The 58,608-nt window shown below is 52.8% G+C and overlaps 6 protein-coding genes across 6 annotated transcripts; 3 read left to right on the top strand and 3 right to left on the bottom strand.

Annotated features, from left to right (window-relative positions):
• Positions 1 to 3,087: 3,087 nt before the first annotated feature.
• On the top strand, positions 3,088 to 18,660 carry ACOT11 (acyl-CoA thioesterase 11). The gene is made up of 17 exons (XM_075711051.1): positions 3,088 to 3,110; positions 7,801 to 7,876; positions 9,404 to 9,605; positions 10,494 to 10,563; positions 13,872 to 13,932; positions 14,143 to 14,244; positions 14,786 to 14,921; positions 15,228 to 15,384; positions 15,729 to 15,848; positions 15,935 to 16,079; positions 17,022 to 17,077; positions 17,207 to 17,273; positions 17,348 to 17,431; positions 17,543 to 17,676; positions 18,071 to 18,202; positions 18,279 to 18,405; positions 18,509 to 18,660. The coding sequence occupies exons 1-17, from the start codon at positions 3,088 to 3,090 to the stop codon at positions 18,653 to 18,655; spliced, it is 1,839 nt and encodes a 612-aa protein (XP_075567166.1). The 3' UTR covers positions 18,656 to 18,660.
• A 3,847-nt stretch (positions 18,661 to 22,507) lies between these two features.
• TMEM205 (transmembrane protein 205) lies at positions 22,508 to 23,443 on the top strand. Its single transcript, XM_009479428.2, has 3 exons — positions 22,508 to 22,637; positions 22,738 to 22,901; positions 23,144 to 23,443. The coding sequence occupies exons 1-3, from the start codon at positions 22,508 to 22,510 to the stop codon at positions 23,441 to 23,443; spliced, it is 594 nt and encodes a 197-aa protein (XP_009477703.2).
• A 548-nt stretch (positions 23,444 to 23,991) lies between these two features.
• On the bottom strand, positions 23,992 to 31,956 carry TTC4 (tetratricopeptide repeat domain 4). Its single transcript, XM_075710361.1, has 10 exons — positions 31,885 to 31,956; positions 31,660 to 31,777; positions 31,358 to 31,519; positions 30,603 to 30,680; positions 29,651 to 29,775; positions 29,274 to 29,360; positions 28,147 to 28,361; positions 26,878 to 26,959; positions 25,645 to 25,727; positions 23,992 to 24,685 (listed from the first exon to the last, which is right to left on the bottom strand). The coding sequence occupies exons 1-10, from the start codon at positions 31,954 to 31,956 to the stop codon at positions 24,586 to 24,588; spliced, it is 1,122 nt and encodes a 373-aa protein (XP_075566476.1). The 3' UTR covers positions 23,992 to 24,585.
• Positions 31,957 to 33,438: 1,482 nt separating this feature from the next.
• PARS2 (prolyl-tRNA synthetase 2, mitochondrial) lies at positions 33,439 to 34,848 on the bottom strand. The gene has a single exon (XM_009484085.2). It carries the CDS (start codon positions 34,846 to 34,848, stop codon positions 33,439 to 33,441), a length of 1,410 nt encoding a protein of 469 aa, XP_009482360.2.
• Positions 34,849 to 40,455: 5,607 nt separating this feature from the next.
• CIMAP2 (ciliary microtubule associated protein 2) lies at positions 40,456 to 45,232 on the top strand. Its single transcript, XM_009483171.2, has 11 exons — positions 40,456 to 40,467; positions 40,868 to 40,972; positions 41,078 to 41,194; positions 41,389 to 41,526; positions 41,622 to 41,762; positions 41,838 to 41,845; positions 42,091 to 42,244; positions 42,421 to 42,549; positions 43,292 to 43,324; positions 43,919 to 44,049; positions 45,130 to 45,232. Exons 1-11 carry the CDS (start codon positions 40,456 to 40,458, stop codon positions 45,230 to 45,232), a joined length of 1,071 nt encoding a protein of 356 aa, XP_009481446.2.
• A 3,944-nt stretch (positions 45,233 to 49,176) lies between these two features.
• Positions 49,177 to 57,569, bottom strand: DHCR24 (24-dehydrocholesterol reductase). The gene is made up of 9 exons (XM_075711426.1): positions 57,339 to 57,569; positions 55,917 to 56,072; positions 55,378 to 55,483; positions 54,986 to 55,104; positions 54,632 to 54,895; positions 53,693 to 53,836; positions 52,532 to 52,729; positions 51,611 to 51,789; positions 49,177 to 49,330 (listed from the first exon to the last, which is right to left on the bottom strand). Exons 1-9 carry the CDS (start codon positions 57,567 to 57,569, stop codon positions 49,177 to 49,179), a joined length of 1,551 nt encoding a protein of 516 aa, XP_075567541.1.
• Between the last annotated feature and the right edge of the window lie 1,039 nt (positions 57,570 to 58,608).

The following is a 58,608-nucleotide window of genomic DNA, read 5'->3' as shown; positions in this document are numbered from 1 at the left end:
CATGCTTGGCCCCCCGAGAGGCCGGGGTGCCTCGAGCACCAGCCTCCTACCCCTGCTACTGCTGGGGGCGTGGGATCGCCTGCGCAAACCCTCGGGGGGGGGCCCTGCCTCCGGATGCTGTGGGTGCTGAGCGTGGGTGGCTGCATGGCTGGGGGCTTGCGGGTGAGGGGTGCACCCCATGGTGGGGAGCAGGGTCCTTGCTGGGGTACATGGAGAAGCCTGGGGCACCCTGAAAGCATCTCCAAGCCCCTGGCATCGTGGTGTCCCCCCAGCAGCAAGTCGAGGGCTGGGGCTGTCACTCCTGGCTGCTTGGCTCGGTCTCCACCAGCCCCGTCCCTGGTGCGGGTCTCACTTCTGGCCTCGCAGGGCTGCTGGGGGGGTCAGCTGCAGCTGCGCAGGTCCTGCGTCGGCGCTCACCGCCGTCCCCTTAATAGCTGAGAAAACCTACATTTCAGCAAAGATCTGACTTGCGCTGCAGCCCCTTTCTCCTGCTGCTGAGCCCGTGAGCAATTTATCCTTCTGACTACTCCAAGAAGCGGTGAAACCAATAGGTCACTTTTTTTTTTTGCTCAGCAGTAATTAATGGTTTAATTAACACTCACGACATCCAATTCCCATTGCTTTGCACGAGCAGCCTCCATTGCTGGGGCCTCAGTGCAAACTCTGTGGTAACCGGGGGCGGAAAGGGTTAGCTGGAGAGCCGGCGGGAGCTGCCGGCTGGAGGCCGCCCATCTGGCCACGATTTCATCCGAAGCTGGAAACTTCTCCTCCTCCTGAGCAGCAGCGGGGTTTCCAACACGTTTCACAGCCTGCTTTGCTTTTGCACGGGCTTGTTTATGGTGCGGCAGCTTTTACGGCCGAGGGAAAAAAACGGGCGCCATGAGCGCATGCTATGCACAGCCCTCGTTATTTACTCTTAACAATTTTCCAGTATTTTAACACCAGTCCCCAAGAAATTTTAGTTGTCCCAAGGAGAATAGCTGCTTGTAACTAGTTGCTAATTACAAGTATGAATGTCAATTAATTCATTTAGCTAATTATCCACTCTCTGAGCATCATGCACCAAAGAACTGTAAAAGACGGGCATATGGCGATGGATCGGAAGGAAGAAGCTGGCGCCTGCGTGCGCTCGCTGGGCGGCTGGGGCCGGGCACGCGCTCGCCGGGTGTGCGGGCACACCAGGGTGAAGGGATGCAGGCAGCGCGAGAGCTGGGGGAATACGGCCGCCGCAAGCCGTAATTGCAGCATTATGCTAATTGGGCCTGGAAAACATCAACCCTCTCCTTGCAACTTTTGTTTGGAGGCTTGAGCGCGGGTCAAGCATCTAAAGTGTTTCTAATTGTGCTGCTCCCTCCAACGTGGAGCGGGAGGAAGAATAATTTTCCCTGCATCCAGCAAACCTCTTGATGGTAATCACTGATTGCAGAAACAAACAGTCCTAAGGAGGGAGGAGAGATCCCTGATGAGCTTCCTGGAGAGGGGCCTCCGTGCTAAAGGTGGGGAGATCTGCTGGAGGATGCTTGTTGCAATCTGGCTCACAGGGCACCTGGGCTGCTGCAAGTGGGTAGAAAACCATCTTGGTGAAAAATAATCTTATTTGCTGTCCCAAAAAAGGAAAATGTTTTGAAGGAAATGTTCTTTTCTGAAATGATTGGAGTTAATCACATCTGCGCGTGCAAAGTTGCCTGTAAGGCATGGAAGAGGTTGTGGGGGGAGAGCAGAGAGGATGCCCCCTCCCTACTCTCAGAAAGCCGATGAAGAATTGCAGATTTTATGCTAGCAGCTGAGCAGCGAATACTCAGTGGGGTTAAAGTCCTCGGTCAAAGCAGGGCAACGATCTCCTTCCGGAGGGAATCTCGCACCACGGTGCTCGGATCGATCAGCCGGTGCGGCGCTGCCTCCTCCATCCCCCAAAGGCTCCTAACCCTCGGTGGGCGAGCATCGCCCCCGGCTGGGCCACCAGCTCCGTCCCTGCCCAGCCCAGCCTTTGCAGAAGTAGCAAGCTGTCCCACCTCACCGACACCCGGGTCTAGAATTTTGATGAGCGTTTCCCATGTTCAGCCTAAACTTTGGGTCGCTGAGGCCCACCACGAGCGTTTGCTCTGTTCCAGAGCTTCGTTATTCTTATTTACCAAAAAAGTGAGGCCTTATTTCCTGTTGAATTTGTTTAATTATTTCACCGCTACATTTCCAACGGCAACACTTGTGCTGCCTGTGCCTGTGAGGAGCTTTGATCAAACTCTTGCACGTGGATTACCAAGATTCACTTCTAAAAGTGTGTAAATAAAATACAAATACAACAACATCCCCCCCCAAAAAAAGATAGGCTGTATTGTTAAGGTGGTGATACGGCAATTTGCATTTTATTTCCTTGTTATAAAAAAAAAAAAGGCTTTTATTATAAGCCCTGTTAGAGGTGCTTCAAATGCAGCAGGGCCAGGGAGTGGCTGTGCGGACTGGAGTGGCGCCGGAGAATTTTGCGGAGGCTTTCCTGGCCAGCGAGCCTGGCGTCAGCGCCTGGGGCTCTGGGGAAAACCCAAATATTTTCAGGCAGGTTTAACTGGCGGGGGAAGAGCCTGGTGCTGCTGGTGCCGTCGGTACTGAGCGGGGTAGGGGAGGCAGCCGGGCACCCCTGTGCCCCGCGCTGGGGTGATGGGGGAGAAGAGGGGGTGATGCGTGGGGCTGGGAAGGGGACGCAGGAGCCCATCTCAGGAGCTGCTCGCTTGGGAGAGATGGAAGGAAGCCGGCAGCATCGTGCTCCGCAGAGCTCTTGGCAGCGTGCCGATGCCGCCCGCCGCGCTCCTGGGCTCTGCCACCGGCCTGGCACATTCGCTCCTGCCGCGGAGCGTTGGCCGACGTGCAAACCTCCGGAGCACCGGCCATTTTTCAGACAAGAGCATATTTGCCAAGCGCTACCTTAAGAAAAGTTATGCGTGACTATATTTAAGGAAGCAGGGGGTGTGCGCTGGCCCCATCCCAGGGCCCTGCGCCAGCCCTGGCCTTGACGCCCGCGCCGGAGCCGGCCGCGCGCGCAGGTGTCCGGACGCTTCTCCTCCGAGCCAGCCGTCGCCTCGCCGCCGCCCGCAAATGCTCAGCTTCTTCTGGCTGAGGTGAGGGCCGGGGGGGGGGGGGGGGGGGGCTGGGGATGATGGGGACAAGGAGGGGGGACCCCAGGGCTGGGCGAGCAGGACCCAGCGCCCGGCACTGCTGCGGAGACTTCCACGGCTGGTGGTGGAGCGGTGGCTTGTCCTGGCTTGCACTGGCGCTGGGCGGCTCTGCCAGGGGGAGGATGTGGGGTGAAAGCTCCTTGTGCCCCCTCCTCGCCCGGGTGATGCCCTCTGGCCCTTGGCATTTGCAGCGAGCCGTGGCCGCAGCTCCATCATGGTCGGCACCGGCGGCTCACCAAGGGGGACGTGGCACCCTCCGGCTGCGATGGGGGCAGTGGGTGAGAGCTGGCAACATCACCCCCCCGCCCCCCGGGGCTTTCTGGATGTGCCAGCAGAGATGCCGGGGGCGGAGGGGGGGGGTGTTGGCTTGAATCAGCCTTTTTTCACTTAAAAGAGGGGGCAGATGTTTGAGAAGTGTGGGCACAGGGCTGCTGGGAATGCCGGCATCATAGGGAGGGCAGAGGGATGCGCTGGGGCTGGCTGGGGCAGCAGGGGTGGCCAGATGGGGTGGGTGGCATGATGCTGTGGTGGTCTCCACCCTGGTGGTCTCGACCGTGGTGAGAGCTGGAGGGTTCCACGTCCCCCTTGGTGAGCTGCTGGTGCTGACCATGATGGAGCTATGGCACGGCTCGCTGCAGATGCCAAGGGCTAGAAGGCATCACCCAGGCGAGTGGGTCGAGACCACCGGGCATCACCCAGGTCGAGACCACCAGGATGGAGGCCACTAGGGTGGAGACCACTGCACCACCATGGTGTCCACCTTGGTGGTCTCCACCCCGGTGTTTTCAACCGTGGCGGTCACCACAGTTGAGATCACCGCAGCTGAGACCGCCAGGGTGGAGACCACTGCACCATCATGGTCTCCACTGTGGTGGTCTCCACCCTGCCGGTCTCAACCATGGTGGTCTTGACTGCAGCAATCTCCACTATGGTGGTCTCCAATTTGGTGGGAATGACTGTGGTTGTCTCAACTGTGGTGGTTCTCAACTGTGGTGGTCTCGATGCTACTATAGTCTCCTCCCCAGGGAAGCTGCAGGCGTCAGGGCAATGGTGCTGGGGCTGGGCGATGCTGTTGGATATCCCTGTGCTTGTGAATTTTGGCCCCGGCGGTGTTTGCAGCCGTAACAGGGTGATGTGTGGCTTCGCTCTCCCCCTGGGCTCGAGGAAGCAGTGCCAGGGGACCTTTGTCCCCCAGGACTCTCCCTGGGAGGACTTTGCCCCTGTGCTGGCAAACTGGTCCCAACCTTCCTGGGAGCCTCCTGGGAGTTGCAGAGAGTGGCTGGGCAGGGGCACAGATGGGGCTGGGAGCTGCAGGCACAGCCAGGGCTGGGGATGCTTCACCTGGCGTTGAATTGAGTGGTGGAGAGGGATGTGAGGGGACTGGAGGGGTCCCTGCTGCACTTGCTCCGAGTGAAGGTTTCTGGCAACAGCAGATGTAAAACCTGTGGCCCCTTGTGAAGGTTTCCGTCCTCGTGGCTTGCCGCTGCCTTTGGCCCTCGGTTTGCACTTTCCTGGCCCCATGCCTTGCTTTGCTCTATGAAACCCTAGGGAAAGAATGACGTGTGGTCCCAAAAATACTACTCACAGGGCACCCTGGCCTTTCTTCTGGGCCGGCTGCCCTCCTGGGATCCTGCCGAGACCTGCCACAGGGAGCTGCCGCGTCTCCTCACTGTGCTGTGACCCGGCGCTTTGGTCCCTCTCGTCCCAGAGGGACCACCATCCTGGTGGCCCCGCAAAGGAGCCGGCACCCCATACCCGACACCTGAGCAAGCGCTGCGAGTCTTGTCCTGGGGACCCCGCTCCATCCCCACAAGTATGGGGTGATGGAGCTGAGCCAGGCTGGACATCTCCACCACCGCTTGCCGGTGGGGGTCCCACTGGAGGGGACATCTCCCCTTGTACAGGACCTGCCCATCCGGTCCCCAGGAGCACCGGGACTTTGCTGCTGCTGGCAGTGGGACTGGTGGGCCAGGTCTCGGGGGAAGAAGAGCCCTCGCTGCCCTGTTGAGATGGCAGAATTTCCCAAAGTAGGTCAGGTTAATTTTTTAACGCGTGCAGATTTGCTTGTTACCATGGATATTGCTCAATTATACACCAATAATCCCCCATGAGAACTTCATTGTCGCCACTTTCCTCCCCCCTCACCCCCCCTTTTTTCTTTAAATATTCCCAGGGAGGTGTAAGGATGCGCTGAGGGGCTGAGTTGGGGGTAGGAGACCGGCGCCAGGGGAGGGAAAACGGGGTTTAGGCGTTCAGGAGGTGGCGGTGGGGCGCTGGCAGAGCTCTGGAGGGCAGGCAGGGGCAGCTCGAGGCATGGGGCTGCCCGCCTCTGCCCAGAGCCCCCCGTGGCCCAGCACCTGGGACTCCCACCCCTACTTTACCCTCACCCGTCCCTCCCATCCGTTGCTTGGGGATGGCTAAACCAAACACCCCGCTTCCAGCGGGCTCAAGGATTTGAGGGAACAACTGCTCTCCTGCATCCCCACCTGGCAGTGTCTCAGGGGCTGTGGGACCCAAGGGGGTTTTGCAATGGAGGCTTCCCCGGGCTGATGGTCCCCCAGGCTGATGGTCCCCTGGTGATTTTCCAAGAGGCCAGCACCCAATTCAGCAGCAGAGACCTTCCCTGGAGCTTGTGGGTGCTTTGGCACTGTGGGACACCCCTTCCTGAGATATGGGCAAAAAATGGGGTGCTGCGGGGTCCCTCTCCCCCATATTTGCAGAGCCATTGGGGTGTCTCCTCCCCCGTGCTGCCCCCCTGGTTTGCTCTGCGGGCTTCTTACACCTTCAGCAGTGCAGGAAGCAAGTGTGGCAGGAGGCAAGAAAAATATTCTGCTGGAAGGTTTTTTTTTCTAATGCAAACTTTTTTTTTTTTTTGGGTAGAAGTGGGTCACTCGAGGGGTGACAGAGTAAGAGCATCATTGCCTGGGTACTGCATCCCGTTGCCATGGTGACCTGAGGGCTGCATCAGTCAACAGCTTTAAAAATGTGACAGTTGAGTGAGGCTGAAGATTTTAATGAGGACAGACACTTGCTCGCTTAGTTTTGATAACCGAATACTCTATAAATACCCACCAGCGGAATGGTTCTGCACCTCTGGAGTGCATTTGCAATGCATGGCCGGGGTGCTCCCCTTCCCTAGGCAGAGCCCTGCGCTCCAGGATGGGAGCGTGGGCTGGGGCTGCCTTGGAAATAGTGGGGGAAAGATGGATGCAAACCAGACAGCTCTTTTTTTAACTCCTCCTGCTAACCCCACCCAGGGGACAAGGTGACACAACTGCAGAGCCAGGAGCAGGTTTGGGTTTCCAAGGCATGGCCTCAGCCACGTGCCCTCTGGCATTGGCTGCTACGGCCGTAGGGTGTGATGGGGCCACCCTCGGCCACTGCCACTGCCTTGTGCCTGCAATAAAGCAAACCTGGGGAGCAAACAGAGCTTGCTAAAGGGGAGATTATCTCTTGCACCAGGGTCTTGCAGGGGTGGGTGCGCCGTAAGCAAGCCCCCAAGCCTCAACAGCAAGCCCGGAGAAGTTGTGGGGCTTGGGAAAGCAAAGCCCGGTGCCGCTGAGGCAGGGGTGGGAGGCTTGGAAAGGCTCAGCAGTGCCACTTGCATCCATTGGTGCTCTGGGAACCCTCATTTCGTGCTGACCACAATGGGTGCGTGCCGTGCGGTGCCCCAACGCCGGCTCCTGCTGACGGTGCATGAGGCAAATCTGCAGCTTCCGCTTTTTTGTTCCCATGCCAAAATCGGTCAGTCCCGCACCTTGGGGAAGGAGCTGCCGCCTCCAGCAGCCCAGCTAGACGCGCGCGGGAGCAGGATGTTTACTGGGACAGCTGAGGGCACGCCAAGGACCTGTGGGTGTTGTGTTTAAAAGCAAACTGCAAATATAAAGTCTCTTCCACTTGATTTTGCTGCAGCTCCCACGCTGCCTTTCCTTGCAATGCCGCCACCGTGTCCAGCCAGGACCTGGCTGCAGTGCATGGGGCCGGGGAGCCCGCAGGCACCCAAGGGCACACGATGCCCTTGGATGCCAGGGCTTTGCAGGCAGAGGGGCTGGTGCAGGGCATAGTGGCGTTGCCGGTGACAGGCGCTTCCCATTTGCTGCCCCCGGTACCACCCGCGTGCGGCGTGAGTCCTGCCTGCTGCCAAAAATATGATCCCGGCTGTCTTGTGACCGTGACAGTGTCACCACGCCAGCCGGGCGATCTGCAAGATACAGCCCTCTGTCACATGTAGCAACATGGAAAGTATTGACGCAGTGTCACTGACTGAGGGATGGGCCACGGCACTGCGCCCTGGGCTTGGTCCAGCACGCCAAAATAGCTGGGGAGCCTTTCCATCACAGCTGGCGGGCACTGGACCTGACCCCTGAGGAATGGCAGGCGCCAGCCCCAGGTCTGCCCTTCTGTGTTTCGGCTCCGGCAGCCACCCTGATAGGTGCTGGCAAGGGGAGAGACGTCAGCGTGGGGCACAGGGGCAGGGTGTGACAACCTGCCTTGCAAGCGGCCACGGCAGACGGCAGCTCTGCGGCACCCACCACGCACACTGCCTCGTCCCTGCCAGGGGACAGCCGCGGGCGCCCTCCACCCCCGGCTCTGCTGGTCCTGCTGTAACCAGAGCCACTGTTCTCCTTTCCAGGTGTCTCTTAAAAATGGTCAAGGGGAATATTGTAGCCCCTGAAGAGATCTTGAGCTTCTGTTGCAATGGCCTCCAGGTACCCCCATGCCGTGCAACTAACACCGGGGCTCCCCATCGTGCCGCTGGCTACTAACCAAGGCTGTGCCAGGCAGATGCCACCCCGTGCCTGGAGCTGCTCCCAGCCCCGCACCAGCTCTGGCTCCATCCGCGCCCCACGCGTTCCCCATCAGCATCCCCGGCCTCTTGCTGGCTACCGTAGGGTCAGGGCTGTTCCCACAGGGTGCCAGATTTTTCCCTAAAATTTAGAAACGGCAAGCACTGGGAAAATGAACGGCTGGAGCTCCGGCCAGGCTGGCTGCTCACTTTGCAGCAGGCGGCTTTGGAGCTCTTTGCATTGTTGGCTCGTGCCCCAGAGCCTGCTGGCTTCCTGAAATAGCTCCATGGTACTCATGCAGGCACCTCGGCACGCTGGGAAACAGCCCGGGAGGTTCGCAAAGGGGTTTGGAGCTTGCTGGAAGGGCTCCGGCGGCCAGGGGGTCCGTCTTACCACGGGATGGGGGGGCCTTTGCTGTAGGCTTGGCTTGCTGCATTCGCCGCCGTCTCTGCTAAGCTGAGGTTTGTGCTGTTCCTGGGATGTCGTGTACCAGTAGCTATGGAAACAGAGGTTAGACCCGCTAGAGAAAAATGCTATTCCGAGAGGCGGTGAGCCCGGGGTAGTCGGGAAAGCTTAATTCTCAGCATAAATCCATCTTTAAAAGAAGCCGGGCAAACCAAAGGGCAAAGAAGCTGCTGCAATGGGGCTCTCGCAACAAGTGCTGCCAATGGGAGCCACAGTGGGAGCAGAAAGCGGAAGGAAGGGCTGTAACGAAGCCCAGACGGCTCCTCATGTCTCCTCAATTACTCACCAGGCTAACCGAGTTCACCCCTTGTGTAACATGGCTCACTTGACATCTAATCAGCTATTTTTTTTGTCGGCACAGTCGCAATACCAGTCTCTCTCTTCCAACCCACCTCCTGCGGGGCGGCAGGCAGGAGCGGCTCTGCGCCCAGCAAACTGCGAAGCCCATAAGGGCTGTATTTAACTGCGCAACCAACCCCAAACCAAGGATGCTTTCCCTCCCTCTGCTTGTATCAGCCAGGAAAAACTGCTTTCGGTGTTTTCTTTGGCAAAACGGGGTGTTGGTGGAAGGTGTGGAGCATCGCTGCCTGCCCAGCCCTGGGTGCAAGCCGTGGGAGCGCAAAACCACCCTTTGCTGCAGCACCCTAAAAATGAAGCTGTCGGGGGAGCAAAACGCCTTCCCAGAGAACTGATTGACTTTGGGAGGGGGTTTTGCATGGTTTTCGGGAAGAAGCAGCGGGGTTGGGTGATAAATGGCCTGGAAACTTGCAGTGATCACCCATGGAGCTCTTTTTAGAGGGATTTTTTCCTTTCGGCTGCAGGCGTCACATCTTTGGCAAGGGATGGGTGGGTTTTGGCGGTGCCCAGGACCGTGCAGGGCTGCGGGTCCTGCTGGCTCTGCGTGGGGTGGGGGGCTGCTTGGGTCACCGTTTTCTCAGGGGATTTTCCTCCCATTTGGGTAAATGGAGCTCTCCTCCCCCGCAGGGCTCGACCTCTCTGCCGCGTTCTCAGGAGCCAGGGGAGCGGGAGGAGGTGGTGCCGGGGGCCATGGCGAGCCCCTCGCCCACCCGCAACCCCACCGAGGTGCAGATGAGCCAGCTGGTGCTGCCCTGCCACACCAACCACCGCGGCGAGCTCAGCACCGGCCAGCTGCTCAAGTGGATCGACACGGCTGCCTGCCTCTCCGGTAAGCCACCCTCTCCCACCGAAACCAACATCCCGTCAGGCCGGGAGGGAAGGGACCTGGTGGCATCCCCAGGAGCTGGCTCATCGGCGGCATGCCTGGCGGTCCAGCACCCTGACACCAGCTGGGGACCCACATCATGCCACTTTGCTGAGTAATTAAAGAGCAAACAGGAGCAGGACGAGAGGGGGAGGAGACGTGCGCTGCAGCACGAACGCTTGCTCGGGGCAGACCAAAATCAACATCTGCTTCTTCGCAAACACTGCCCCTTTCCTTGCCTGGTGCACAGGGCGTGGCGAGACCCATGGTGAGCTGGTGATGTCCTCGGCATCCCGGCAGTGGCCGGCGAGCTCTGCCGGACAGGGCTGAGCTCCTCCACTCGGCAAGAAGCTCACCCTGCCAAGAGCAGTGTGGGTCGCCAAGCACGGGGAAAGGAAAACGGGTGTAGTATTGCAGTTTAATGAGGTTCTGAGTCCAATTTTGCAGTTTGAAGTTCCTGGAGTCCCAAGGGAAAGATGGAATGGCAAGACGGCTTTAAAATATTTGCTGTGTACAGGGAGATGATATCAGCTGCCTGTGCATCGCCGCAGTGGCTGAAAGCATCGAGGGAAGGCAAACAGCAGGGCAGCGTGCCTGCTAGTTACAACACACCCTCCAAACTCTTAAAACATCTGCAAACCCACACTGCTATGGGGTGGAGAAGCCCCAAACCCTGCTCTTGTCCCCTGCAAACGTGGCAGGCGGGCACGAGCAGGGAAAGGGACGCCAGACGGGGTTTCACCAGTGTCACCAGCTCCGAGGCAGCAGCTGTGGGGTGGGGGAGCGCATGTGCCCCTCGCACGCTCGGCATGTTGCTGCAGGTAGCTGATGCAGTTTGTTTTTCTTTTCCAGCCGAGAGACATGCTGGCTGCCCATGCGTCACGGCTTCCATGGATGATATCTATTTTGAGCATACCATTAGGTAAATACTCTGCTCTCCAGTGGGGCATGCCTGGGGGAGGCGGATGGGTTTTTCTCATCTGCCAGGTGCAACGTGGAGAGCAGGGCCGGAGCTGGGACAGGGAGCAGCGTGTTTGGGAGGGGAGGAGATGTGGTGGCAGTGCCAGCTTTGTGGGGCAGCTGGGGACTGAGGCTCCGGGTCCACCACGGGGCTGAGGGCTGGCTGGCTGCTCTGATTTATCCACTGTCTGGTCACTCGGGGAGCTCCTGCTGGGTTGGCTTCCCGGTATGTCCCCCGATCCCGGCTCCTCCCTGGCTTTGTTCAAGAAATAACTCTCACTTAGTGCTCTGGGAAACTTAAGTCTTGCAAATTGTGCCTTTGTAGTGGCTGTGTGGGTGGCTGGCGTGCGGTGGAGCTCACCCACCCACCGTGCGCTGGGGGGGAGTGGGACCTCCTAGAGCATCGCTTTGTGAGATGCACCAGGCTGAGCTTTGCCCAGCCAAAATCCCCTCCCAGGCTTGTCCCGGCATCCCCCTGGGCACTGCCACAGCAGAGGTGACACCCCGACACGCGCAGCCCCTGGACTGCCACATTGCAGGGGACAACATAAGTATTCCCACCAGGTGTAGGTCTTACATGCCCAAGGTGGTCTCCTCCCTTACCACCCCTGGTAAGCCCAGGTGCTGCCACCCGCCTTTACTCATCTCTCAGAGCCCCCATACCTCCCAGTGCAGGGGGATGCCTGTCTGCTCACCTCCTGGGTGCCATCTCAGGGGGCTCTGCGGGTGTTTTGGTGCAGGGTTTTGGCGCACCTACAAAGGTGCCCACAGGACCCGATGGCAGAGGTGCCCATGTGCTGTCAGAGGGTTTTTTCTGGCATCCCCGTCCCCTGGGGACCTGCTGGCCAAAGGCTGGCCTGGGCAAGCAAGCTGTGCCATATAGGATCCATGCTGCCTAGAAGCTCCCCACTGTGCAGGTCTGCCTGCCGAGGACGGAGACCAGCTGTGGGTGCCCAGGGCTGGCACTGGGGTCCCAGGATGTCGGCTGATTTGTTTGGTGCTGGGAGGTCTGACTCATTCTTGGGTTTCACCATCATCCTCAGGAAATGTTAAACTCGCCCTTTCTCCATCTCACATCAGGTGCTGCGGTGCTGGTGGGTCGGCAAGCCACTGGCAGAGGCTGGGGTGCCTGTTGGGTGGCACCGCCAGGCCAATGCCCTGCACTGAGCGGGCTCAGCGGGTGCTGAGCCCAGCACCACGTGGCTCCAGCTCCTGGGGCAGCTTTGCCTGGGAGGCTTTTCTCTGTGGGTTTTGGAAGCTGGAGGACAGACCCGAGTCCCTCTCCAGAGCATTAAATCAAGCCCTGCAAGGCATTCGCCCCTCCTCGGGGGTGAGCCAGGCACCACTCCAAGGGGTCAGGGAATTTGTGTTGCTCCTGGCTCAGATCCTGCTTGCTGTGGTCCAGCTTAATGCTCCTAGCGAGGGGCCTGGCAAGGGATTTCCCACAGAGCTGTTCGAAGGCAGAGGAGCTTTGGGCGGTGTTTGCCATCTGCTCTCCTCCTTGCCTGGCTGTTTGTGCTTCCTGCCGCCCTCCCACCGCAAGAGAGAGACCCCCTTGGGCAGGGAAGGGCTGTGGGTGCTGGGGGGCACAGAGGAAACCCCAAAACATCACTGACTTAAAAACTCATTGGCTGGGCATCGGATGCTCCCCATCCCTCAGCGCTGCCAGGTAGAAGTGCAGCCTCCTGGGAGGATTTCATGTGGGTTCATGTGGCTTTTATGCACCGGCTTGTGCCATTTGATAAGGAGAGAGAGAGGACAAAGCATTTCTGGGGGGCTGTATTACAGACAGCTGGGGCTGCCAATGCTCCTGCCCAGACCCCTGCCCTTGCACGCCCCTTGCTGCAAACCCAGCTGGAGCATCCATGCTCCAGCCTCGCCATGCCACTGCTTCCTTCATCTCTAACCCTCTCCCCCATCTTGCTTTTTCTTTTCACACCAGCGAGCTGTATATAAACCCTCCTGGGCAGCGGGACGGGAAGAGCGGTGTCTGGTACGGACGTTTGCAGCCCTAGAGCAGCCGGCCTAACGCAGCGCTGCCGTGAGTTGGGAGCATTAACCCCACTGATGTGGCACGGCCTGGGAGGTGCACGGAGGCTGCTCATGTAACCCCGCTAATGTTTTGGCATGCTGAGTCGGGCGCAGGGTTGCCGCTGGGCCCGGGATCTGTGCCAGGGGATGGCCGGAGGCACCATCCCAGCCTCATGCCACCCCTGCTCCAGCCAGAGCCAACGTGCAAAGCATGTCGAGTAGCTGAGATGATTACGGTCATTTGAAGCCAGAAGTCGTGCGTGGGGGCAAGGGGGAAGTTACAGTGCCGAAGCACACACTGACTCTTCCTTGCTTCTGGTTTTGAGCTCTCTATGGTGCAAACCTGCAGTGGTGGTTATAGGGTTTATTTTTCCACTGAGTTTTCTAGCATTGGTCTCTTTTAGGGGATGAGTAATATTCCTGATTTAGTAATGCATTTGGTAAAGACTCTGTTTGCTGTCGGTGTCGCAAATAAGCTGCATTTGCTCATTTGGTCATACCACTCTGGAGGAGGTTAGGCTGCAGAACTGAAACTGTCTGTGTGTTTACTCTGAAGCCTACTGAAGGCCCAGAGGAGAGCTCCTGGACTTCTGCGAGCAACAGTTTGCTGCCAGCAGATGTTTCATGTGAGAGATGGTGCAAAATGCTCCTGGCCGGATCCTGCCTCCTGCCATCTCCCAGAATCCCAAGGTGTCCATCACTGGGAGGCCCTGGAGACGAGGCGGGATGGAAGCAGTCAAGATGCCTGCAGCTGTGGGGCTGCTGCCGCTGCCGCCGGCCAAGGACCCATGGGGAGGGCCCATGGGGAGGCCCCATGGGTGCTCCTGTTGTGCAGGACAGTGCATGCGAGGCTGGAGGAGCCGTTTGCTCTGGCAGGAACGTGCATGCCTACATAGCGGGGGGTGCCAAGCACGCCTCGGGCACCTCTGCACCCCTGAGGTGTCCCAGCAGCACCCCAGAGCTGGGGACCCGTTTGGATGCAGATGCTCAGGCGTGACATCTCACCACTGGGCTGGACACCCGTGGGCTCCCACGTTTTGGCGGTGGCTGTCCCCCTGTGCTGCTGGCCATCCCGGCATGTCCCTACTGTCCCAGGCAGCCGCTACCGCAGCGGGTGGTGAGCTGTAATGCCATGGCACCTCAGCGGGGGGTCGCTTGGTGCCGGCGTGTGCGCTGGATAACTGCGGGCCGTCATCCGCCAGTAACCCCCATGTGCTTTCTCCTCTTTCTGTTTTTCAGCGTTGGGCAAGTTGTCAACATCAAAGCCAAAGTGAACCGAGCCTTTAACTCCAGCATGGAGGTTGGTGTGCCACCCCTCGCCTTCACCCCCTGCCCACCCCGTCCCCGCCAGCCGTGCACACCTGTTCACTGCCGCCAAATGCGAAATATCCAAATCCTCCCACGGTTTCCAGCTTTGATCCCATGTGTCAGTCCCCTCCTTCTGTGCTTGGTGGGATGTGGGTCCCCAGGGAGCAGAGCTGGCTCTCAGGGTTGCTGTGCCCTCTCCCAGGTGGGCATCCAGGTGAGCTACGAGGACCTGTGCAGCGGGAAGCACTGCAGCATCTGCAAGGCGTACGCCACCTTCGTGGCACAGGGTCCCACCGGCAGCAAGGTGAGCAGTGGCCAGCGGCTGTGGGGGCTCGGTTGGTTCCTGTGCAGAGGTGGCAAGGAAATGGCCTCTCTAGGGAGAGATGAGCTGGGCCCGGCTTTCCATCACAGCATGTGCCAATGCTTTGTGGCTGTCTGCACACGATCGGGTTGGTGATCCCTTATCGCGTGTGTGGGGTGCACGGTGGGGTGCTGAGGCTCTCAGCCCCACTCTAAGCATGGAGGGCACCTGCCCACTGCTGCTGTCCCCTCCTCTGTGCCCAGGGAGGGCAGGGACATACCTCCCCGCCAGCACTGTGGGACAGCTCCTCAGCATCAGTGCCCATCCCTGCTGCATGACACCTCCCCAGGGATCCCTATCCAGTTATAGGAGCCATTTGCCCTCTGGCCCCTCTGTGAGCAGCTATAATATAACCCAGGAGGAGCGTGGCTGGCTCCAACACACATGGTGGGATATACAGTGCTATAGGAGCGTGTGCCGATGCCCGAAGCAGCCCTGCCTTCTCCTGCAGCAGGAGTGCACCCTGTCCGTGTCCCCTTTGCAGGTGAAGCTGAAGGCACTGACCCCGCAGACGGAGGAGGAGAAGATAGAGCACAGCATTGCTGCTGAGCGCCGCCGCATGCGGCTGGTCCACAAGGACACCCTCAAGGACCTCCTCACCCGCAGCCCCCGTGAAACCGGTACCGTGTCCCACAGCCCAGGCTTCCAGCCCCAAAATAGCCCCGACACCCACTGGTGACATCCTCCTTCCTCAGCAGGATGCTGGTGGGGAAGAGTGGTGAATGCCATGGAGGTTTGGGAATGCCCTGGCCATGGAGGGGTAGGGATCAGCCCCACCATCCTGGACCCCCAAGCCAGGACGTGTGTGTGGGTTGATGCAGTGGGAGGGTGGCCATGGGGAGAGGAGGCAAGGGCTGGTGGGGTGCCAGGAGTGGGGGTCCCACTGGCTGGCCAGCACAATGAACCCCGTTCTCCCCTCACGGCAGAGCTGGAGACGCGGGACGGCAGCACAGCGGTGCCGGCGGAGAAGACGCGGGTGGAGAGCGTAGAGCTGGTGCTGCCCCCACACGCCAACCATCAGGGCAACACCTTCGGTGGGCAGATCATGGCCTGGATGGAGAATGTGGCCACCATCGCAGCCAGGTGACCCGACAGGGATTTGGAGAGGGGGGATGGTGTGCCTGGAGGTGACACACAGCCAGGACAGCGTCCAGCCAGATTGGGCCACAGCCGGGTTGTAGGAACCCTCCAAAGAGATGGTCCCCAGCACATCACCGTCGGGCGATGCTGTACAGGGAGTCCTGCAGGTGCATGGTGCTGGAGGACCCCAGGGAAGGGTTCACACTCACTACAGTCTGCTTATTGTCCTTCTCATGGCTGGTTTTGGCGGCTGAAATCCAGGGGTCTCCTCGGCTCTGGCTGGGTCAGGGAGGGTGCACAGGGCTGCCAGGGTGCCACGGCCGGGGGGTAACACCTGTCCCCTCCAGCCGGCTGTGCCATGCCCACCCCACACTGCGGACCATCGAGATGTTCCACTTTCGGGGACCATCACAAGTAGGGGACCGCCTGGTGCTCAAAGCCATCGTCAACAATGCCTTCAAAAACAGGTGGGTGCTGGTGGCGGGGGGGGGTCCCCATCCCACCCTACTGGCAGCTCTCCACATCCTCACCCGTTCTTCTCTCCCCGCTCCAGCATGGAGGTGGGGGTCTGCGCCGAGGCGTACGGCCAGGAGATGTCCATCAGCCGAAGGCACATCAACAGCGCTTTCATGACCTTTGTGGTGCTGGACCAGGAGGGCCAGCCCCGCACCCTGCCGATGGTGGCACCCGAGCCGGGGGTAAGGATGAGCAGGGCTGGCTTCTCCCCGCCACGGTGGCATGGCACCCCCAGGAATCCTGCTTAGCCCCAAAGGGCTCTCGAATTCACAGCAAAACAAATGCATTTTTATGATGATAGAAATGAAATTGCTTGATAGCGAGTGAATTAAATGGATTGCTTGGTATAACTAATAATAAAATAAACCACTTGCCCATGCAGAGGTGGAAATGTATTAGCCATGCAAGGCTTAACAGAATATTGCCTGCAAGTTCAAGCTCATCTTTTCTATAATTTAGGGGAAAGAATGCAAACCTCTTAGGTTGTTTTTGTCTTTCAAAGCATCCTAATCCATAATTTGCTTGGATCCAAATATTTAAGAAAATTTGTCACACGAGCACGACAGCGAAGCAAACTCCCGCATGTCTTGGGGCACATTGTAGCGTAAGCGAGTGACGGTGTCACCTTCCCCTTGGCTGATCCGTGCCCACCTACCTGATTTTTTTTATGCCTTAAAACTAGGACTCTTCTCCCACCCTGCGGGAGACTATCTCATGGCTGGAGCCAGGCTCCCTGAAACTGCTTCTCCACCTGCTTTAAAGCACTGCACTACTGCTTTCTTTGAAATAAGCTGCTTTTTGGGGGGGTTTATTTCCCAGGAAGGGGTGTCTGCAAATGCTAGGGGATACAATTTGTGTTTCAGTGGCTGTTTGCAGCTCTGCAACCACAGTGAGGGTTTTTTCCTAATATGCCGGTGCCCGTTGCTTGATCGTAGCACGCAGTAGTGACGTGGAAATAGCTCACAGTTAATCACTAACCACCACTGCCAGCATAGCTCGTGTGGCAGCCAGCAAGAGCAGGGGCTTTTCACTGTTGAATGTTTTGCCCACTCCCAGAAAGATATCTGTGTCTTTTTTCCCCGCTCCTTTTCCTATTAACCTAATGTGCTTTTCCTGTTTATCAGGATGGAGAGAGGAGGTACAGAGAAGCCAGTGCTAGGAAAAAAATTCGGCTGGACAGGTGAGCAGAAAAATCAAGTGGGTTGGGGGGATGGAGGGAGGAGAGAGGGGCTTGGCACTGGGGTACAGGGACAGTCTGTGGGTGGTTGTGTCTCCCCCTTTCATAAGGGAAATTGTTCCTTTCCTGCAGAAAATATGTCATCTCCTGCAAACAGACCGAGGTGCCGCTCTCCGTGCCCTGGGACCAAAGCAACAAGGTAGGGTACTGCCCCGCGGGAGTCGCTGCCTCCTGCCCCCCCTTCCTGCCCCTGACGTGCTGCCCCTGCCCCAGGTTTATCTGAGCTACAACAACGTCTCTGCGCTGAAGACGCTCGTGGCCAAAGCGAACTGGGCGCTCGCCAGAGAAAAGGAAAAGGTACTAAACCCTGCCCCTTTCCCCTGAGCTGCTTCTTGCCCCCAAAGCGTGGGCAGCCCAGGGGCTTGGCAGTGGTGAATGCGTCCCAGCCCGTGCCCTGTGCTCCCCGAGGTGCGGATGTACACGCTGGAGGAGGACAAGTTCCTCTCCTTCCGCATCGAGATGTCGGTCTGCATCGCCGCCAGTCAAGCCTTCTCCCTGCTCTCTGACCTGCGGCGCCGGCCTGAGTGGGACAGCCACTACGCGTGAGTGCTGCGGGGCTTCCCGGGAGCACCCGGCCCTTTCCAAAACCCACATCCTTAAATTTAAGGCTCATTGCTTTGGGCTTTTTCCTGGGAGCAAGTGTTTCGCCTCAGAGCCATGACTGCTCCTAGAGACCTTTCACCGTGCATCCCTGTCCCTGGGAGCACTGGCTCCGCCTGTGCTGATGGCTGCACTTTGCTGCAGAAAACATCCATTTTGGGTCCCCCAACATATTTTGGGTACAGCATCAGGCTGTAAATGCCGCCCCCAGGCTTGGGGGCCACAGCAGGGTTTCTCTGGGCAGTCCCTTTAGGGGGATGGCTCGGTCCCTTGCACAGCCATCCTGTGGCCGGTCTCCGTCTCTCCTGGCATGACCGGTCCCCTCTCGCCTTGCAGGAGTGCCGAGCTCGTCCAGCAAGTAGATAACGACGATATGATCTACCACGTGGTGAGCCAGACACTCAGCCATGAGAACAAGCCACAGGATTTTGTCATCCTGGCATCCCGACGGAAACCCTGCAGCAAGGGGTAGCTGTCCCTGGCCCAGACCCCCTGCTACCAGCCAGCCGGGCTGTGCCGGCTCACTGGGCTCTCTCCTCCCCAGGGACCCCTATGTGGTGGCCTTTCGGTCGGTGACGCTGCCCACCCACCCTGCCAGCACCGGCTTCACGCGGGGGGAGACGATCTGCTCTGGTTTCTGCATTTGGCCGGAGTCAGAGGAGATGAGCAAGGTGGGAAGCTGCAGGCGTGCCACGGGGCAGTGCTGCCCGCACCCCATCAGGGAGGCTCCCCCCTCCGCATGTGCCCCTACTAACCATCTCTTGTGCCTCGCAGGTGGCTTACTACAACCAGGCTACACCAGGGTACCTCAACTATGTCACCACCAACGTGGCGGGACTGTCCTCCAACTTCTGTGCCACCTTCAAAGCCTGCGAGAAGTTCCTGCTGAAGAACAAGGAGGACCTGATCGTGCGGCTGTAGGACCTCTAGAGCCACGGCACCCCTGCTGACAGATGGACAGACAGATGAGGGGGCACCTCTTTGGTGGAAGGGGATGTGGGATGGCGGGGCCCAGACCCTGCCTCTCCGGGGAGGCTTTGGCCTGAGCGAGGTCCCAGGGGCTGGGGTGGAGGGCCATCACTCCACTGCCTCACCCCTTGCACTGACATGTCATGTCTTTTCTTCTTCCTTTTTTTTTTTTATTTAGAAATTTTATAAGCTGATGTACAGGACTTGGTTTTCTAGTTCTCTTAATGCTACTTGAATCTTTATATGATCCAAAGTCTTCCTAAAACAGATGATTTTTTTTTTTTTTTTTTACCATTTCATTATGAGGGAAACTGCTTCCCTTCAAGGTAGCAAAGGGAGAGAGAGGGCAGTGATGTGGGGAGGGTGCTGTACCCCTTCCCGGTGCAGGGGCAGCTGGCAAATCATCCCGCTCCCCGTGGCTACTGGCTGCTGCTCCTCTTCCCGGGCAGGGCTGGAAAACAGCCCCTGCTCCTGCCGGGCTGAAATCCCACCACATGCGGCTGTGGAAGGAATGGGAATAAAAGTGCATTAAAAGGGAAAAATATCTGTATGTGCTCTGGGTGAATGGCTGTTCTGGGGCTCGCTGTGTAGCTGCCCGGCTGGCAAGCATGGGGTGGGGGTCCTGCACCCGCAGCAGACCTCAGGCAGGTGCCATTTCCCAGGCAAGGAGGGGGACAGGGCTGCTCAGGGTCACCCGCCCCAAAAGCTGCTGCCTGGGGCTCAGGAGGATGTGGGGGTCCTGTGAGGCAGGACTGCGTTGCAGGAAGGTGAGGGTGTCAGTAAGTGCTCCACTCGAGTGGCTTTTAGGCACTGCCCAGAGGCATTGCCAGCACGGCAGGGGCAGCGTGGGCTGGTACAGACCTGGGGGCCTGCCCCTTGTTCTGTTCCCACCCATTGGGTGCACCAACACCTTGAGCCGTAAACCCCAAACTGCCTCAGCAAAAAAAAAGACAAACCCAAACCTTGTTTCCCTAAGTCTGAGCAAGGCTGTGGAGGACGTGGAGAGTGGTTGCAGGCAGATGCTGAAGCCCAGAGCCTCAAAGGCTTCGATGCCATCCCTAATTGCCCGGAGCACTGATGACCTGAGTGCCTCCAGGGGTGTTTCCCCTCCACCCCCGCAAGCTGCTCTGATGGCAGCACAGAGCTGTTCCATAGATGTCCGCAGCAGCAGAGGATGGGGTTAGGACCATTGCAAAGACCTTGCTGCCAACCTGCTTCTCCCCGAGATGCTCCGGGAAAGCCACCGAAATGCGGCACGGGTGACAGTGGAAGTGCTACTCATCCGTCACACCCCAGGGGACCTCTGCCCTCAGCCACAGGCCTTGCTGAGAGCCCCCTCCCAGGCTTTCCTGGGTCATATAGCCAGAGATTTGCTGATGGCATTAAGGTTTTTGAAAGGCTTGCTGCCTGCTGGGAAGGGAATGAGCCCTTTGGGCATGCAGAGCCGCAGTCACGGCAGGTTTAACGCGGCCCCCGGGGTGGCAGCCATGCCCTCGCCTTTGCTAGAAAAGCCCACGTGCGCTTAACCCTGAGCAAGGGTTTTGCAGAGCTTAACCCTGAGCAAGCAACAGTGATGCCGTGCTCGGGGTAAGATCAGGCTGTGGGGTACCAGCAATGAGCACAGGGTCTTTTTTCAGGCACCCAGGGTGTTTTCTCCCTCTCTGCAACACCCAGTCCCTAGAAAGGCCCTTTGCCACCCAAACTCCCCACCCGGTTTATAAGCAGAAGGAGCTGCCTGCCCCTCTCCCACGGGCACTGGCCAGCGGCTCCCACCCCTGGATCCAGCTGCAGCCGTAAACTCCTAATCTCTGCCATCTCAGATCATAAACATCTCTGTGCAAGGCCTGGCACGGCGCTGCCCCGACCTCCCCCTGCTGTGCTATCACCACAAGATAAAGCCGTCTCAAGCTGAACGTGGTACAAAACATTCAATTTTTATAGAGCCCTCTTATCTCCTGAAACTCCAAGCAATCCTGCCTTTTTATCACCGGGATGTGAGCCATCCTTTCTACTTACCATTAGAAATTGGTGCTGCTTGATTAAGTGCAGGGAATGATGTATTCGTCTGAACATTAAACTTCAACTGACCTCCCCTTCTCTTTAAATATTGTGCTTTTTCCTGCTGTGAGGCCATGGTCAGCCCTCGCCCTGGCCTGGCGGGGTCCCTGGGGGTGCAGGGTGATGGAGCGGGAGCGACTAGGGGGCACGACAGAGAGCTGCAACAATGTGAAGCCTCTTGTAGTTTATGTGCAGGTGGGGAAAAAAAATTGCAGTCCTGCAGCATCTGCTGGCCCTCAGGCACGGGGCAGCGCGGACAGCAGGACTGGGCGGCTTGGAGCACCCCTGGAGCACCCACCTCCTAAGTGCTTCATCCCGCAGCCAGCTCCCAGGGAGGAGAGAGCTGCTGGTGGGTGCGTTGGAGCCTGTTGGGAGCAGCCTGCCCTTACCAGCCTTTCCCAGAGCCCCCTGTTTGCCCTCCCCACCAAATGCACCGCTCTGGGGCCAATTTAGCCATCAATCGCTACTTTCCTTTTTCCCATTAAAAAAAAAGAAATTCCTGCAGGGTGTTACCCCCTGCTCTGAACAACCTTCCGGTTGCGGCTTCTTTGCACAGAAGCACCCAGCTGCCTTGCTGCTCTCGGCTGCTAATTCCTGCACGGAGGCAAGTGATTCGGAAAACCAGATCTGGGACCCTGGGAGCGAGAGGGCTCTGTGCCGGCTGCCTGCAGCACCCATCACTGCCTTCCTGCACAGCATGATGCAGGGAACAGAGTCCCAGCAATGGAGCATGGCTGCTTTCCCCAGGTCCCTGCCATCATCCAGTGGACAAGGCTGCTGGAAGACAGAGCAGGGAAGCATCCCAGAAATGCCAAGAAGCTTTCAGCAAAAAAAAGGCCATGAAGCCAGCTGGGGATTTACAGGCCAGCACTCCAGGTGGGATCCAAGCACCTTCTCCAGTACGTGATGCTACCATCATGAGAAGGTTTCAAGGACCTGATTTTATAGATGCCTAAATAAATACATAGGAATTGACATATAAAACCACAGCGTATGTTTATCTATTTTGCAGGGGGACCGGGATGTAATTAGATGGCAGCATCTCTCTCAAGGCTATCCCTGTTGTAATTCATGTCCTGAGGCGGCTGGCCGAGGGGAGGAGGAGGAACAAATCAGGCAGCAGAATTGATGGTCTGCTCCCAGAAGCTTTGTTTCAATTAATTTCCAAAGCGCTCCTTGTAGCAGAGCAGGCAGCAGCTTCAAAGCTTCCTTCCCCCCACCACCGCCTGTGCTCTCATGCCTGTGCCAGCATGGGGTCTGGGGCAGCAGGGTGAGCCCGGGAGTCGGCCCTGCTTCTACAAGCCCCCAGGCTTTTTGGTTAAAGTGTGCAGAAGCTGTTGCTGTTTTTAGCCAGGGGGACTTTTCCCTGGCCAAGAGGCCTCTTTGATGGCCACAGTGTGGGCAGGCGTATTTGTCAGGGCTTTTCCTTCTCCCCTTTTATTGACTTTCTGCTTGTTCCTGCTGCCAGGGGTCAGATGGGGCTTTGGCTGGACTTCGCCGAAAGTCCACCCGAAATGGCCAGTTACCAGGCGCTGACGCAGTGCCCTGCCCCTAAGATATAAGGGGCCTGAGAACTGGGTTTGCAGCCCAGTTGGGTGCGTGGTGGTGGGGCTGGGAAGGGGCTGTGCCAGCTCCAAAGCTCTTCCCGAATAAGTGGGCTTGTGAAGCTAAACTGCGTTTGCTGGATCCAGCAAGGTGACGGCAGTAACAGCAGCTTAGCGCTGAATTACGGGCAGCTTGGCTAGCATGGAGGGACCCAGCCCCAGCCAGGAAACCATGCCGACTGACATGGAGCCCTCCAACACCATCAAATTGCTGCACCTGGTTTTCCTCTCCACCTCCTGGGGAATGCAGATCTGGGTGACCTTCGTGGCGGGTAGGTTGCGGTCCATGCACACCACCGTGGTTCTCTGCCCACGGGGAGGTCCAGGGCAGGGGGCTTTGCCCCAGGACCTACCCACTCTCCCCCCTCGCAGGGTTTGTGATGGGCAGCCACCTCCCTCGCCACACCTACGGCTTCATCCAGCATGAACTCTTCCCCTACTACTTCCACATCGGCTCCGCTTGCGCCTTCCTCAACCTGACTCTATTTGCCATGTACCACCCCAGCGAGCTGCTCAGCGATGAACAAACGACCCAGGTAGCCTCCCGCTTTAAAACGCGAGCTGGCCATAGCTCAAATCCCTTCCTCTGCAGGGTCCCGCTCCGCTCTGCTCCACTGAGGCTGGTTTGCAAAAGATGATGAGGTCCGCACATGGCTCTGGTTAAAAGAAACCAGTTAGCATCCAGATTGCAGCGAGCCTTGTGTGTAAGAGGGGCTGGGGGAGAAATTTAATCCACCACATGTGTGAGATGTTCATGGCAAGTGTTGCCCCCCTGCAGATCATCATCTTCTTCGTTTGCGTCGCTGCTTCTGTGCTGAACACACAGTGGTTCGGGCAGGTCACCTCCGACATCGTGGCAGACATGCACCGCATCGAGCGCAGCCACGGCCTCGGCCAGGAGGTCGGGCTGTTTACCAGCAAGTCCTGCAGGCAGCTGTGCGCCTCCGACCCCAGCTACAGGCAGCTGTCTGGCCAGCTCACCCTCTACCGTGCTCTGTCCTCCCTCTGCAACCTCTGCTGCATCGTCTGCAATGGCTGGAGCTTGTACTACTTGGCTGCCCATCTCTCTGCCCTGTGAGAGCAGGCCACCACGAGGCAAGGGCTGGCCGGCCAGAACCAATGCTCTGGGAAAAGGGAGCCATCCTGCTGCTTTGTTGCAAAGTAACCCTAAGCTTTGGAGATTAAATTTCAGCATCCTCAGATGGAGATACTTTTAACTGTATTTGTGCATGGTACAGAAATTTAGGAATAGTGAAATGGAAACACTTTCTTTAGAGCTGTCTGATTCTAGCTCTGGAAGCGAGAAAAATCCTCCATGATCTAAACAAAAGTGTTTATGGCTGAACAGCTTTTTAATGCCCCATGCACTAGTTGTGTCTAAAAGTGGAGTGTATTTCTGCCATCACTGAGAGATGGCGGAAGAGGAGGAAATGAGAGATTTAGTATTACTTTAATTAAATGCTGACAGCTAATACAGAAGCACAGAAGACCCTGTATGTTGGCTGTACCAGTTAGTGTAATAAATAAGGTTGTTATTTGGGTTTAGAATTACTGTTTGTCACTCGCTTGTAGTATTTCATGAGGTGAGAAAAAAAAATATTGTCTCATTTATTAGGCAGAAGTCAGTCTACTTAAAATAGACATGTTTATTTCCAGGTTCTATAGGACAATCAGTAAGGTAGCAAAGGGATCAGTAAAACACACTGCTCCAAACAAAGAGCTCTGCTCTACCCTTGCCAGCAGCAGAGCCAAGCGGTGAAAAAACAGCAGCTGCTTAATCCCAGGCAGGAATCTGACTGCATCCATCCCGCTGCAACAGGCAGCTATCTCCCCAGACCACTGCTGTTAAACCCCAGCAACTACAGCCCACCTCCCAGGTAATCAGTGATTTTTCACAGGTAAGTCAGTACATTCCCAGCTGCTGTTGCTTCAACTGCAGCCAGTGTTTGGCACTGCTTCAGGTTTATTTCAAAACCACATGCAGCCTATCATAGAGGAGACCTTCTGCAAGCCAGCTGGATTTCTTCTTAAACAAATAAGCCCCTCTTGTAAGCCCTTCATTCTCCTATGGTGCTTTCCTGGAAGTTTCCCTGTGTGCCAAGATCATTTCTCCCCTGACGCGTGCAAGGTATTTTTGTGCAAGCAGAAGTTTGCAGTCTGTAGCTGGGATAACAAACAGCAGCCTCTTGCACACAATTCCTCTTGTTTCACTCTTGCTCATTATAGTCGATGCACCTTCTTGCCAGAGAAGTACTTCTTAGAGAAAGGAGAACGCTTTACAAATGCCAAAACTGTTGGAGTCCCAGCCTTTACAAAGTACCTGCAAAGATTCAAAGGGAGTCCTTCGGCTTCCTTGTAGCTGGCCAAGCATCATGCAAAGTGAGTGACTTCCGCCCATCTCAAGAAAGACTGACCTCCCCAAGGCCAATGACGAGCTTTTTTGCTGATTAGCAGAGCCTTTCATAGCCAGGACTATACACATCTGGGGAGGAGTGTTCTATGAATCACTCTTTTCCCAACAGCTACTTCTAATTAAACCAGCTGTTATTCTCCCTCTGGAAGGAGGTTCCTTTTGAAACTGCCCTTACAGCCTGAAATCTGAGGGCTTATGCATGCCACCGAGTTTTATGGAGCGACAGTTCAGACACAGCCCACAGCAGCGGACCTAAAGCTCCGTTCCCACTGTGACAGACCAAGCCACTAGTGCTGTGCAGCAAGCTTTCTCCAGCTAGCTACAAGATGGTTAACAAGTTAACAGCACAGGCTTTACAATAACTTTTTGGCTTCACAAACAGCAAATTCTTCTCTCTGAATAACTGCATAACACTTTAAAGTCAGTTTCAGAGTGAAACTGTGCTGCCTGCTGTGATGGGGGCTGCTCACACAGCATTATTAACAGCGAGAGCATTGTTAACCTTCAACATGCTCTCTTTATATGCTGCCTTTTCCTTTTTTTTTTTTTTTAAAGTATCACTGTGTAGATGGAGTCTGAAACAGCCCTTTTGTGCTGCTGCTTGTGTGTAGCCCAACTCCCCTCCCCAACTCCACCCAGTCCTGGAAAGAGTCATTGATTTTTTTTTTTTTTAAAGAAAAAAAAAAAGAAAACCCCAATATGTAAGTCGCTAAAGCCAGGGACAAAATCCATGCAGTCCCACTGCTTTACACTTTTCCCACTTAGAGGTGCCAAGAATTAGGATGATTAAATCAGAGAGCAAACTGCCCAAAACTCATACTTTTTGCCTTCATGCTCTCTCTGGACACAAACAGGTAAAGTCTCACCTTTGGTGCTGCAGCACTTGTAGCAACGTGTGTTCTGGGTTCAGCTCATACATTTCTGCTCTTTCTTCATCTTCAAAATAGAGCTGAAAAAATTTTGGAGGGTTATTAAATACTTAAGATACATGAAGGCAAACTACTAAGCTGTTGAAAGTCCAGTAACAGCACATCATATGTCAGCTAGAGGTTTATCAAACTTCTGTACCTTGAACCAACTGTGTTGGATGCTAACTTCAGCAACATAGAAACTGTTTTGTCTTATACTGTTTTGTTTATACTGCTGGTATAAACCAGCATAACTTATTATGGCAGTGGCAGCAGGAAGGCAAAATATACCAGCTGTTCCTGTGCTTTACAGAGAAGCAATCCAAATCTATGGGCTGCTTTTTAACAGGTGAAATGCAGCAATGGTATGAGGTAAACTGAGTAGGTTTAAAGATATTTGAACAAAACAGAGTAGATTTAAGAGATTTGAATCCATCTACTGTGCCTTAGACTGTACATACACACAGAGCTATAATCCCAGTTTTTAACCTGGTAAAGTACACACAGCCACTGTCCTTTTGGACCTGTCTGCTCACTGCACTAAGGGCTGTGCTGTTGCCTGGCACATGTGACACTGAAGTGGAAAATGAAAAATAAACATCTGTATCCTTCTATGTATATTTTCTGAAAAATTCTCCAAACCTGCCATAGCCACAACCAACTCACATCCCACATGAGCTAAAGCCTTACTAGACATACATTGTCTTGATGAGATTAAGGGTTTAAGCAGTTCAGTTAGATCTGAAAATAACCTTTTTTTTTGTTTTTTTAAAGTATTTTCTTATTTATATTGAGCAGCTTCACAAGAACGCAGTTGAAAAACTGGCAGCCTACCAGGTTGATGGTCTAAACCTTAATTATCATGACAAAGATGGGAATCTAAGCAATATCTATAAATACCTTCTATGAAATACAACATAAGTGGAAGACAAAACAACTTTAATTTTCATTAATGAATTCTGGGTCCATGTCAGCACATCTGGAAAACGTTTAAGTTAATAAGTGAATGTAGCTCTCCAAATCCTTATTTCACATCTGTGTATGGTAAACAGGTAATGATGCCATTGCTTTCATACACTCAAAGCTGTTCAATATCACTCCAAGGAAAAAAAAAAAAAAAACAAAAAACCAAACAAAAAAACCAACCACAACACAACAACCCTGAAATAGAAGGAAAGTCAAACGTCTCACCTCAAGATTTCTGGGAAGGTATTTTCTTTCTAAATCCCAAGGAGGTAACTCAGCAAACATCACCATTAAATGATCAATAAACCTAAAAGCCAAAACACACTTGGTTAGCTTAGATGAAGTGTTCAGCTTCAATAATTTGTACAGTTGCATTTGAATGATGGTAAAAATACATCAGCAAATTAGACAATAGGCTTGAAAGTAAGTTTAGATCACTAACAGTTTCTTCCCTTCAAACTCATTGCTTTCCCAATGAGACCAAGGCCCTGTTGTAACTCATGCTATTGGTTTCAAACTTGAGCAGTGCAACAGCAAATTATTTTTAACTTTTCATTTTCACACTGAAAAATATGTCAAAATAAACACCCTGCATTTCATCTAAAATTGATTTTCCTTCTACATGGTCCTACCAGCAACATGCTTCATCAGATCAGAGTACCCAGAACATGCTTGTATGTCAGAGGCTTGTTTATTTTGGTACTCCAGGGGTGCTGGTTGCCCATTTGTTCTAAGAACCCATTTTCATTTTCTTTGGTCACGAAAAGGCGTAGTGAACACTACCATATCAGAACCACAACTTTACTAATCTGCTTGCCCTGTAATTTTAAGTCCTAAACTTATTAGTAGATCTGAGGAATACATATCTCTCCACAAAAAAAAAGTTACAAATCCCAAGTTCGTTTAACATTGCAAGATCAGAAACTGAAGTTAACATCAAGAATAGTGGAATTCCCACCTTGCCAGTTACTTGCTTATAGTCTGAAAGGTCTGCAGCACTTCAGTCAGGCCTGCTCTAAACCCTATGGAAAACTATGGGGTCACTGGTGTTTACAAGAGGTCCCTTTTGGAAGCTTTTTATAATTTTTAAGTTTAATCCTCTTTCCGAGACCCCATATTTGGAAGGCTTCAAAACAGCTCCTTAACGAACCTCTAAAATGCACACATGTGGATGGGTCACTGGTCTAAGCTTGCACTGCAAGCCCCTTTTAATCACACTGGTTAAATATGATGTGTTTCTCTGCACTATAAATTTATGTAATGTTGAGATTTTTGCCCTCATATTTTAAACTGGCACTTGTAAATCATAGAATAATTCAGGTTGGAAAGGACCTTGGGAGGTCATCTAGTGAGACCTCCTGCTCCAAAGCAGGGTCAGCTATGAGATTAGAAATCTGGAATGACTTCATTAGCATGGCAGTGTTTCACTTGCTGTCTGTTCTCATCTGCTCAAACATCTCCTTTATGCGAGAATGCTACTGACAGTGCATTTACCTGGAGTTCTCATGAAAAGCCGCAATGAAGTCTGTTTGCCCGTGCTCAGGGTACAGAAAGAGGACAGGCCAGTTCAGGTTGCCATCAGCATCTAAGTGCACCTTTGCCCCCGTGGCATTGTCAGAGTGGAACCCATCTAAGGATATCTCAGCCAGGCCATCTGATATTTCCTCTTCTTCATTTGAAGGCTCAAGAACCAGCTTGATATTTCTTTCCTGGAGGGGAGGAAGGGGAAAAAAAAAAAAAAAACCAAACCCCAACCAAAAACCAAACAGGTATGGTGGGGAGAGTAAGAGCAAAAAATTAGCAGTCAGTAAAAGGACAAATTGTGTCATTCTTATTAATGAGTCAGCTCTTAAACATGCCTTCAAAAGCCTTCCTACAGTATCAGACTCAGGTGACTAGTCTTCCCAGTAGAATCAAGAACCTCAGCCAGGCACCCAGACTCGTTGTAAAATGGATGAGGAGAGGTGGGAATCCAGAGGAGCCCACATGCTGAGAGAAGAGACTGAGAAAACGTGGGGAAAGGAATGCACCTGCAATCCTGTTCTTCGGGACCTAGCAGGCATAACTTTAGGGTGCAACTACATGCACCAGCTCCTAACATCCACTCTTTCAGAAAACTGAAGAAAGCTCACTCTTTTTCTTTGGAAGACGACTGCAGAAGAGGAGATTGGATTTATGTAATATCCTGAAATATTTTAACATAGCCCAAACGCTTGCCAAGGAAGGAGAGGATCCAGGACTGATTCTCTCCTCCACCTCCACCCTACTGGATGGTTATCTTCTATCCTTCCACTGAAGTAAAGCCCATCAGCAGCACAGAAAGCAAGGTTCATTGAGCCAGTGTGATGCTACAGCCCAGCAGCCAGAGCAGTCTCTTGGATGCTCAGTCCATCTCCTAACACTGGGTTTGTATTTTGCATTAGTTGTTACCTGAAATATGGAAACCTGGGAGCTAGGGCTAGAGCCACACAGATAAGGGGAATCATGGTTTTAACTCAATTCTTTGGCTCTAGCCCTCTAGCCTGTGTATGAGAACAACCTCTTAGAGTCAAACAAGAGAGCTCTTAAAAAGAAAAAAACCCAAACCAAACCACACAAAACCAAACCCCTCACCAACCCACCTTTATTGCTGCAAGCAAAATTTCCTTTTGACACTGCTCTTTCTTCTCCATCACCTTTGCTTTCCTTGCATCCCGCTCCTCAGCTCGCTATATGTAAGAAAAGGTTGCACCATGGTCACACACAGCAAGTCAATGCCCATCACTGCTCTACCCTGCCAATGAGTGGAGAAATCAGTTCATGTCTCCAGAAGGGTCCCCTGCAGCTCTTTCCCCTGCACATCTCAACAACATACACTGCGCAGAACCACCACTCTGTTTGGGGATATTACACTACACAGAGACTTGTACAGAGTACCCTTCAACCGAGGATCCCAAAGTGCTTCTTGACACAAAGTAGGTGACAAGCATTGTAGATGCTAAACTGCCTTAATATTTACCTTTAACTTGTCAGCTTTAGCTCTCATTTCCACAAGCTTTTTCTCTTTTGAATCTATTCGCAAGCCCTCCTCACACCATGCTATTGCTTCAGAGAAATTCTTTAGCTCCATGTGACAGAGAGCTCCTGGAAGGATTAAGATTTTAAGTTTCTAGTATTGGAGTCAGTATACAACTACTACACAAAGTAGTGATTATAAAGACACCATTAGTCCTAGTGCTTTCAAGAGGCACATACAGCAGTGCACGCTATTGTCTTGCGTGGTCATGTTCAATCGTAGACTACCAGCGGGTTTATTCATCTAAGAAGAAAATGTAAGATATTTCAGCAGTTCTTGTATCATTTGTTCATCTAGTCACAGAAATCAGCAGAATGATGCTAGAACTGTCTGTTACAAGCAAAATTTTATCATTATAATTAACATATCAGTATTTGTCTCATAAGGAAAAATAAAGTGGCCATTTCCATGGAGTGAGAAATGCAGGGGGGGAAACAAACCCCCCAAAACTAGTACTGTCGAAAACAGCAAAAGTTATGCTGTGCTCTACAGAAACAGGTCCAATGCCTCTTTGACAGCTGAATGCTCTTAGAAGTTGAAGAGCAAAGAGCAGAAAAATAGTGTTGTGACTGAAAATCCAAAGCAAAGTGCAGAGCTCTGTTTTGGGGAGAAACAGCTGACAAAACAAGAGAAAAAAGTCTCATACAGTAGCCACTTTTCTGAAATGAATGCTGCCTGGAAACAAAGTATGATGCACACTCACAGTAATTTAAGGTTTATAAACACTGTTATTTAACACACAGAAACGTGTAGCAAAACAAAGCAGCATCTAACAACAGTCTGTTCCAGGGCTTGTAACAATAACAGCATAGTAAGTAAAACCTTAACGTGTGCAAAGCTGTTTTGAAATGATGTTCCTTGTGCTCCATGCAGTAACATGTGCTTTAACTCTTACCTCTAATGATGGCTTTGAGATGGGTGGGCTTTAGCTTTTTTGCTTGGATAGCATCATTGAGAGCTGAACGGTAGTTACCTATAAAGCAAGGAAAACTGCTAAGAACTTTCATTTATATTTAAAATCCAAGCAGATCCCAAGGTGACAAAAGAGTTTGTGAGACTCTGTAATTCGCTGTTTCTACAATCACTGTGAGGCAAGTGGAGGATGAAAGAGCAAGTTAAGAGCAAGAAGCAAAAGGACAGGAAACAATCATACAGGTGAGAGGTAAGTAACACCACTGTGAGCAAACCAACTCCCAACTGCAACACACAACAGCATTAAAAGGCCAAGAACACCTTCCCTGTTGCGCGGATGCTGTTGGTAGGATGGGTGGTAGCTTGAGGAGGACACGGCCAGGAAAGAGTGATAGAATGTGTCGCTTCAACAGATTTTTGAGGCCAGGGCATCCCTCTGTAGTTCCAATCACCCTGTGAATCTGTTTAGCATCAAAAACCACTGGCTTTGCCCTCTCCTGGAACCAAGGCTTGAGCAGCAAGTAATAGTTGCAATGAACAAAGCACAAACCCTGCACGCAGCCACGCTCTGAAGTGAGCCGGGTCTTTTTCTCACGAATAAGCTATTTAGTATGCTGTATCACAAAAAAAAAAAAAAAGTAAAGAAAAAGAAAACTCAAAATGGGGAGGCAAAGCAATTTTGGACCGCAGAGCCCCCTCCCCAGCCCCGTCCGGGGCAGGACGGCGCAGCCTCGTTACCCAGGTAAAACTGCGCAGCCCCCCGGTTCGTGTGCAGCACAGCGTTCAGCTCCGGGTCCTCGCATTTCTTTTTCAGCCCCTCGGTGTAGGCGATGACAGCTCTCCCGTAGTCCCTCTCCCTGAAGTACTCGTTCCCTTCGTTTTTGTACATCCTGGCCAGCTCTGCGGGGGAAGGAAGGGGGCACAGGGCCTGAGCGGGGGGCGCAGCCCCCCAGCGCCGCGGGCGCCCCAAGCACCCTCCCGGGCCGGGGCCGGAGGGGCAGACCGGCAGCCCCCCCCCCCCCCGCTCCCCGGCTGCCCACCTGCGGGGCCCTGCTCCTCGTCGAAGAGGAGGGACTGCAGGCAGGCCAGCTCGGGCTGCCGCGCCGCGTCGATCTCGGCCGGGCACCGCTTCATGAACATGGGGATGGACTCCAGCTCCTGCGGGCAGACACACACCGTCGCTCAGCTCAGCTCAGCTCAGCTCAGCTCAGCTCAGCTCAGCTCAGCTCAGCTCAGCTCGGCTCGGCTCGGCCCCGCCGCCTCACCTGCTCCCAGGTGTCGGGGTGGAGAGCGCCCCGATACCCCGGCGCGCCGCCACCCGCCCCGGCCTCCGCCATGCTGCCGCTCCGCACCGCCCCGCGCCTTCCACCCGCCTCAGGCCCGGCCCGCCTCAGGCCCGGCCCAGCGCCCTTAGGCCCGGCCCCCCGCGCCTCAGGCCCGCCCCGCCCCGCCTCAGGCCCGGCCCAGCGCCCTCAGGCCCGGCCCGCCTCAGGCCCGGCCCAGCGCCCTCAGGCCCGGCCCGCCTCAGGCCCGCCCCGCCCCAGGCCCGCCCCGCCCCACCTCAGGCCCGGCCCCCCGCGCCTCAGGCCCGGCCCCCCGCGCCTCAGGCCCGCTTCCAGCAGCAGGCCGAGGCGGTGTCTCCCGTGGGGCTGGCAGGCGGGGCCGGTCCTGCCTGGGACAGGGAGGGGAAGGGCCAGGTGAGCCCCTCAGGCCCGGGAGCGCTGCCGCAGAGCCCTGCGTGACAGCGGCTGCTCGTGATCTCTAGATCCCAGACCCAGGAGCTGCGGCATGGGGCAGGGCGACTCCCTCCAAAGAGCTCCCTGCCCGGGGCAGGGTGGCAAAGGCACACGAAGGCCCATGGGGCGATGGCACCGGTCAGTGCCGCTGAGACGGCGGCGAGCTGCTCCCCACGGGAGCCCCCGGGCCCGGCACGGCAGGACCCATGCCACAGCAGGCACGTACAAGCAGGTGTCACCACCCCGTGGGACAGGGTTACTTACAGCCCATACGCAACAACACGGCCTGGACATTTTTACCTGCAGGCTTTGCAGGTCCCCAAATTTCATGTTTCCTTGTTAATTTTTTTGCAAAGATTTTCCACCACTCGGAGGCTGCATCCCTGAAAGCACAGCATCATCACCCAAGCCCGGCAGATCCAGGCATCTCACCAGCTGGGCTGACCTGCAGGACTGGCGTGCGGATGCCTGACACCATTCTTCACCTTGACTCCTGCAGATTTGCAACACTATGGCATTTTCAGGGTGAACAAGGCTCTAGAGCTCACCATTTTGCTTTAAGTAAGATTAACCTCCATCTTTACAGAACCTGGGTGTCTCCAAAGAGAAGCAGCAAATGGAGGAAAGGCGCCTTCCTTTCTCTCCTTAAAATCCCTCATGCTGAGAAATTGGCACCTGAAAAGGGCGAGGGAATCCCTCCCGTCCCCTCTCCTGCAGCCTCTGCTGTTGTGTGTACTTGGCAGTGGCCACTGCCAGCCCATCTGCCATGGCCGGGCAGCGAGGGGCTGACCCTGCCAGTGCTCCCACAGCTGCACAAGGCTACATGCACCGGTAAAAGCAGCTTGCGAGGCCCTGCAGCCAGAAGGACAAATGCCCCTGGCCCCACAGGGGAATGTGGCCTGATCCCAGCTCAACCCCAGCACCCAGTGTGGTTGCAAGACACCCAGGCTGGCTCTGACATGAGCTGGACTTGGCTCTGCTCACCCAGAGCCATCGTCAACAACCTGCACGTCCTTGAAAAGGAACCAAGGCTGTTCAGATAAACTCAGTGCAGCAAAGATGAGAGATTTAGAGACGGGGAGTTTAAGGGACTTGCACTTTACTCAGCAACTCAATTACACCTTCCTTGGTGAGGAATAAAACCTCGCTGGCATTCTGATTCCAGACCTCGAAGACCGGGGGGTCCTCACAAACCCTCTTCCCAGCTATGACCACGTAGGGATAACCCAGCTTGTTGGCGTCCTTTAGCCTTTTGCCAATGGTCAGCTGTGTCCTGTCATCCAGCACTGAGTCGCCGGCGAGGTGGGGCAGCGCTTCGGCAAGGTCATCATACACCCGCTCCAGCAGCGTGGCTCCCTCCTCCTCCTCCTTGCTGCCTCTCTTGGGGGGAATGAAGCAGAGCTGGTAGGGCGCGATGAGGCTCGGCCAACGGATGCTGTCCTCTGTTGAGAGCACCTCGATGGAGGCCGCCAGGATACGAGTAACGCCCAGGCCGTAGCAGCCCATCTCTGCCAGCTGGGGTTTGTTCTCAGGGGAGTAGAAGACAGCGTTGGAGACAGAGGAGTACTTGGTGCCCAGATAAAAGGTGTGCCCCACCTCGATCCCTCTGGTCTGGGTGAGTTTTTCTCCGCAGGTGGGGCAAGACGTTTGCTCCCTGTTTAGCGTTTCCACATTGGCTGCAAAATGTCCGTCAGGGCACAGCACCAGCCTGTCCTCGCCGACATCTGCCGGGAGCTGGAACTCGTGGGACACGGTGCCGCCGATGCTGCCCGTGGCAGCCCGCACTTTGACGAAGGGAAGGCCCAGGCGGTTGAAGAGGCTGCAGTAGGCGTCGCACACCAGGTCGTAGGTCTGCCGAGCCGCCTCTTCGGAGGTGTCAAAGGTGTACATGTCCTTCATGTAAAACTCCCGGCTGCGCAGCAAGCCGAAGCGGGGCTTGGGTTCATCCCGAAACTTCCTGGTTACCTGGTAGAGGCGCAGTGGGAGCTGCTTGTAGGACAGGTTGCTCTGAGCGGCCACCAGCTCCGTCACCGCCTCCTCGTGCGTGGGGCCTAGGCAGTAGCCCTTGCCGTGCCGGTCCGCCAGCCGGAAGAGCTCCGGCCCCATTTGGTCCCAGCGGCCGCTGGCGTGCCACAGCTCCGCCGAGCTCAGGCTGGGCATGTTCAGCTTCTGCCCGCCCACGGCCTGCATCTCCTCGTCCATCGCCTTGACGAGCTTCTCCATGGCGCGGACGGTGGGCGGCATGTAGTAGTAGCAGCCGGGGCCGGAGGGGTGGATGAGCCCCGCTCGCAGCATCAGCCTCTGGCTCCGGCAGGTGGGCTCCCCGGCCCTGCCGTCGCACCCCGCCTCGTCGCCCGCCTGCAGGTTGTGGGGCTGGAAAAGCTGCGAGAGCAGCAGCCGCCTGGCCCTGCCCGCGGGGCCGTGCCGGGGCCTGCAGCCCCGCCGCCAGGCCCTGGGCGCCGGGAGCCGCCATCTTCTCAGCAAGCCCTCCATGGCGGTGCCCCTACGTGGACGCGCACACGCGCGAATGCGGCGCAGGCGCCCGCGCCCCTGCCCGGACACGCGCCCGCGCCCCTGCACGCGCGCGTGCCCTCACTTACGTGGGCGCGGGCGCGCGCCCGCCCGTGCCGCGCGCAGCCCGCCCGCAGAGACCATGGCGCGCCCCGCCCCGCCGACGCAACCAATAGGAACCGCAGCTCCCGTCACGTGGGGGATCCCACCAGCAACCGGCCGGAAGCCGGAAGTCAACGGGGCGGGGCCCGCCGGCCGGCGAGCTCTATGGTTCCGCCGGCATGGCGGCGGCGCGGGGCCGGGCGCCACCTGCCGGGCGGGCAGGGCGGCCCGCAGCAGGAGGTCCGCCGAGGGGTGACCCCGCGGGGCTTTGGCGGCTCCCACCCGGCGTGGGCCGCAGCACCCCCGTGGCTGTGCTGAGCTCCCGTGGCTGGATCGTGTGAAAGCAGGCGGGAGTCCTCGGGGGGGGCAGAGGAGCTGAGGCGGGCCGGGCCGGGGCTGTTGGTGTGACACCACCAGCGCAGGTATCACCAAAACCCAACAGCGCCCACAGCGAGGGCAGGAGCAGGAGCCACTCGCCTGCCGGCTCTGCCATCCTGGGGCTGGGGACATGGCTGGGGGGGCACCCCAGGCTCTGCTGCCTGCCCAGGGCGGGAGCTGGAGGTTCGGAGGGAGCTCAGCGGGCAGCTGTCTGTGAGCAGGGGGTATTGGGGAATGGCTGCCAGTGCCGGGGGCGGCGGAGCGACAACAGGGCTCTTACAGGGATAGCACCACAAGGGATTTGTCTGTTGCTTTTTTAATTAACAAGGTCTTAGAAAACTGAGAAGGTCCTGACAGCTCATGAAGGAGACAGCCACCCTGCAGAACCTGCTGCCACCCTGACAACTTGGAGGGACAGTGACCACTCGCTCATCCTGCCCTTGGAAGAATCATAGAATCATAGAATCGTTTAGGTTGGAAAAGACCTTTAAGATCATCCAGTCCAACCATTAACCTACACTACCAAGTCCACACTAAACCAATCAAGGGTAGACTAGACTGAACCATGTCCCGAAGTGCCACATCTACCCGTTTTTTGAATGCTTCCAGGGATGGTGACTCCACCACCTCTCTGGGCAGCCTGTTCCAATGCTTGACTACCCTTTCCGTGAAGAAATTTTTCCGACCTTCATTGTCTCAAACAGCAGCTTCACCAGCGCCATCCTCCCCCAGCTGATCGTGGCTTTGGAGAGCTGGGTCACCTCCAGCGTGCGGTTGCGGCAGACCACCCTCAGCTCCTGCTGCAGGCGCTGCCATGGGAATTTCTCCTTGGCTTTCTTAACCCACTGCTCCACCTCCTGCATCACCATTTCCATCTTCAGCTTCTTCTGACCAAAGAGCACGAGCAGTGGCTCCAGGAGGCACTGCAGGCTCTCAGTGGAGCCTGCATCGTCCAGTTTGATGGCCTGCTTGAAGCACTCAATGACCAGTGTTTCCTGGCTTTTAAGCCACAGGCATTTGCCCCTGAAGAGCTGCAGTTCGGGTATGATGTCATGCAGGTCAAACTCCATGTCTTTGTCCAGGAGTTTCATCCGCCAGGAACAGTTCTTGCACAACGTCTATGCTTATGTAATAGTAAAAAATAGTAAATAGAGGGAGGGCAGGGCAAAATAGGGCTGTCAGGGGAAAGAGACCAACGGCTGCCTCTGAGGATGACATTCCCCATCGGGCCCTGGGGAGAGGCGCAATAGAGTGTGCCTGACCTGCTCTCAGCACCGTGTCCATAGTGTACATGCGGGGCTGGAGTCCTGCTCCCATCCTTGTGTCTAATGTCTCCCACTGATTGGCTCCAGGTGGCTCTTCACTCCCGTAAGCTCTCTGAATTCCCTCCCAGCTAAGGCTGAGGTTAACTGTAGCAATCCCACTGTTCCCTGTTCCTGCCTTCAGCCCTGCTGCACCTCACCGTCTGCCTTGCACCTAACTGGAACCGAGCCCAACAGGAGGGAGAGGCAGACCCCTCAGTCTTTGTGGTCTAACTTTAGGGCTGAGAGTTAAAAACCTGGGGACACTGCAAGGAGCTCGCCAGGATCTCGGGTATGATGTGCCCATCCTCACCTGGCCCATGTCCAGGCTTGTCCTCAGGCACGGACAAACCGTGAGGACCCTTTTGAGGTCATTTTAGCATGCATGTGCTTCCTTCTGTAAAGCACCAGGCCCAGTCCACCTTGGTGCATTCCAGATGTTGCAGATACATCTTCATGTGGATCTGGAGACCAGAGGAAACTCATCAGCTTGTGCCCAGTGGCAGGATGGGTGATGAAATGATGTGAGTACAAACCACTAGCATGCATCAGGTCAGCTCCTTGGCCATGCCAAGCTACACCAGAGAGCCAGGCCAGCTTCCCCAGCACCAGCACCTCGGTGTCCAAAGCATGACCCCATGGTTAGCAGTACCAGGAAAAGTCGTGCAAGCCCCTGAGACACTGCTCATCCCATTGACCTTGGCTGTAAATTTGGTTGCTGGTGATCATCGGGTCCTTCAAAGCAACTAGCCCACCCACTCCCCCTTCCAGGCTCAGACATGGGGGCAGCATGCCCTAAGGTGTTCAGAGGTTGAACTGCTTGGCCATAGGAGTGTGCCTGAAGAAGGGCTGAGAAATCAAAAGCCTTTTTTTAATGTCATTTAAGATCTCTCCAGTCAAACCTGGCAGGCAGACACCACCCAGCACCCAGTGACCACCTCCACACTGCACTTTTCCACCTCCTGCCTCTAGCTCAAAGGAAGTTAAACATCTCTGAAGAGAAGTTGTAAGCACATATTAAAGTACTCCACTAGAGGAGGAGATTTCACTTCACTGAGCCTCATTTTATGAGGAGTTAAATAATCCCATTTAAATATAAGGAAGTCAGAATGAGTCCTTGTTTTATTTAAAAATGAGATTTGAAGAAATCTTCATGATTCTTCTATAATGAGAAATACTCACTAATGTGCGCTCCTGTTTACAGGTGGCTGGAAATGGGCACAATTGGGATTAAAGAGCATACTTTCGATGCTCCTGAGTGATTTAGGAGCCTTAAAGTCATTAAATAATTGAGCCACTTCTGCGAGGTGACTCAGCATCTTGCCCAGAGGGACCTGGGGAAGTCCCTGAGCAGCTCAGTGCCAGGGCCAGGATCTGGCCCAGATTGCCTGGCTGGCAGGTAGCAACTTCACTCCCAGGCCAGCCAGCACTGGTTTTGTCAGGCAATTACTTCTCCGTAGGTGTTTCTCACCACAATTAAGCAATGCAAACGCTGTGTGGGAGGAGTGCTGTGGCTGTCCCGGAGGCTGGAGGAGCAGGACAGGTCCCTGCGGGAAGGGGACCTGCCCATGCCTCGGACACCCAGCACGCTGTGCCGGCCCCACGGGGGGCCCCGGGCACGGGCACGGGTGGGCCCAGGTGCCAGTTGAGCTGCAGGTCCTGCAGGACATCCAGTGCCACATTGCATATCCCTTTGGCCACCTCCTGCTTGCCCAGGAAGTGGAAGATTTTCACCAGGCGGCTCAGGACAGGAGGGTTGTCTTTCACCATTTCTATTGCCTGTTTGAGCCACAGAAGTGAAACACATTTCCATCAGTGACTTACTGCCTGCTGTGCTGATCAAAGGGACAAAACCATCTTGGATTGATTCGCCAGGGCGCTGTTTTAACCGGGAGTGTTTAAGGCTATACAGGAGACGCAGTCTGCGGGGAAAGCTGATATCCCTTACTAAATCAGCAGACAGGACTGAATGCGGGGCTAAGCTCGGGGGTTATGTGCCTGAAAGCCTGTCTGTGCTCCTTATTTTTTCCAGCTGTGCTGGGGGAATCTAATAAAGGTACTGCTGTCCCTGAAGCCTGTCACCAAACCGCTCGCCTGCTGCTTTGCTGGGGGCTGATTTATGCCATCGGGGCCAAACACATGGCCTGACAGGGGTGTGCCCTGCATGTGGCGGGACCGAGGGTCTCGGCTCCCGCCTGGCGCCTCCCCTCTTTGCTCTGGGGGATTTCCAGGAGGAAGAATGCTGAGGATGGGGAGAAGATGAATGAAGGACCAAGCAGGCGATGGCAGCTGCCTCAAATCAGTCCCTGGTGCAGCAGCGCTGGGTCTAGCACCCTGCCAAAGCAATTGAGGGGGTCAGTCTCAGAAGCCACAGTGCTGGATGCCCATTGGGGTGGTGGAAAACATTTCTTACCAGCAGCATCCCCAGGTAGCACCAAGCCAGGGCTAGGGAAAAGAAGTCAGGGCAGGTAAGAGGCCAAGTCATTCAGCACCCAAACCTCTCTCCATACTGCAGAGGCTTTGCAGTTTGGGCTTGGGGTCTCAGCACAGAGAGGCAGCACATCTTGACCAAAGTTGGACATGCTCCCACACGGCTTTGCAGGGTCTGTGAGCCCCCGGCGCTGGCTCACACACCTGGCTGACTAACTTTCCCGAGTACTTTCATTCCCTCCAGTGATGTTACTGTAACTGCACGACTGCTGGACAATGTTTTTATGCCCAGTGAAGCGGCAGTGGCAGGCCTTGTCTTAGATTCACCCCTCGGGAAGTTACTGTGTGGATATAAAATTACCACACATCCCCTGTGCCCTGGCAGCTACCCAAGGTGCAGGTGCTCCTGGGTGACCCTCGGGCGCTTTCAGAGAGTTCCTCCTGAGCAGACAACACTTTTGACAATAAACAACACTGATAAAAATATGGTAATTAAATCAATTGGAAGAATGCATGTCATCATCTGAGGTTCAGGGGTACCTTGGATATAGGTGCATACAGCATCCATCAGTGCTGGATGCATTACACCATGAGTTACATGTGCGTAGGGACCAGAGTGGGTGGTTTACACAGATGGGTTTGGGGTCCCCCTCCTGCCGAAACAATCCATTTCTCCTGCCTCTGTAGCAAGCGTTGGAGGACTTGATGACTTGTTGGAGACAGCGCCAGGGTCCTGTTGAAGGTGGGCGGTCTCTTCTGCTTCTCCCTGCCCTGGCTCAGCAGGCTCCCATCTGGCCTGCAATGGGAGCAGGCAGTGTGGCTGGGACAGGGGGGCAGCAAATCCTGCTTTCTGCACAGAACAGCAGCCCAAGCCAGGGAACCGGCTCCCCCGACCTGGCTGGCTCTTGTCTGAAACGCCACCGGTGTTAAGGGGGCTGGTGAGCCTCCCCTGTCAAGATCATGGGTGTGGATCGCCTTGCCCAGACCTGCCAGTGCTTACACATGCAGCAAATACAGCACCACAGAGAACATGAGCATCATTTTATTGCCCAAAGCGGGATTGGCAGGTTGGGTTGTTGCTTTAAGAGTGTATTTCCTAGCAGCTTAGAGATAATTTATCCCTATGAAAGCCTGGTAAACAGTTGGATCAAGCCCTGAATGTGTTGCTTTAGCCAGGCTGGGAGCCTCCATTACAACCAGGATCCCTGCCTCGACCCTGCTATCTGCTGGCCCTGTCTGCTCTTGGGAGGGGACATTCCCTGGGGAACCGGGATGCTGGGTGCCATGGTGACAGCTGCCATGGCAAGAGCTGCCACCATCCCTGCAGCCCTCGGGGACCAGAGCTGCCAGCGTTGGGCTGCAGGCGCTCCCCGGGGACATGGGCAGCCAGGTGAGGCCACCATCTGGGCTTGCTTGGATGCGTGGGGAGAGCTGGACTTACCAGTGTGGCTCTCCTCACCTCCCACATTGTCTGTGCCCACTGGGAAGCAGCTTCTTGCTTGGGGACTTTTTGTACATGATAGTCCGAGACACCCAGCTCAGGCTGGGAGCACCCCAGGGTAGAAGCGTGGGATATCGGCTGCTCATGCCGGAGCTTGCTGGCACCTTCCCAGTGCTCAGCAAACACAGAGCACAGAGGAGTGGGATGTGGAGCAGCAGATCCCCATGTCCATCTCCCCTAGTCACCCCTCTTCACCCAGCTGCAGAGCCACAGCTGGCTGAGCCATGGGCTCAGCCTCGTGCTCCAGTCCCGGCGCTGCTGACGGCAGTGCTCTGGCTTTGCGTTGCAGGGGAAAGCATCAGCCTCTGGCTGGGTCAGAGCGGAGAAGGGCTCCTGGCTTAGTCAGCTGCCCCATTTCCAGTTCAAGGAGATAATGAAGAGACGCAAACGCCAGGTAAGAGCTGGGTTTCATCTGCCCTCCGTGCACATTTGCTGGGGGTGAGTGGTTCAGGCAGTGATGCCCAGCCCCGTCCTCATCCTCCCCACTCTCCTCCTGCAGCAGGAAAGGCTGGGCCCAGGAACATACAACATCAGGGACTTTCTGCAGGAGACACGGCCCTCCAGCCTCCGGGGGATCTGCGACACGAGGGAGCAACGGTTCAGAGATGTCCACAGGGTACGTCACACCTTGACACGGGAGATGCTGGGGAATGGTGCCTGCCAGCTGTGAGACTTGGGTCCAGGCTGATGCCTCTGGAGAGCAAGCCTTTTGCAAGGGTTAGGAGCTACCATGGGCGCCATCTCCTCCTGCTGGGCTGGGGACTGTCCCCCTTGCCAAGGCTGCCCATGGCCACCCCACCTCTCCCGCAGGACTGCTTCCCCGGTCCCGGCACGTACGGCCCCGGGGGGAACCCCTATGCCCGCCTCGACGAGAGGGACAAGCACTCTGCCAGCACGCGAGGGCTGATGGACAGCAGGGTGGTGAAGTGTGCCCTGCCGGCAGCCGTGGCAAGTCCTGCCCCTTGCCCTGGGGACGCGCCAGTGGGGTGGCCAGGTCCTCCCGCTGAGCACAGTCCCTGCCGCCTTTCCCCCTGTGCCTGCAGGGCAGCGGCCTGGGACCTGGCACCTACCACCTGCGGAGCAGCATCGACAAGGGGCTGCGGCGGCCGGGCAGCCCTGGCCCCCGCCAGCTCTTCTCAGGGGACAGACTGAAGCCCACTGGTGGTGGCCATCACGCCTTGGAGGTGAGTTGCCCTGGGGCCCTGCACCCGGATGGGGTTTCTCAGCGAGCCGTGGCATTGCCAACACATTGCTATAAGGATGGAGAGCTGCCTTATGCCAGCATCTGTCCCGCTTGGATTTTGCTCTTTGACTTCCCTTGGATCCTGGAAAAATACGCCCATGCAGCAGCGTCTGGGGAGCGAGCGGGCTGCAGGCACTGTGCAGGAGAGTGGGCTGGTGCCTGTGAGCAGCGTCGGAGCTGAGCTCTCATGGCACAGGACAAATGGGGTGGCCTGAGAGACCACCGGCAGCTGAGCCTCTCATGCCCGCTCCCTTGTCCCGGCAGAGGAGAGGTACCAAGCTGAGCACTGGCACTGTCAAGGGTTTCCTGGACGAGCTGAAGGAGAACAAGAAGAAAGGCTGCTTCAGCACCCTGCCAAGGAACCCAGGCTGCCCCACGGAGAGGATCTTCTGGGCCACGCTCAGCCAGTGCCCCAGGGAGGCGGTCAGTGGGAGCATGGGCACCAGCACCAGCCGGTGTCACCGGCATCCCCGGTGGTGCAGCGGGTGCCTGGCGAGGGGATGCATTAGGCCCTGGGAGGGGTGGACGGATGGATGGCTGTCCGATGTGCAGCCCTTTTTATGAGCAAACGGAAGCGTAACAGGTTTCCTTCTGCCCAGTATGCAGTGGGGCCAGGCTCCTACAACCCTAGGCCTGTCGAGAGATCAACGTACTCCAGCCAACCCCCATTCTGGTCATCTGCCAAGAGATTCGACAGAAAGTTCTACCGCCTCTTTACTGGGAACGAGGTGAATGAATGGACAAGGCAGTGAGAGAGGGACACAGGAACAGTCAGGCTCTGAACTTCCTCCTTGACCATCCCCAATCCATTACCAGCACGCCTGGGAGAGGATGAAACTCTTCTGAGCCAAAGTAAGGATGGGCACTCCTCACCAGCTTCAGCCAGCTAAACATTAGGTGTGTCCTCTAAACGGAGCAGCACCCCAGCAGAAGTCCCACATCAGGTGGCTGGCTGTGATAGAAGGGCAGACTGACCTCAGGAGGTGCTTTTCTCTCCCTGTTGATTATCAGGGAAACCTGGGCGACTTGGCCAGGTACCTGTCCCTTAGAGAGGAGATGAGTCCCTCTCTGGGTGCTGTTGTTCTCGCCCAGAACAGGTTGCTAAAGAATAAACAGTGAATAAAGGCCCATGGCCCAACATCCCACCAGGTCAAAGGAAAGGTGCCCCCTGCGCACAGCAGCACACTGAGCACCCACCGCCTGTAGGCAGGCGAGCTTGGCTGGTGCTGAGCAGAGGGGCAGGAGCTCAGCAGTGACCACATTATCTCTGCCTGCATCTGCAGGCCTTTGCCCTTTTCAAGGGATGCTCAGACAACCCTTCCCATTAGTTTTGCTCTGCATCAGCTGCAAGCAAGCAGATGCACTTCATGGATGAGGGCAGCTGGGTTTGAGTCCTTTTAGGTGCCAGGAGCTCCTTGTATCCTCCCAGAAAGTTGTATTCTGCTGCTTGAAAGCCAGTTTTTCCTCTAGCGGCATCAGCAGCATGTTGGAGAGCCAGTGCAGGTAGGAGTCCTTCCCTTAGTACCTTTTCCTGGAGCGGTATTCATCTTGGCAGCTCCCCCATGGAGAACCAGAACAAAGCCTAAAGGGCTCAAAGCAGACAAGGAAAGCTTTAGTCTGAAATTTTCCACCTTGGCTAGGATGAGGAACAGGCTTCCACGTGGCTTCTCTCCTTTATCCAGCTGAGCAGGGAACAGGCAACGTGAAAGAGGTCAAGGATGAAGACATCCTTGTAATTGCTGGGGAACTCGACAGATTACATTTCAGTGGGGAGGTTATGACACAGCAGCCCTTCCCTACAGCTAGCAGTAGGCGACTGGTGAGCATGCTCAAGCCCACAGAGCTAATCAGCTTCTTTATGGACCACTGTGATGAGAAGAACTGCTCGTGAAGGGGACTGGCTGGGCTAACACCGATTAGTGTGTCTTCTCCTCCCTCCCCTGCAATATAGGCTCGGTTTGGCTAAGACATGCCACATGTATTTTTTGCAACTGAAGGTCTGGCCATGTGAAGGCACTACCCGGTTTTGCTTTTGCCTCACACACATCCCCCACGCTGCGTCAGGATGGGGAAGTACATGAGACCTTCTCCTTCCAGAACCCTGTAGATGTTGGTCGCTATGACATCACCAAGCATGAAAAATACCCTCAGATGATGAGATACCAGTCCCTGTACCGGTGTGATGCGCAGCGGTACCTGAGCAACTTGAAGCGGGATGCCTACCTGTTGTAAGTCTGACAGGCAAGGGGCTGTAAGTGGTTTCACACTGGCTTACAGGAAAATCATCTTGAGCAGCTCTGGGGAGACGGAGTGCACGTTACTGACACTACAGCTGACGGGAGATGGGGTGATTGTGTAGTTGAAGCACTGGATCGGGACAGAAGCACTCGCCAGCCCCGCCACAGGTTCCCTCTGTGGACAGGGAGGTTGGTATTGCTGTGCCTCTCCCGTCCCAGGAAAGTGAGGAGATCTTCGTGCTTCCCCATGGCGTAGGAGTAGTGGGAAGGTTATGGAACTGCCGGCTCTCAAGGCACTTCATAGATGCTGAGGTGGTTGTTGTATCTTGTGAAATGCGATTTGCCTACAGTGGAGGTGTAGGCAAATAGTTTCCAACCAGTTAGAGGAGGAAGCCTGGGAGGGTACTGGGAGATGGATAATCAGGCTGTCTGGACCCATTCCCAGTGCCAGCAGTCCTGAACAAATTGCTCAACAGCCCCAAACACAAATCACCTGCTCAGGCTGTGCCTTGGTTTACCCATCTGAGGAAGGAAGATAACAAGGCTCACTTTCACTGCAAAGGGCTTTGAAATCGCTAGCGTGAAAACCCTGCGAAGCAGTTAGGAACTATACTAATGAGAGACCTCAGGATAGCCCTCCGCTCTCACCTTTGCTTGTGGCCAAGATTAGCAAACTGCTGCGGTGGCACTATGGGCTGACAGCTCTGCAAAGGTCTGTCTTGATCTCCAGAGAGCAGTTCGAAATTGGTCTTGGCTGAATATAACTCGGCAGCTTTCAGCAGGGCAGCCAGAAGTTAGCTATCCTATGATGGAGAAAGCATAATGAAATCTAGCTTTCCATATTGCCCAGCTTTGTTAATTTTGCACTTCCAGTAGGAATAAAAAAAGAAATCTGAACAGTGAGCAGGGCTCGGAATTCAAACGCATCTGTCTGATCAAATAGCACTAGCTCCAAAATCGCTTTTCAAGCTACAGCTTTTAAGAGCTCTGTTCACCTCCATGCTCATTAAGACTAATGAGATTAATCCAGCCAAAAATTTGAGCCCACTGAATCGCATCCTCTTTCCACAGTGAGCGGCTCAAGCCTGTTGCTAAAAACAACTGGAGTGATTTGATTTCTGCTCCACGTTGTCCAGATACCTCTGAAGAAATCACTGCTGTTTTCCAAACCTAAGATGGTGCTGGGAAGCCCAAACCAGTGAGTAAATGGCAGACGTGCCAGCAGATGACACGGGGTAGATGAAAATACAGCGTGCTAGCACGCAAGTCAAGAGATGGGAAACAAGTCTTGTTCTGTGGTAATAAAACACGCTTAGACAATCAGCAGTCTAACTCTTCTGTTGAGTAACTCGTTATATAAAAGTGACACACTTGAGAAGAGGGTGACAGATACTGCAGGTCCTCCGAAGGAAGGTCTGCTGGCACGCACAGCTCATTCAGTGTGAAACTCGTCCTTTCAAACGACGCCACTGAAAGAAGTTGCACATGGGCATTATGGGCACAGTGGTGGTACCACAGCTGAATACCCCCAGGTCCACCAGTACAACTCAGCGGAGAGCTGGGTCTGGGAAAGCAGTACGATGGCAAAGTAGTTAGAGCAGCCAGGCCTCCGGCACCTGCCTCCGTACCTGTCCCACCCCGTCTTTCTTTAAAGATCCTAGCTGTGTGCAAGGATCTTCATCACAAGCTATAACATACAGCTTCACTTGAATTAACGATGCAAATGTTTGTAAGCAGATGGAGGGAATTAGGGGGAATTCAGTGTCACTGTTCCAAATTTTGTAGGATATCAAAACCTAGAGGCAACGGAGAAAGCGAAATGAAGAGGGAGGTGTGTCGGTGGTAGCAAAGGATGGCCACAAAAACATACTGGGAGTATGCTGGTTCGCTTAGAGTTAGCCTTTATATAAAGTCTCGTACTAGCGTCTAGGCTAGACTGGAATAATTAAATCTAGGTGTAATTACATGTTAGTTGTGGTTGATTAAGTATGCTAATTATCTGCAGTTATCTTTTGGTGGGGGAGATAATTGAACACAGGTAAAACTGCAGCGATTTAAGGAAATACTGATTGTTGTTCTAGAGAGGCAAGCAAAGGAGGTGTGAAGGGAAACACCGGAGCAGTGATGTGGGTAAGCACGGGCTACAAAAATACTGCTGGGGTAACGAGAAGACAGTGAAATACAGCGTAAGTCAGGGCCAACACAGAATGGGATTAAAGCAACACAGGGCTTTGGCACCTGAACTGCAGTTTTAGTGGTGCTGAGGCATTTGGCAGCCTGGATTTCAGGAGAAAGTCCAGGAGCTTCTCTCTGGGAAGATAGCATTGGAAGAGGATGCACCAGCTGAGACCAAGGGAGGGGCAGGAATACCGCTGCCTAAGCCTACAGAGCTGCTGTGAAAGCATTTTTCAAGGAAACAGAAGACGTGGATGTGGAACTCCTCAGGCTGAAGAGGGCACTGAATCTTCATCCTCGCTTCTGTGGCTGCTCATTCAAACCAGGGATTAGATTTATTAGCGTGAAGTGAGAAGAATGAAGTAGCTAGCTATCCATGTCAAGGGCTGTAGCACCTAAATCCAAAATGGGGTTTTGTCTTCCTTGGACAAAATGTCACAGGGAAAGAATGATGAGAGGGGGAAAAAAAATCAGAATTGGCATCATGAGGATATGTGGAGTTAGTGGGGGATAACTGAAGGGTTAAGGCTCAGCTGTAAGGTGTTTGTTCTGTACAGGTGTGTCTCGGGCCAGAGATAAGGACAGACATGCAGACTTCAAAGACGTTGCCCCAAAGCTGTTTGCAGCACAAGGCTCCTCGTCTCCCAAAGGCCTCGCAAGGCCTCTGGTCTCTTACCCAGACAGCAGCTTTTCTCAGTAATTGCTGACCATTTGTAACAATACAATAAGCATGAGAAATGATAAACACAGCTGTTGAAAAGTAAGTAATCGTTCATTAAAAGACACCACTTTGAACAGTATGCTGGCTAGATCTTTATTTTAAACAGCCTGTACAACCAAAAATTAAGAGCAAGAGCAATTATGCATATGCATGTATGTGACTGATACAGTTACAGTACCCAATCACATCATACAAAGTTTCCCAATAAATTAAGGAGTGAAAAAACAAATACAGTGCATACCTAAAGATCATCAGTACGTAAGTGAGAGAAACACAGCCTAAGTAAAAGTATTTGCATATCCTCTAGCTGTTTTAACATTGCCCTTTAAAAGCTAACCAAACCCATTCTTGCTCTGGGAAGATTATCTTACAAGCACTGGGCTAAATCACAGCTTTGCCCCAGGGACAAGGAAACTGCTCCTGTGCCACCACCCTTGCAGGGGCAGGAGGGCAGGTTACACCCCGAGAATCAGCGTTTGCCTTCCTGTGTACCCTGAAGCCTGGAACGATGTAGCAGACACTCCTGGATCACAGACACAGCTCTGCCTCCTGCCCAGCTCCGTGCCTTGGGCAGCAGTGCAGGCGCTCTGCATCGGCTGTGTCTCCCCTTGGCAGGCTGCCCCTGCTACCAGTCCCCTGCGCGGGATTTTAAGGGGTACCTTATTTGCACGCAATTTGCCCAGCATGCATCACTGAGTAACAGGCCAAACTTATTCTTGTTACTGCTTTATCATTGGTTTCATCTGGACCATAAACATCCATCTATCAATAAATAAAATCATTGGTTTAGCACTCATATAAAAATTACAATGCCTCCCACTGGTAACTGTTTAAAAAGTTCTTCATGTTACCCCCAACGCAAGCCTCAAGAAAATTACTTTCTTTTCCCTCAAGCTCAGTAAGGCTTCAAGTAACAATTTAAAGTACTGCCTGGACAAGACATGGGCTTGGTTTGGAACCGTGTTTCTGGCTACAGGGTCAAAAGATTTCCACACTTCTACACTTGACTGTATGAAGTGCGTGACTGCCATTTTCACCAGTGAGCAGCAGAAGGGGGAACTGAACACTACTTGCTGTTGATTTCCTCTCCAGGTGACTGAAACAGTCCTTTTACAAAGCCTATCAATCTAATCCAGCTAAAATGAAAAGCAAAAATGTCACTCGAGTCAGAACCAAAGCCTCTGTGTATCAAGATTCACAACAAGAGTTCTTATCCACAGCCGTTTGCTCTAACAAACCTCATATAAATAAAGCCTTGACTTCCTTTTCTTACTGGCCAGGACAGAATGATCTAAAATAACCCACGTCTTCCTCCAACTGAGTATTTATAAGGCACTAAAATTAAGCAACAACCAATCCCCCCCCAAACCTCCAAAACCAAAACAAAAAAAAATCCAAATAAACTGCCCCATGAGTAAAAACCGAAATTAAAACTTGGCTACATGAAATAGCAGCAACTTTTTCAGTAGTCTACGAAGTCAGAACATTGATATTTTGGGGAAAAAAACCAATGCACTGTTAGCCAATGACAAAGTACCTAAAACCTACATCCACTTACACTTTATAATCAAAATCAGTACAAATCTGATAGGCACAAGTAAAAAGCACTTTCTTCACACCTCAGTGCTCAGTTTTGAAGCTGAAGCCACTGTTAGGGAGTTTAACTGCTCTGCTGAGATCATAGGACGGTATAACCCAAGCAGTATAGTGCCACACAACACCGTGCAGCGCTGTACAACCGCAAGATTATGGTACCATTGTTAAGCTGTTCCACAGGTTACTGACGGGAGGCAAATGTTTTTAACATCATGATTCATTTGACAATGCGTTCAGCTTTGGCACCTATTTCTGAGCCCTCCTTACCATTTTCAAAAGTAATGTTAAATATAGCTATAGTATACAGCTGGTGTAATTCCTGTGTCTTCTTCCTTTCCAATTATTTTTCTTATGCTTGGAAATAGGTGAATTCACCTATGTCACTACATTAGATACAAAGGCTAGCACTTAAGATTTCTTCAAAACAATCACTTCGAGTTTGGAAAATTGGTTTTAAAACATACGAAGAAATACTAAACATAAATTTATAAAGCAGGAATTCATACCTTTAAACATCAACAAGAAGGAGCTTATTTGGAGAGCAATAAAGCTTTTTTTAAAAGGATATACTGACTAGCTATAGGTAAATTAATCTTTCCCTGATTGCTTAGTTAGATCATCCAGGCTCAGTGCCTCGCAGCTTTGCAGATTTTGTCATACACTTCTGGAAAGGCATCCTTGCAATTCATTTGCTCCCTCAGCTTGTGGTATAACGAACCATCAAACATATCCCAGAACTCCTCACGGGTCATATAGCAATCTGCATACAGCATCTGAAAACTTGAGAAAAAAAAGAAAGGAAAAAAAAAAGAGACAGAGATTCAGTATTAATTGTGCCACAAAATTTGAAATACCATATTAAAAAAAAAATTCAGGGCAAGCTACGAATAGCAAATATTCAACAAAAAATGATCAAAAATGCTTTTTAAATGCAAGCAATTATAATTGCTCACATGGATCATGCTGGGATACTCTGCCAATTGTATTTTGCGGATTTAACATTACCATGATCTCTTTTCCAAGAGGAAATAACATGTAACATGAAAACAGCAGAATACTGCTACAGTATTTTGGTGAAGGGGAAGATGGGAAAAGACAGCAATTAAAATAACTTTTGCTTTTAAAATATGGTTCAGAACACTTCTTTAGCCATCAATGTATTGACACTTTCATTAGTTTTGCTACTACAAAGAGAAAAGGGTGAGGACTAAAAAATGTGTCTAAAACAGTGGTTCATGTTCAGACATCCTAACCATGTGCAGCCAAATCTCCTGACAACTTGTGTTCTAACAACTTGTGTTCACAGAAACACAAGTCTACAGAGAACTTCAAAAGTTGCCCCAAATCAAGAGTCTGGTGCCTTGCACCAAAAATTACACATAACCTAAATTATCCCTGACAAATACTTTTCTAACTGCTTTTGAAAGCCTTCTTTCCTTTTTCTTCCATTCAAAACCTTTTAATTCCAGTTTCAAAACAAAGGAAGTATTTTTCTGCATGTTTTCTTATGATCTGTGGAGGTACAGTCATGGTGTCTTGTATTAGCCTGTGTTACAAAATGCATTCAAGGCAGTATCTTTTTTGAATTTTGACAGTTTCTTTGAACTGGACATTGAGAATATAACTAGGAAGGCAAAAGCCTGCCAAATCAGACGAGGCTGAGAAGATAAATTTATAGTGTAAATGAAGCACAGTGTAGCAAAGGTCCATTTACAAAAATAAATGAAACCCTTATTTAGCTGTGGACTCTTCCTTACTTTCATACTGTGCTCTCTAAAATGCAGTGAGAGTCAGAGTACAGCAGTAAAACAAAAACTGTTATATAAAAGCTCTGTTACAAAACTGTAAGATTAAGCATTTATCCATTGTTCATTTCCCAATGACAGGTAGAGACAAAACTTTGTTAAGAGCTTTAAATTAAAAGCTTAACTTCAGGTTAATTAAAAAGAGCTTAAAATTAACTTTCAGTTCCTTTGTTCTCTGGCAGATCACTTATTGCAGCCAAAAGTCATTTACACTCTCCAAATCACCTCAAAGCAGACTCACCATTGTTACTCAGCCACATGGGATGTAATCACTGTTAGACTGAGAAGTAGGTCAAAATAGAAATGTGGATAAATTATACTGATGGGGTAAAAATACCGTGTAGTTGTGTTTTGTTCCTGAGAAACAAGCCTGTAACTGCTTCTCCACTGACACTACTACAGCAAATTAGGCTGGCACGAGTCTGTGACAGATGGTGGGCACATATCCCACGCCTACGGCAGTCCTATGTAACAAGAATCGGGGCAGGGAAAAGGAAGCTATGGAAGTACAAGCTGTGAGGGAGGAAAGACTCCCACCACCGCACAGGGACTGCAGGCAACAGTCAAGGCTGGCCTCCCTGTGCAAGGACACGCCAGCGCAAGGACGGGGCAGAGCTGCAGCATGATGCTGCGAGGACTGCAGGGAGCAGAACAGTCCCAAGGGCAGGCAGGGAAGCTGTCCAAACTTTAACAGCCTGTGGATTCCTGGAAGGACTGTGGCCAACACAGCACTTGCTCTGCCCCTGCTCTGAACCTGCCTGGAACAAGTCAGCCTCAGTGTGCAAGCTCGGCGGTTGCCTTCCGGAGGGCTGGGCTAGCCAGCCTGGCTGAGCGCGGTCAGTGACCCACGGTAACACCGCTTCTCAGCGGACACCAACTGGGTTATGCACAGTCCGTACACACCTGCTGAGGTCTTTCTGCACCTGGGTGCATGGAGGTATTTTGTTGCAGCAGAGACCCTACTCCCAGAGCAGCCTGGAGCTGAAAGAATGCACAGGTGACCTGAAGCTCTCGAATACACTGCAAGAACTTCAGCCAGTGTGCTCGTTTGTTTGTTTAGTTTTGCAATCAAATAATGGAAGTGAAATCGTATTTTAAAATCGTAACATCAAACTAGTAATTAAAATTAGTTTTCAATTATTGTGGTTGTTAAATTGTTGCAATATTAAAGTGCTGTGGGATTAAACAATTGTGATTAAACCAACGGCTGTAAATTATATGGCATTATTACTATTCTAAGCTGTGGGAACCTTACCCATGCACACTTCTTACAAACTTTTCCATTTGCCTCATTGAAGCCCTGGCTTCAAACTGTTTCCTTTTCGGCTCTCCATAAGCTCCTATATCCACATAGAGTTCTGCTTCATCCCCTTTTGGGTGGACCATACCAGGATTATTGGGCAATATGAAAGGACATAACCAAAGAGGGTACACCTGCAGAGGTAGAAAACACTTTATCACTTATTTTTAACAAAACAATCCTTTAAGCAATCTCTTAATAAAGGTCACAAAATGAAGAGTTAAGAAGACTTCTTCCCAATTTGGGATTGAAACTTACACAACTCTTCCCTTCCAATTGTCATGCTGTGGTTCTTAGCTGGACTTTCTAATGACCGTAACACAAATAGATTGAGATGCTCAGAATATGTGCTGTGTCCTCCTAGAATTACATCTCTCCCCCTTAAATATTTGAAATAAAAAAAAAACCCAAACCATCCCTGATCCCGAAGCAACAACCGAATACACATTCTGAGTAAAAAGAGAATGAAGAGTTTTCTTTTCCAGGTCAGTCCAAAACTGAAATTGCCAAGTCTGTACTTCTTATACTAACTAAAATAAATTCAGAAATAAAAGCAAGAAATGGAAATTAATTCCCACAGTTCGGGTTTTGTGAGACCACCAGTCATTTTAGGTGAAATAAAAATCAGTTCGTTTTACTACTTTTAGAAGTGTTGGCCTTCTACTAAAGTTTGAATCTCACTTTTTTTAAATTCTTTTTTTCAGAAAGCTGTGTTCTTTTCTTCTGCAGCCTTGCATCATAGACTTGCAAAGCACAGTACTCTCCAGGATACAATAATGACCTTTTACACAAGCAGACTATTATGTCTTAAGATCAACACAGTTCTTATTACACACAGTCCCAGATCTGCTGCATTTTAAAAACATGTGTTCTTACATTAAGGTCAACATGGAACGTTTGGATAGATTTTTCAAGGCTCTTCATTGGCACTAACATGTCCTGTACAACATGGTGTTGCTCGTACAGCTTTCGAATAGCTTCTCCTTGGGTGAGTTTTAACAAAGAGATTTTTGGAGGAACCATCCAGCCAAACAGGTAACGGAAAACAGGGTTATTGCCGAAAGGAATGATATCCTTTAAAGAGGAAAGAAAAAAAGTTTGACTTAAGAATGTGCACGTGAACCAAAAGACAATACTTCAGAATCCTCAGAGCAATATTAAGCCAGATTTTCAATAAATTTAACTGCTGGTACTTTTGCTAAACTACTGTAAGTATGAATAAGGAAGAGAGGCCTGGACTGAACTTAGCTACACAGCTCTGCCCTAAGCCTCCTCTAGTTACAATGACTGATTTTCAGTCCTATGAATCACAACATACTCAGCCCCAAATACTTTCAGAGAATGAAGTTCAGAGAACAGTAGACTATTATCTTAAAACAGCTAAGGAAGGAGTGCATAAGAAGCTAAACTTACAGAACTCTTGCAAGAATAAACACATACAAGATCAGTTCTTAAAAGAATTTTAAAGCTGTAAAATTTTAAGTATTTCCTGCACAGCCAACGCCTGTTTAACTTCTCCGGGAGCTGAAAGGATCCTGTATCTCACTCCAGAGATTCAAAATGTAGCAATGGGAATCTTTCATAACGCCAAATAAAGTTTTGCGTAAATGCACATCACAGCAAAATACATTTATGAAATTCGAAGGAATGACCTTACTGCATAATTACTATTCTGAGTTTAGGCAGGGCAAATTTTCAGCCGTAATTTCACATTCATGTTTTTTCCACCATCTGTCTTTGAAAATCACTTAGTAGCTCTAAAAGCTTAATGCTGAAGTATGTATTTAGGGTCTAAATTCAGAAAAGCACTAAAACAGAAATGAGGAGGTTATGACATAATGCCTTATATATAAAGAAGTGCCTTTGGATTTGTTTTGCCCAAATGCAGGACTTTTAAATTCGCCATAAACTTCACTGTTTTTTTCTGCCATGAAAGACAGAAGTGTTGCCAAGGGGAAGAAGGTACATTGTACCTACACCGGGAAAGAGCAGAGTAGCTTCCTGCAGATGTTATTTTAAGTTTGAAACTAGTCTTACTTGGAGCTCCCAGAAGATACTGCGTGTATGTCTATGGTAATAATGTCTTGAGGGAATATATTCTATTCCAGTCCTGTCAGCTTTCAAATACTTCTCCACATGCTTAAAGAACCACGGCTTGTAGTAGCTGCCAATTCTGTTTATCTACAAGAAAACATGCATTCATCAGCAAACACCAACACAGATAACAGTTCCACCTTACTAGACAACATTAGGTATGTCCCCAAATGCCTTTACTGTGAAGAATCAACGTTACGTCCTCTGTGACAGTTTGAATGAGACTGTCACAAGATCTAGGGAGCCTTCATTTCTCCACACACAGCCCCTTTTTACCTTTCTTGCCATTAACGTTTAATTTAAATAAGGCTTGCTAAGGGTTGCCTGTTACAAGCTAATTAAGAGACCATGAATGTGACAGAACTGGATTCCTAAAATACCACTCTCTCAAACCATCATTAATCCAAAGTCTCTTTATGGCAGAGGAGAAACATCCAGGTTGAGAGATGCAGTGAAAAGTTAGTATGTCCCTCCTGTAAATGTCCCAGATGTGTTTTACCAATATTCACTGTATTAAAAGTTTGCTGGGAAGAGAGTTACTCCAACTAACTGCAGTTTAAAACAGCCTTGTTCTGTATATGAGAAAAGATAATTCTCTTCCTCCTTAGGTACTGCAATGAAAAGGCTGTAGACTAAATTATTCGCTACAGTTACGAAATCAGTGGGTCATTTCTTATCAATTGAAGAGATTAGAGTACAGACTCTGTTGTAGTAACAAAGAGCTGTAATTTAAAATATTCTGACGGACATATCTAACTTCTAATCCCTGTTAAGGGATTGTTCCAATCTTATAATGATTCTGGTTTTATACTTGCATATAGTACAGCTTCAGTTAAACTTTGGGAGTATTTTTTCCTTTGTGAGTAACTTCCCTTTAGTTACCTTGCTTTGCTCAGCTTCATCAGTCAAGACTCCTGTCATGATCACTGCTTCTTCCAAAGAATACATAAGTCCTTCCACAAAATTATTCTCCTTTTTCTTAGATTCTTCAGTAAACTTTTCACAAATCTTCTGCAGTCCTCTCACAGGCTCATAGTGTATTTTGACATATTTCTTGGCAGGAATCATTTTTATTTCTGCTGCAACCAGGAAACCCAGAGTGCCACAAGACCAAGGCACTGCATAAAATAGGTCTGAATTTTCAGTCTGCAAAAAGTATGTCATACGAAATCATATATCCATACTGATAACTGTCAACGACATTGTAAATGATAGCAAAATAACATTTTGTCTTACTGGTGAACATCTCACAAGGCTTCCATCAGCAAGAACAAGTTCATAGGCTACACAGGTATGTTGAAAAAGTCCGTATATATGGGATGAAGACTCAATGCCAGTTCCCATGATCAGGCCACCTGATCAAGAGAACACATAACAAATCAAATCAAACACACTCCAAAATGAAGGTGGTTTACGAGAACAAAACCCCACTTTTAAGCTCTGGGCATGACTTCTAAGACTTTAAAAAACAAAAAACTGAAGTACTTATAACATAAATACTGCAACAGAACATAAGGTTCAACAGAGTATTTCCGGAACCTTTAAAATAATACAACATGTTACTGCATAAAAAGCTAATGAAAATGCAGCAAAATCAGTGTGTCTTTTGTCATCACAATGACACTTACCTACTGTAAGATCATCAAGCTCTGGTACCACAGGAATAGTCCAGCCCATGGGATTCAGGTGTGCGGTCAACTGGCCCATGGTCACCAAAGGTTCCACACGAACAACCTAAAAAGCAAAAAAACCCAATTCCCTCCAACAAACACAAATTAAGTGTTCAGCATTAATACTGACAAAATATGGCTAACTGGATTGTACTTCCACCTGTTACCAGAATACTGAGACTTACTTTCCTAAGAGCACTACTAAAAATAGTTGAAACTGTTTAGTGATTCCTCCTCTGCCTCAACATCTTGTTGCTCATCCCCAAACCCATAAATCAATCTGGTCTTTTAGACTTCAGCACATAAAAGCTAAGCAATTCCATATGCTGGTATTTTGGATAGAATGATCCAAGCACACACTGTAAAACCTGAAATTTGGTGTGTCTACTATCAAAATCCTTTGTTCTTTATGGAATCTAATCTCCTCTTCAGCTACAAATACAGTAAAAAAAGCTGTAAACTTCTTTATTATGAAAGCTTTGTGATGAATTTGTTACCTGTCTTTCACTGTCCACTTCCAGAACGTCCATTAAGTTGATCATGATGTTCTTATGAATCTTCTTATACTTTCCAACACGAAGTGATACAGTCAACCAGCCAGGCCGGCCAGTGCACATGTATCTTTTGCTGCCTTCATTTTTCCATTCCCGAACCTGCAAGAGGTAACAACTGAACTGACGCTGCAAGGCATACACGTCATCAATAATGTATACCGGAAACATTTTTCCCTCACTGTGAAAAAGCATTCAGAAATATTGTTATTCCTCTACATGCATGTTACCTGCAAGTAACAAAGCCTGGATGTCTCTATGTTGAGTATCGATGCTTTGGAAGTCTCTCTGCAGACCTCTGAACTTCTAAATCAAATACCACCAGAGGGGCCTAGTTATGTAGAGGAAGCGTTTCTAACACCCCGTAGCTTTTGGGGTTTTTTTGGAGATGGGATTCAGAAAACTAGAACGGAAGTTTTAAAAATCCACGGGAAAACCGATACTCGAAGGGAGGTTTTATCACTGTCATAAATAATGTCAGTTCTGTGAAGGTTAATGAAACAATGCCTCCTCCTAAACACACCAAAAAATGGTCTGAGACTGAAAATGAACGGGAAAAGAGAGAAAAGTTGAGAAAGAAAATGTGCAAGCCATACACATGATCCACGAATTTTGCAAAACCACAGTGGTTAACATTTGGAGAACAAACATCAATTGTAGCATTTTCTTCAAAGCTCAACTGCTACTACAGCTGGTGCTAAAGAAAAACAACCCCAAACCCTCCAAGAATAGCTCCATGCGCATTAATATCCATCTGTATCCGCAATGAACATGAGAGTCCAGGAAAAAAACATAAGTAGACGTGACAGAATTACCATAAATACTAGGGAGCGCAGAAACATTAAAGACATCTGCATTTCTGGGAGGAAGAAAAGTTTCGGCTCCCCTTCAATCATCTCTGGGAACTAAGAATGCTGAGAAGCAGGATGTAAGTGGTATTAAAGCACGGTATTAAGCCAACCATTCAAAGACTAACATTTTCATGTTACACACGCGCACACACCTACGTGCCTAAGCGCCGTGAGCATACAGAGATGTCCACAGCACATCCCTAAGGATGTTACAATGACAGCAGCCGGACAGCCGCATCTGGACTTGCCAGCTGCTGACGCCGCAACTTCGAGAGGAGTTTCAGACGGGCAAAAACACCCCGCAGGGGTAGAGACACCCGCTGGCTTTTATTAGTTTGCTTTTTCCCGCTCCGGCTGCCGCAACCGGACTCAAGGCTGGGATTCTGCCCCGGGCAGCACCGGCGTGCACCGCAGCGGGGGCGCAGGCCGGCAAGGAGCGGGACGGGGGACAAGCTCTCCTCCCGCAGGGCCGCCCCCCGGGCCGGGGCCGGGGTGCGGGGGTCCGGCCGGGCCTCACCTGCGCCTGGATGTGGCGGACGCGCTGGGCGTGCTGCCGCGGGGCGCTGTGGAGGCGCCAGACGGCCCAGGCTCGCAGCTGGTAGTAGACGTCGAAGAGGATGGAGAGCGGCAGGAGGAAGAGGCAGACGAAGACCCAGCGGTGGTGCACCAGCACGGCCTCCAGCCCCCGGTGCCGCACCCACAGCAGCAGCAGCAGCAGCCCCGCGCCCAGCGACCACACCGGCGACATGGCGGCCGCCGACCGCACGCGCTCCCTCACGGCCGCCGGTACCCCGCCATGCCGCCCCCGCCGCTCGCGCGCTCGCCGCCCGGCCCCGCCCCTCCTCCCGCGCGCCCGCGCCCCATTGGTCGCCGCCGGTCTCCGCCGTGAGGCGAGGGGAGGGGAGCGACCAATGAGAGCGCTCCGGGGAGATCGGACCAGGCGCTGAGGCCGCCGATTGGCTGCGCGCGGCGCGCCCCGCTCTCCCCTCATCGCCGCGGCCGCCGGTCCCCGCCCGGCCCGCTGCCCCCGCCGAGGGCTGTCCTCCTCATGGGGCCGGGGGGAGCCCCGGCAGGGCTGGGAGGGGGCCTGGGGCAGGGGCAGACCGCCGGGCAGGCCTGGGACGGGTCACGAGGCGGGGGACAGGGCCTGAGGCGGGGGCTGAGGGGGGGTGTGGGGCACGGGAAAGGGCCTGAGGCGGGGGGAACCTCCCCCCGCTCAGGGATGAGCGGGTGTGGGGCTGGGGGCAGGCCCTTGGCAGCTCTGTGGTGGAGGTGCTGTGCTGGCCAGTGTCCCTCAGGCAAGGGGCTTGCCCTGGTGACTTTGGGTTGGGGAGCGGGAGCGGGAGCGGGAGCAGGAGCAGGAGCAGGAGCGGGAGCAGGAGCAGGAGCAGGAGCAAAACACCTCCGCACGCCTCTCTCGGGCATGCTCGTGGTGGTGGTTTCGGTTCCAGTGAACCAGGCAGTGCAGCTGTCTCCCACAGAAACTCAAAAGTGCCGTGCAGTCCACTTTCTAGAAGGAAGAAGAAGATACCCCCCTCCTCCAAAACGTGGCTCGCTCTCTAAAACCCTGGCAGAAAATTCCTCTCCTCCCACTCTCCAACATGGAACAGCGAGAGGGAAGGTATATAAAGTCTGTGAGGAAGATGAGGCTTTTTTAAAGATAAAATCCGTGATGTCCCTCAAGAGGTGTGTTGTTTGAGAGGACGGTGGCAGAGGTGCCCCGTAGGCAGTGGCCGCCGCAGGAGATGCTGACACAGCGCAGTGTGGTCAGGGACCCCGCTGTGGCA

The sequence above is a fragment of the Pelecanus crispus genome, chromosome 5, assembly GCF_030463565.1.
Source record: "Pelecanus crispus isolate bPelCri1 chromosome 5, bPelCri1.pri, whole genome shotgun sequence".
NCBI lineage: Eukaryota > Metazoa > Chordata > Aves > Pelecaniformes > Pelecanidae > Pelecanus > Pelecanus crispus.
The sequence above is the reverse complement of the archived record's forward strand: the minus strand, read 5'-3'. Positions and strand labels throughout refer to the sequence as shown.

Excerpts from the sequence above, each read along its gene's own strand:
- TMEM205 (XM_009479428.2), top strand. The coding sequence starts at position 22,508 with ATGGAGGGACCCAGCCCCAGCCAGGAAACCATGCCGACTGACATGGAG. Across the intron at positions 22,638-22,737 it reads CTGGGTGACCTTCGTGGCGG|GGTTTGTGATGGGCAGCCAC; the intron begins GTAGGTTGCGGT and ends CCCCCCTCGCAG. Across the intron at positions 22,902-23,143 it reads GCGATGAACAAACGACCCAG|ATCATCATCTTCTTCGTTTG; the intron begins GTAGCCTCCCGC and ends GCCCCCCTGCAG.
- ACOT11 (XM_075711051.1), top strand. The coding sequence starts at position 3,088 with ATGCTCAGCTTCTTCTGGCTGAG. Across the intron at positions 17,677-18,070 it reads GAGTGGGACAGCCACTACGC|GAGTGCCGAGCTCGTCCAGC; the intron begins GTGAGTGCTGCG and ends CTCGCCTTGCAG. Across the intron at positions 18,406-18,508 it reads AGTCAGAGGAGATGAGCAAG|GTGGCTTACTACAACCAGGC; the intron begins GTGGGAAGCTGC and ends TGTGCCTCGCAG.
- PARS2 (XM_009484085.2), bottom strand. The coding sequence starts at position 34,848 with ATGGAGGGCTTGCTGAGAAGATGGCGGCTCCCGGCGCCCAGGGCCTGG.
- CIMAP2 (XM_009483171.2), top strand. Across the intron at positions 42,550-43,291 it reads GCCTCTTTACTGGGAACGAG|CGGCATCAGCAGCATGTTGG; the intron begins GTGAATGAATGG and ends TTTTTCCTCTAG. Across the intron at positions 44,050-45,129 it reads AAGCGGGATGCCTACCTGTT|TGAGCGGCTCAAGCCTGTTG; the intron begins GTAAGTCTGACA and ends CTCTTTCCACAG.
- DHCR24 (XM_075711426.1), bottom strand. The coding sequence starts at position 57,569 with ATGTCGCCGGTGTGGTCGCTGGGCGCGGGGCTGCTGCTGCTGCTGCTG. Across the intron at positions 56,073-57,338 it reads TCCGCCACATCCAGGCGCAG|GTTCGGGAATGGAAAAATGA; the intron begins GTGAGGCCCGGC and ends TACCTCTTGCAG. Across the intron at positions 53,837-54,631 it reads ATGAAGCTGAGCAAAGCAAG|ATAAACAGAATTGGCAGCTA; the intron begins GTAACTAAAGGG and ends GTTTTCTTGTAG.
- TTC4 (XM_075710361.1), bottom strand. The coding sequence starts at position 31,956 with ATGGCGGAGGCCGGGGCGGGTGGCGGCGCGCCGGGGTATCGGGGCGCT. Across the intron at positions 31,520-31,659 it reads CGAGGAGCAGGGCCCCGCAG|AGCTGGCCAGGATGTACAAA; the intron begins GTGGGCAGCCGG and ends CTTCCCCCGCAG. Across the intron at positions 29,776-30,602 it reads TCTCAAAGCCATCATTAGAG|GAGCTCTCTGTCACATGGAG; the intron begins GTAAGAGTTAAA and ends TAATCCTTCCAG.